At 34.3% G+C, this 72,089-nt stretch overlaps 1 protein-coding gene across 1 annotated transcript; it reads right to left on the reverse strand.

Moving 5' to 3' along the window:
* Nucleotides 1–7,989: 7,989 nt before the first annotated feature.
* LOC133337322 (bifunctional heparan sulfate N-deacetylase/N-sulfotransferase) lies at nucleotides 7,990–56,805 on the reverse strand (the record flags this gene model as incomplete). Its single annotated transcript, XM_061545556.1, has 4 exons — nucleotides 7,990–8,205; nucleotides 16,573–16,925; nucleotides 27,289–29,158; nucleotides 56,602–56,805. Coding segments are annotated over 4 exons (2,530 nt in total), but the record flags the coding sequence as incomplete, so codon positions are not given.
* Nucleotides 56,806–72,089: the final 15,284 nt, after the last annotated feature.

The raw sequence follows: 72,089 nt of genomic DNA on the forward strand, positions 1-72,089 counted from the left end.
GTGTTTAGATTATGTAGATATTTTTAAGTTAATTTTTAGGTGTGTATATGTCATTATTATAATGAAAATATTGATGTAATCTGCTATATTTTTTATTTTTCTCATATTTCGCGAATATGTGCAACATTATCGTGATTATTATAATATATTCATATTCTTATTTTACGGAGGAAGATATATATCAACGTTTTTGGTCAATATAATAAACGGCGTAATTTTAAGATTTTTTTCTTTTGCCCAAAATTTAAACCTCGATAACTTTTGCGCGCATCAACCAAAAATTTGATCGCGAATGGTTTCAGAGTCAGAACATTTTTCTCTATATGTGTACCAAAAATAATTGATGTGCCACAAAAACAAAAAACCTAATTTTCTGAAAATGGAATATTAAAAAATCTGTTTTTTGTTTTTGTGGAACATTAATTACACTGTGCAACACAAAAAATAATTACCGGGAAATTCCAACAGATTATGAAAGAGGGGTTAAAAAAAGAAGACACGTGTAATGGCGTTTTGAAAGTTTACGTCGGAATGTAACCTAAAAAGGGGGAGCAATATTCCCCCTTTTCAAGAATTTTGATAATTTTCGAATTATGATTTCTTGAAATCCTTGCATTTTAGGTATATAGTGTCTTCGGCAATATTACTGATAAAATATCGAGGAATATTTTGGTATACAACTTTAACCCTCAACCGACTCATTGAAGGGGTCTTTTCGGTCCCCTTTTCCAGGAGTGATTGAAAACTCATTCAAAACGGATTTAAAGCTGCTCAGAATATTCTACAGAAATGTTCGCCATAAAGTTTTACTATAAGTCTCAGAATAGACTAAAACTCAAAAATCATCCTAAACGTCAAAAATCTTAAAACACAAAAACTCATTTTAGCGTTAATATCGTACTTATTACTAGTTTTTACCCATTTTTCCCACAAGATGACGTTTTAGAAGAATGGAACACGGGACAAAAATATTCTCCATCAATTTTTAGTATAAGTCACTGAACAAGAGAAATCTGTATATAATGTATATACCGAATATATAGTCATACATTTTGAACCAAAAATTCAAAATGTTCTTGTATTTTTTTGCAAAGACATTTCCCAGTATTTTTTCGACAAAGTGCATTAAAGTAACATGAAACTTAATTTTAGGTATATAATGTCAAAGAATAAAATATTCTACGTCTCGGAATAAACTATATATTTATATTCAATAGTTTTTAAGAAATTTACAGTATAAAATTAACTGAAGTCTGTAATAAACCGAAAATGATTATTTTCGGTACACATATAGAGGAAAATGTTCTGACTCCGAAACCATTCAAATTTTTGGTTGATGGGCGCAAAAGTTATGGAGGTTTTTATTTGCGGCATAAGAAAAAAATCTTAAAATTACGCGGTTTATAATATTGACCAAAAACGTTGATATATAGCTTCCTTCGCGAAAAAGTTGCACATCTTCGCTATATATGAGAAAAATATTAAAAATATCAATATTTTCATTATATTAATGACATGTATCAGCCTAAAAATTAATTTAAAATTATCTACATAATCTAAACACCATGATGAATCAAATGATATCAAAATCACACAAGTCATGATATTGAGGGAAAATATTTGTTTTTGGTTCGAAGAAAAAAATGCCATCATATTTATTTTTTTAATTTTATACAAGAAATTTCAGGAAAAGATGTTGGAGTTTAGTACATTTTCGCCGAAAAATTGCCATATATAAAAAATCTCTTTTTGTATAAGTATACACCTAGCGGATTATAGCAAGACCCTTCCGATAAATCTTGGGGTTCTATAAGTAGGTACAAATCTTAAAATAAAACTATATTATGAAATATACATTTAAAATTGCGTCTAAATGGCGTAATTATCAAAATCATTTGATGCGCATGCGGTTTCAAGTAAGTACTGAAGTTTATCTTCCAATCCATGTATATTTTGCGAAATTTCATTTGACGGCTAATATGTGCTACATGATGCATTGAAGTCCCCAAAAACTTGTTTTTTCATATACTTAAGTAATTCCCGAGTTATAAAGGGGTGAACCTCCGCTTCAGCTATGTTAAAAAATTTACAATATTGCCCATATATATATAGATAAAAATCACAGCTTATTTATTTCCTTCAAACGCAAATAAATTAATTTATAATTTTCTATATAGTCATAAAAAACAATTTAGGAAAGAAATTTTCATTAAAATATGTGATACTTTCATTTTTTGGCGAAATACTTTCACTGGCGAAATTTTCGGTACAAATTGTCATCACATTCTGCTTTTTCTTTTCATTCAGTATACCAAATTTTCCAACATTGCGAGATTTCTAACATTCGAACTTCGTTCAGAATAAGGCGAAAGCGAGAATGCGAAAAAATGCACTGTGAAATGTTTTTCAGGATAAGTCGAGGGGAAAATCGAGTAGATTCACGTGGAATTGAAATCCAGAATAAGAACTCACTCGATATCGACTGTCATAATTTGGATTTGGTAAAAATATTACGATTTCACGGATCATATCGCAAATTCCATTAGCTTTCTCTCAATATTAAAAATGTTGACACTTTGTACTGAAGGTACAACTTTGGATCAAATCGGACACTAAATTCAAATTTTACTCTCTTTTGCGATAATACTGAGAAAAGTAAACAGACAGCATTTAGTAAGAGTCAGCAAATAAACAGCTGATTCAAGAAACCATTTTTATTTGCGCAAAAAAAAACCAAAAACAAAAAAACAAAGGACGAACACAAACATTTGTATTGCATTTAATATTAACAATAAAAAAATTGATTTGCTATGTTCACCGGGAACATTTAAGCTTCCTGCATCAATTTATTGTCCTCTTTCTTGAACTTGCTTAAAAATTTAAAGAATTAGTGTCTAATTTCATTAAAAGTTGTATTACTTGTGAATTTTTTTTCCATTTTCTGTAATTTTTACGCAACATAATATCATATTGAACTTTGCAAATTAAAAAAAATCTTTTGAAAAATGTTTGTGTTTGGTAAAAAAACAGCTGACTAGTAAGTTTTTTGTTGTTGAACTGTTAAACTTGTTCTCTCGCTTGACTCTTTTTTACTGGATTTTTGGGTAAACAGACAACATTTAGTAACAATTGTTACCAAATATCGAGTAAACAGACAGAGTTATTTTTTATTAATTTCTCTTTCAAGATGAGCTACATGATCGGAGTTGCAATGAAAAGGAAAGCCAGAGAGATACTACATTCCCACCACTATGTGACGCGTTTCGCCGTTGGTTAAGCGGCTCATCACTTGATAAGTTGTATTTATGTCGACTATTGTTGCGAAATTGCATCTACGAATTAAATTCAACCGTGTCAAGGTTCGGACATTTGGCATCACACCAGAACATTCCTTTTCAGAGCAGATTTTTATTGTAGTGACGGACTTTTTTCCATACAGACTACAATATTTTTTCTTCAATGGTATGCAACTGCATATTGTGCAACTTTAGGAAGATAAGGAGGTGGCTTTGTTTCGAGAAAAAACCTACATATGCACACATTTGTTGATTTATTCGTTGTAATTCAATTATAAAGGGGATTATGACTAATATATATGATCGATTTTGCATTTTCATATAATTTTGAGAGATTATAAATGTAATCGCCGTTTCAATGAAAAATGTTCATGACAATCATTATTAGGACTGCTGTTTAAATTTTTAATTTGCAAAGTAATAACAGAATGCCACGTCAGTTAATATGTATACGAAAAATAACATTATTCAGTTATGAGATTGCGTAATATAAATCTCGAACTCATATCAGTTTCGTATTCGCATAAATAAACTATAAACTATTATATATTTGTTTTATTTAGAAATATCACATAAATATTAATGAAAATACCTCGAATTTTATGTCCATAATTAGTAACAATGAATAAATAATAATGCCACACAATTCATGATTAGCGTAAATTATACGAACACTTGTGAAAATGTAATTTATTGCTAATGAAATGATGATTTGTATTGAAGTTGAATATCGGGAACGCACTATGGGCCGCAGATACCATTTTTGGCCAAATTTAGAGCAATGGGTTTGTGAAATAAATAAATATCACATATAAATAATAAAATATCACATAAGATGCTGATTACGATTCCTCAAGAAAAACGTCAAAAATTTAATAGGGTAGATGGAAACCAACGGCAATTTTTTTTTTAAGTTTAATTGTAGAGCTATGGCCACTAATTACAAATCAAAAAAATAATAATAATAATATTGAATTGCATGAAATCGTATTTGTATGTTTTATGGTCTTAAAACTATGTCATATCTCAAATAAATTTGAATTATAGGCAATTTGGTTGAAAAAAAGTGCTCAAAATTCCTAAACTATCAAACTATCGTTTATGTGAGGCCTACCCTAAACTAAAACTCCTTGTACATTAGAACTTTTTGCGGGTTAACCTACTTTATGAGGATTTATTTGAAGTATATGCAAAGGAATTGACAATTGAAACCCACTGGGTTAACGAAATCCGGTTAAATGTAAACATATTATAAGTCAATATTGATAGCTTTTGGTAAAATTTCAAACCCAATGAGAATTTTAACTACTAAATTACAACCAATTCGGAGCAGAAATGATAATTTTTGTTAAGTATATTTGCAACACAGTGCTATGTTAGTAATAGTCTATTTTAATGTTTTTAAGGGATTTTTGCCAAAAATCCTGGCCCATAGTGGAATGGCACTACAGTTCGACTATTGTAATGTATTTTTGTGTCGCACCTTATTCTTACTTTCCCCTATCGTCCACCACTACGAATTCTATGTCAACAAATATATACGTTGAAATGTGTTATTATATTGTGCAATGGGACTTACCTCTTGAACTGCATAAAAATGGAAAACACACACCCATGATACAACGCATTTGCATTTTTAATGTAATTTTTTTATTGTATTTATTTCTATTACACATGTTTTATTTGTTTGTTATTGTTGTGTTTTTTTTCTATAGCTTACACAGTTTGCCAAGAAAGAAAAATTAATTGTTTGAAAATTCACCATAAATGGTGTCGTTCAGTATTTTTCATTTGAATAGAGGGGAAATTTTGAAATTTTAATTACAATGCTGACAATTCAAAAAATCGTTTATTTTAAAAGTGATGATAGGTTCTCATTTTCAAGAAAAATTTACTAAATATGTTATTTTATATATTTTATAATTTTTATATTTATTATATATTAAGGGCAAAAGACCACAATCAAAATTAATACCACTTAACAATATTTTTGAAACAAATCAAACCCAGAGCTTTAAATATTTCAATATAAGAAATAATTGACTTAACCACTTTCAAAATAAAATGTTGTATTAAAAATATTTAAAATCTGACGCTACCGTTATATTAAATTAGAGCTATTCCCAAATGTAGGGCATAGCTCATTGAATATTATTATTATTTACGCGAAGATTCGACCAAATAACTTGAAAAAATACGGATGGGAGACTGAAAACACAGAAAAACAAAGTTACCCCTATATATAGCCTATTCCAAAAATTGAATGTATCTATTTTCAGTACCAAGCTTCCTGGGAGTATTGTAATGAATGTAAAAACATTGCCAGCTGTACCATAACTTCAACATACCTACAATCATACTGAAATAAATCAAATTATTCATATTTTCGAATACTCAATAAAACATTTTCATAGCGTTTAAAAATTATGCAAATGCTAAATTTTGCAAATTGAATTAAGAACAATTTCGTAATTTTCTCCTGATCATTTTTAAAAACATAATTTGTCATATTCATATTGACACGTGTATTATGTCGGAATCAAATTAATTAGGTTTTGACGACTTGACAGTATAAAAACGTTGACGGACATAAATTGTTCTATATTCAACAGTTTATAGAAACGATTTTGTTAGATATGAATTGGAGACAGCAGATAATAGAAAAGTTTACAAATTGTTGCTGCGAAATCTATGTAAAATCTACTCTGACGAAATGTCAGTAGGTTTCGTAATGGGCCAAACGAATGGAAATGACCAATTGTCGTTTTATGATATAGACAAGTACAAAATCGTAATGCCATGATCACTGTGGAAGGATTATAAACTCTTTTATACGAAAAAAGTAAAGCAAAGACCAAAGAATGTCTATGGCTATTGACTATTGAGACTAGACAAAATTGAAAGAGAACCAAAACAAACATTTAACAATGACTTTAACATTCGTTTCATATTTGATATATTGTAACAAAGTCACGAGTTTATTCCATTTCAAATTTCTTCCCTGACAAACTATGTACTCGATATGAGCTATATTTAATAGATCTGATGATATATTTTCTATTACTTATTTCACATGTCTATGTTAAGTTTCATTCCATCTTACAATTACTTTAGTTTAGTGAAAATACTACAGCAGAGAGTTAGAGTTATCAATCTCGTACTATTTACAAAGCATCTCTCTTTAAACTTAATATTTACTTAGAATAACATTTATTATGGCTTCAATTTGTTTAACATTTTTTGTTTGTCTTGTTGTCGTTTACACATTATTTTGTTTCTTGTTATTTTCTTGTTTTGTTTTCATTCACAGTATGTTAGGATTTCGTTTATAGCTAGTTTTTGTTTTTCTTTTCTTTTTTTTATTAATATAAGTGACTATTATTATTAGCATGTCGTTATAAGCATAAGCAGGTGGAGAGTAGGATGCAGCCGAATGCTTTTGGGTCAGGGATGACTATGTTTAGTTTTTTGTTTTGCTTCTTCTTCTTCTATTTTATTTTGAATCAAACTTAATGATAGATAGGCCAGACGAGGAGAGACATAATGCTTTACTACTATGATAGTAGTTAACGAGGAGGTTGGTTGTCACAGATTCGCCACTGGGACGACTAGGACGACAATATTTATATTTATTTGAGTTTTTTTTTTTTATTTCGTTTTCTCATTATTTATTATTTGTTTAATGCTTTACATACTAAATACACATACATAGATCTACATATGATTGGATTTACATTTACATTACATAGTATCCTTGATCCTTGCTGCACAGGTTTACCGCCGCACACAACAGTCCGGGTCGGTAAAGTATGAGCACAAGTAAGCAAGATGTCATTGTACAACTAATTTTAAAATGGCTTCATGTATTCGACTCTACTCATGGTACACTAAAGTAACTATCAATGTAGTTGTTGTGGTCTCCATCTGTGTGTGTGTGTGTGTGTAGAGTGGGGTGATTAAGGTGGTGAATAGAATAGATGGCAATTTGATGATGGCGATGTCCAACAAATTGTGACCTATTTTGTAATGCTATCCATAATGCAGTGAGGGTGTGTGTCTGAGTGCTTTCTATATGGTTACATTGACGGAAAATGGCCAGAGGCGAGGAAGAAAGTTGGATTTTTTCTTCGAATGCATTATTTCTACCCCATTCTATTGTCTATTTGTTTTGCAAAATAGTTACTGTCAATATATTGCCCTTACACACACTAATGCATCCTGATAAACCATTCTATGCGTTTGATGCCGCTCATTTTTTCTTAGATTTCCAACTGAAAATTGTTATTTTTCCATGAGAATGAGATATTGTGCTATCATTCATCATCTTTATTATGCAATAGTTACGCTACATAGGTATTGGGCGGAAACATAATTCTGGAACACAGTATAATCATCAACGCTATTGCTGGCCTAAGAAGTTAATAGATGATGGAGTTGTTGTTGCTGTCGATGATGGTAGTGTTGTGGTGGTAGCTGGAAATGTTGATGTTGAATTGGATAAACGTGATTATTGTAGTGGACACCGTGGCCATGACGATGCCGGCGACGTTGATGTTGTAGCACCACGTTCGCTTCTTGTTGACCTCGTGAACGTAAAACTGCTGCAGGCTTTTTAGACAGCTGCGTTGCTAGAAAGTTTGACTGCTGGCGACGATGGTGGTGGTGGTTGAATTGGTCATGTTGGCTGTTGGTCTTATTCGAATTCAAATGTTTGTGAAATGTTGGCTCGAAGATGAACAATTGCAAATGCAATTGCTTTCGCAATCTTGCACGCAATTTACGCTGTTTGTGATGATGCTGCTGCTATCACGTACCCGTCGAAAGGTCATCTTTAAGCCACTGCGGAATAGGACGTGCTCCAAGTTTCTTTAAGAGTTTCACAAGTGCTGTATTGTGACTTAAATAGTATCTGCAAAGAAAGGGCCAGCAAAAAAAGAAAACATGAAAATGGCATATTTCAAACTTTGGAATGTAATAAATAAATATGCAAGTAAATAATGTACACAATTTATATAAAATTCTTGTATGAATTGCTGAGGACATCTTGCTTATGAAAGAATACGTTTTACAGAAATGCAAGTTCTCTATAATTTGTTTTGATAAAATCTAGGGCGAACATATATTTAATCGAAATATGTTGTAATACTATCCATACCTGCAATATTTCAAATTACGTATAATTCCCATAGCATATAAAAAATAAAAATCTGCAAATCTAGAAATTTGAATCCAAATGAAAATACAACATTACAAATTATATTTTTATTATATTCAAGGGGAAAGAATATGTCGGGAGGTAACCTAAAAAGACGTGGCAATATTTTTCATGTGAGTGTTCATAAAAATATGAACATAATTTACAATGTGTATAGATCATAAAATATTTAAGTGCCTAACATAAATATATTTCCATAGATAAGTACGCGTAAGGGATAATGCTTGTGTGAGCTGTGAGCTGCGTGAGTTTTGTGGAAAAAAAACGTATATGACCAAAAAAAATTCTGCAAAAACATTGGAAGATGAAGACACCAACAAATTGGTCGAGTGCCTGGAAGAGGCCGGATTGTCAGAAGTTTTCCCTTTTTAAAAGGTAAGTTCGATTTGTATCATCGTACATATTCAAGTTTTAATATTCCTGGGTAGCTGTCAACGTTTTCTTTAATACCTTGCAGTACTTAGATAGGGATGATATAAAGGAGGCTATTCCAGCAATAGGAGCCCGTGCAAAGTTCCGCAGCAACGTCTTCGCAGGGAGAAATGACATGGTAGGTTTTCTTTTTCAATATACTTAGAACAATTTTCAGTTCGTATTATCTAACAAAGTTTCCACAATTCTAATCGGGATGAAGTGAACAACTTAATTCTTGAAGAAACTAGAAAAAAGAAAAGAGCCCCTCCGGCAAGCTTTACTCAAAATATGTGAAATAGATGATTCAGCATCGCTAAGCCGAGATTCGTCGAATTGGTGTGATGTTAAGGAGAAATGACAAAAAACATTCTGTTTACGGTGCAAATAGCTGAAGATACTAAACCGTATTGACTTTTTAAAAGCTTGGCCTAGATATACTGATGCCAGAAGCCCAGACTTAGTAAGTTAGTATTTATTATTTAATGCCCAGCGGGTAACGTGTATCTTATTTATTAGATTAAGCTGGATTTTGACATACTATATCTAAAAATAAAACAATTTTATGGAAAAAACACAAAATGTACGAAACTGACTATTGCATGGAACTTTTCGGGATTGCTAAATCCACGCAAAATAAAGGTAATTATTGTTAACAGCAAATGTAACACATTTGTTTCAGAATTCGATATTTAAAAATACACTGATCATTTCAGATGCTCAAGATTTTATCATTGCATCTTTGCTAAATGGAGTATTGCCTTGTACAGCACGATTCAAAAATAGTTCCGGCAAATATTGCAGAAAATCTACTATTGCAGATGCTCAGGAAAGACAAAAATATGTATCTTAAGTGTATCTATTTATGTAGCAATGTATGAAGAATTATATCGATATATGTGAGTATTTTTTGAAATAAATATATTAATGCTGGATTAAATTTTCATTTATTGTGTTCATTTATTACATTTATCTTAAGGGGACCCCCCATTCTCGGGGTCAAACATTTTCTTGATTTAATTCGAATCTATACTAATTCAAGAATGTCCCTACAAAATTTCAAAAGAAAATCTCAAGACTTCTTGAAGATATAGCCGATTTATTGTGTCACCATAATGTCACGGCTAGAGGGCTTCTCAAACTTTAAACGCGTTTTTCTCTTTTGTGAATGGCGGACACGATAACTCAAAAACTAATGACCCTTAAATATTTTCCCGTTTTTTAAGTTACAATAAAGGGCGCTATTCTATTAAATTTAGCCATTTAAATCGGTGTTATTGAAAAGATAATATCTAAAAAATCAAAATCAACCTTTACTGTCTTATTCACATGTGTCGGGTTTCACTGAAAGAATACTTCGTCTAAAATTTAATGCATTTTCGATTTACATTTGTTGGACTCTTTAAATATTCTAACTTGCAATATGTCATTAAATATTGTTTAAATTTGATTTCTGATCATTGATATGTAGCCTTATGCTGAATGTTTGGCATTTTCCCTTTGAATACCAATGCAGTCGTTTTATTATTAAGTAAAAGTAGATGTAAACTATTATTCTTTGTAAAAATTTAAAACAAAACTAGTTTTTCCAAGAAAATATTTTTCAATGTGTTGTATACTTCTACCCAGCAATTTACATTCTACAAAGGGAAAAAAACAATACGAAGATGATTTTCTCATAATAGGATTGCTTTGATAGTTAAACAACTCGAAGAAGATTATCATTCTTCGTTCCATTTTTCTGTTTGTTTTTTTTTTTTTTTTCACTATGTTCTTTAGCTTTACAGAACACATCAAGAATGTAAACAATACGATGAAATGCAAAAAAGTGCTTGAGTGAAAGTTCCAAGGAAGATGAAATGCAATTAATGGCATAAAAATCAGATTCAATGAGTCTTTGGGTAAAAGTGTTTTTAAATGAGTTTTACTTTCCCTCTCTATCTCCCTCTCTTTCGTTCTGTCTTTATTTTTAGTAATTTTCTTTATAGCTAGAGATGGTATTTACCGGGTAAATACCCAAGGGGTGGGTAAATACCCATTTGCGGGTAAAAACTCATTACCTTTGTATGGGGGCTACCAGTAAACGTGGACCTACATACATAAAATTTTGCATGGACATTTTGTACTCAAAAAGAACACTCTGTACAAAATTACAGCCAATTTGGCCTTAAAATGTGTCTAATAGGCTAAAAATACCTTAAATTGGGAGACACGGTTATATGGAGGCTATATCAAAACTTGGACCCAGGGACCCCATGTTGGATTTCTATATTTGCTCTGTCATTAGAAACATGTGTGCAAAATTTTGGCCGCTTATGTGAAGTGGTTCCGCAGTTAGTGAGTTTATACCCAATTTTTGGGTAAATACTCAAAATAGGGGCACCTTTGCATGGGGGCTACCAGTAAACGTGGACCTACATACATAAAATTTGGCATGGACATTTGGTACCCAAAAAGAATACTCTGTGCCAAATTACAGCCAATTTGGTTGTAAAATGTGTCTAATAGGCAATAAATACCCTAAATCGGGAGATACGGTTATATGGGGGCTATATCAAAACTTGGACCCAGGGACCCCATGTTGGATTTCTATATTTGCTTTGACATTAGAAACATGTGTGCAAAATTTTGGCCGCCTATGTCAAGTGGTTCGGCAGTTAATGAGTTTATACCCATTTTTTGGGTAAAAACTTGGGTAAATGCACGTCTTTAAAGTATCGTAAAACTATTCATTCTAAATCGATTTGATAACAGAAACCCGGAAATAGGGTGCAAGATGTTGTATTACCGATTCAATATAGTAAATACCCAAATAAATACCCACAAATGGGTATTTACCCAATTTACCGGGTATTTACCCTTTGGGTATTTACCCACTGCCCATCTCTATTTATAGCACATCTCACACAAGAAACTACATTGAAAAAAGAAAATAAAAATAAAAGTGGATATAATCGGATACATCATTACGTATGAGTTATGTGAGCATGTGTGCGTATGTGTTTGCTGATTTTACCCATACCACTCTGCTGAATGAAATGTTCACATTATCCATACGCACCAATGCCCATGGTTATTGAAAGTCAGAAATAAGTTGTACGGCACTGTCTGTAATAATGATACATTTCCACATGTCAACCATCGCCTGCATGTGTATGTGTGTGTTTGTACATCACATATATTTAAGGCGTAGGTTATAATGCCAACCTGAGGCTGAATAATTTCTGTCAGACAATCCTGCGGTGATGATAATTCGGCATACATGTATATATAGGTATATGGGCAATATTGCAAATTTTTTAACATAGCTGAAGCGGTGGTTCACCCCTTTATAACTCGGGAATTACTTACGTATATGAGAAAAAGTGAATAGTTTTGGGTTAATTGATCTGTCGATGCAAACTGTTCATGATATTGACTTCCAAAATTTATTTAACGTAAACAAATGTGTAAAATCAAGTTGAGACGAACCAGTTTTTTATGTTCTCCATCGATTTGTGATTAAGCCACTCATTTCACGGTCTTCGTGTCGAAGTAAAACTAGAAGCCAACAAAATGGGGAATACACTCCTTATGCATCATTTTTCAAAATTTTAACTGGATCTACCTTGAAATGATGTTTACATTTTGAAGCGCATTTTTGTGTTTTTTTTTTTAATTTTACCTTTAGCTTTAATACGTACAAAAATCGATTATAAGATTATTGTAGTCGCGAATCTGAGTAATTTGATATATATTTTGTGTATGTATTATGCACAGTTTCAGAGTAATACTCAACCGAAGGTGGGCATTTTGTGCGATCAAATTTCTAAAAAACCTATTTTTCGGACCAAATTTTTAGATGTGTCAACTGAATGATATGGGTACCTGCGATCAGTAAGGTTTTTTAGGTTTCGGATGATATAAAATCTTCTTCGTGAAAATCCATCGATTAGAATGACGGGAACTGGCCTTCCAAAAACACGAAATTTGGCAAAAAAATGTTTTTGAAAATATGGCGGATTTAATTGCATTTTCTGTGGATCATTTCCGCTTCAATAAATGACCAGGTACGGATTTGATCTTTTTCGAAAACAGAACTTTAAAAACTTCAGCCGAAAGAAAGATGTTCCCAATTTATCTCAAAAACAGTGTGAGCTGGGTCATCCATGGTTCTTAATGGACCGCAATGAAATCGGTATAGATCGATGTATATTTTTAGGGTGCATACCGAAATCGGATGCGCGTTAATGGCATATGGAGTTTTCGGAAGTTATTCGCGTTTTACGAGTATTTGGGTACTTCAATGCCACGTGTAGTAGGGTAAACTGGGGCAACTTCGGCACTTTTTGTTTGGAGCTCTATATCTTAGTACTTATTCAAGATATATAAAAACTTTATGGCTGATTATTGTCCTCTGACACTTAATTATAAAAACTAGTACCAAAAGGATATACAAAATTAGTATTAGTTAAACATTTTTACAGTTTTGTAAAAAAAGTCAAATTCGACGAATGTGCCCCAACCCGGGGTAGCTTCGGCATTTGATGTTGCACATCATCGCATCAGTCTGGTTGGAATTCAGATCCTCTAAATGCTCTATTTGGTTTTAATACGCGACACAATGTTTGAATTTTAGAGCTATATTTTCTAGCGGCGGACGTTGAAATCTCAAGGTCGCACAGACCATCAGAAATAGCTTTTTTCTATCGCATTTTCGTCAATACAAGCATGTTTAGTTCTATATATATATATATATATATATATGTAATTTCAAACCATATTAAAGAGTTATTTTTAAAGACAAACTCAAAAACATTTTAAGGAAATAATATTCCTCATATCCGTATATGGCCGAATGTGCCCCACTTTAAAATGCCTAATCTACCCCGAATGTACTTTTTATAGTTTTTTTCATCTTTTCTATCAGTCTTGTAAAAACATTATATCACACAGACTTGTGTGATCTTGATTCATCATGGTGTTTAGATTATGATGATATTTTTAAATTATTTTTTAGGTTGATACATGTTATTAATAAAATGAAAATATTGAGGTAATCTCCTATATTTCTATTATTTTTCTCATATTTCGCGAAGATGTGCAACTTTTTCGCGATTATTATAATATATGCATATTCTTATTTTGCGAAGAAAGATATATATCAATGTTTTTGGTCCATATAATAAACCGCGTAATTTTAAAACTTTTATTATGCCCAAAATTAAAACATCGATACCTTTTGCGCGCGTCAACCAAAAATTTAATCGCGAACGGTTTCGGAGTCAGAAAATTTTTCACTATATGTGTACCAAAAATCATTGATGTACCACCTAAACAAAAAAGCAGATTTTTTGAAAATGGAATATTAAAAAATTGGCAATATTGCCCATATATGTATATATACAAGTTCATCGTTCACATCACTTAAGACAAAGGCAAAGAGTAGAGTAAATAAAAAGAATAATTAACGAGGTAGTATACAGACATACATATATGTACGCATATACAAGGCAAGGAATCTTAACAATAAAATTTTCGTGGAAATCCCAGCTTCTCAAAAAATAAAATGAAAATGTAATTAAAAATTTCCTCAATTTTCTTTTTATTACCACCTATGGGGGTAGTGGGGTTACCAAATAGATAGACGTTGTGGTGGATGTTGTCAACAATTTTGTTTATAATTGTCATTTACTCTGAAATTCGTTAGCGTCTGAAAAACTTTAACTGCGAATGTATTTAAAAAATTGCTGTTATCCTGCAATTTGTTTCCGTTAAATTTCATCAATCGTTAAATTTGATCCTTTCGTTGTGACTTCATTATTTATTCTTTACCATTTATTTTTGGTTAATTAAAATTTTATAAATTTATCATGTCCGAGATATGCTTGAGGACAATTATTTCGAATGTCTCTACAGGAAAACTTATAACATTCGTAATTTGTCATGTAATAAGGAAAAAAATTCTCCAAAAACTGTGAATAATGATGAACTAGGAAATCTTTCAAGAATACTTTCAAGTCGTTATCATTAGACGTCGTTCAGTCGTAAAAGCCCTAGTCATTTCCCTGCAGTCACTGGGGGAAAAAATAAATCAGGACTACCGATTTGTTATTCATGTATACAAAACTAACACTAGAATAAAGTTAAAAAAATGTCCTTTGTCATTACCGTTCTCCTAAACTGTCAAGCCATATTATATTGCCAACTCAAAAATAAGCGATTCCAAGTAAATCCGCAAGAGGATTCCAGGGTATAGTTGGAGAAGTTAAAAAAAAATCAGCATATCAACAAAGCTTGGTCCCCTGCAAAAGTTCGCCGAATAACAAATTACTAACGAACGAAACAAAAGCATGGCAAACAAATGAGATCAGAATGACGACAACGTTCAAGAACAGAAGCTGCTGCCAACCAACGTTGGCACTTCTGAGGAAGATAATATTGTCGTAGTATCCACAAAAAAATGACGAGGAATGCAAATCATTTGAATATGCCAACATATCTGCTTTACCTCGGCGAATACGAAAATGAACGTCCATCCGACCAACATACAAAAGGGAATATACGAGTATTTGTATGCATATAGGGAATGAAGCAGGATAAGCAAAAAACAGCTCTCCTTTTTTTAATCCACAACAAAACGACAAATAAAAGGTGAAAGAAAAGCTAAATAAACAAAACGAAAAGAAAATATAAAAAATGAAAAATCCAACCATGTGAAATAAACTGAAGTAGCAGACACATCCATCATTTCCATAGTAGAAATTTCATAGTTGTGGTTCATCCCTCAGCTATTTAATCTAACCCAAAAAAAAACTGATACAGTTTTACAGCCACGTCAGACATTTAGTACGACTAGCATAAAAACCCACATTAAGCAGCCACAAACGAAATGCGGAAAAATACAACCAAACGAAGGAAAGAGTGGATGGAAAAAAACTCTGCAACCATCCATCCATCCTGCCGACCGTTCAGTCAGCCTGGCAGCCAGCTATCCATCATTTTCAATCCCAAGTTAATGATATTCACTTTTGCTAGTCTATAAATATGACGAGTGGCACAGTGTATGGATTATGAAGTTAAATGGCAAATATGTAAATCTTTTTCTGGAGGAATAGATGATCTGAGATGATCTCACAACGAATGACATTCCCATTGTCCAACTACGGGTATGTTAAGATAAACATGAGAATCGTCAAGTGATTGAAGGGAGCCCATTGCGTCCACAAAATGTAACTGTTTGGTCCGAAGGTGTGATTACTTCTTCGAAACGACTGACAACAATTCTATCAATTCGAAACGTTATTGTCTTATGATATCCAACCTGTTTGCCTGTTACTGAAGAATTTGGGGTTTATTACAAGAGACATTACCTGGCCGCTTATCATGCACACAAGACCGTGTTTATGCAGATAAACCTGCAACTTTAAACCCAACATTTGTCGCGTTATGCTTGAGATATCGCCCAATATGTGTCGAAAAGAGGTCGAAATTGCCTCAAAAAATCAATGCTTGCATCAAAATATTTTTTATTTTTATTTTTGAAACCACTGTCGTAAAACCCATCTATGTTTACCATACACTGTGGCAGTTTTTCTTCCCCTTTGTTTGTCAAAGAAGACACATTCACTTTCTTCACATTGCTATTTAACACTTTCATCAATCACTTACCGTTGCAATAATTTAGCGCTACGTTCATCCATGAGTGGATATTGACGTCCCTTTGATTTTCCCAAACATTTATTACGCTTCTCGCTGACCACCTGGCAGAAGAAACCCTTCTTTACGTCGTAACGCAAATGATTGGAGTAGTCGAGAGCCGGTTGGATTTTCAAAAAACGCTGCAAATCGTTCATCACATCGACAGGATTGAGACGCAGTTGTTCGCCATCGATGATGTGTAGCTGCTGGGCCGGATAATAGGAGAGCCAACGTTCAAGGTGTTGTGCGTATTTACCAGGATTAAGGCAACGATTACGTAAATCCCTGAGTGCTTTTGGTGCTGAATCAGAAGCCGTTATGACCTGCAATAAAGAACAAGAAGAAGCCAAAATGAAAACGGATGAAATAAGCAGCTAAGATGAGAATGAGGATATTTAAAGCTAAAGAATGTAAATATTTGTTTAGGTCTAAATGTCATTACGGATATTTGAATGTTTTACGCAAAACAAATAGACAGATGCTTTAAGGGGTGAATAAGAAAAAAAGATAGGTAGGTAAAGATATATAAAATAATAAAATTATTCTTTTGATGATATGTAGTTAAGTGAAGAGACCGGACTTCAACACAAATTACCGAATACCTACTCAGTCCAGGCAATTAATTTTAAATTTTGAATAGAACCGTTTATAATTACCGATCCGGAGATTGTTGTCATTAATTGCAAAGTTTAAACTTATAACATACTTCATAATTAATTATTTTTTTATAAACATTAAAAAACATGATCTGCCCACTTACACATCCTTTAACAATTTAGGTTGGAGCAACAATTATAAATGTAGAGCAGGGCTCTCCACACTAATACATGTAAATGCTTGTTATTGCACTTGTTTCAAATACACAATTTTCAAATTTATTTTTCTCTGAAATTGACCAAAAACTTTATTTTTGTCGTTTTTTCTGGTCGCTCCAGAGGCCGCAATTATGGACCAAACACCGCGATTTTTTTTAACACCGCTTTGAAAGAAATTTTCACCCACGGTAGAAGCAACGTTTCTTTGTGCTGTGGTCGGGGTCCTTGCTTGTTTTAGTGTTGACATTTTCCTCTGAGTGGTGCTGTCTTCTGTCATTACAGCTTTCTACAATTCCTATTTTCCCTTCATGTGTTGATACTTGGATCGTTTTAAGCAAAATAAAATTGATTTTATGTTTCGTTTTATAACTGTTGATGAGACATGGATCCACCACTATACTCCAGAGTCATAATAACAACCTGAACAATGGCCGCAAGCTGGAGGAAGTGCCCCAAAGAAGACAACAACAATTCAATGGACTAGTAAGGTTGTGGCAACGGGTTTTTTTTGGACTTCAAAGATTTATTTGATTGATTTATCGATTTTTATTAAAGTTTCAGGAGATTATATTGATTTTTTTAAACTAACTATTCTTTTTTATTGATAGGTTAAGAAGTTTCCGAATCGCCCTCGTATCGTGCATACATACAATAAAATAATTTCTAGGCCATAAAATATTTTTGAAACTATTTACATGTATACTTTATCCTACAGGTGATCAAATACAACAAAATAATTGTGCAAAGATACTAAAAATTGCACAAGACACCAATAAAATAGAACCAACCACAATATTATGTGTTAAGTGTCATCTTTGAGGTAACTTGTCAATGTCTCTTAGATGTAATTGTAAATGATCGAATCGAAAGAACTTGCAAATGCTAAAGACAATTTTGGACAAATTCCATTTTAACTTGTTGAAGTTTTTCAAGCATATCCCAATATGAATTAGATGGCCCATTTCATTCATGTTGGCGACATAAGTATCATGACATTCACATTTTGGAAACTTGATCTGTTACTAAATTAAAATACCACAAATATGTAAATACCAAACATTACATACAGAATAAGTAAACTTTTACATTTACCCACAACTTAATTTCAATTACATATTTATGGTTAATGTTTAGTGCTGTTGCATTACGTCATTTAAGGTATTTGACTGGTTGCGAAAATGTAAGATGCTTTGGCTAGACAGTATGTATGACCAAATCAACTGTACGTTGTGTGGTACACACCTCCTCCTCTATGTGATTTTATACTTAATTACTATTTCTGAAATTGAACATTTTGGAACTTTTTCCTCCCAACGATATAAACTACCTAAGAATTGTGCTGGTGCATCAGTTCGTGGTTAACAAGACATTTGTAAACAAGGCCATCGTTTTCCCATTGCTATGTGTTGTCACATCTTGTGTCAATGATTACAAATAGGAGTCTTGAAACGTAACGCAGTCTATATGTTTTTCGAGAAACAAATAACGGTGAGGCACAACATCAAACATAAATTAACATATATTTATTATATTGGTCATGTGATTATGTATGTAAGTTCTAGCGGTTTATACATTTTTAAATATGGGTCTGTATAATAAGGTATCTCGTGCTTTCTCACGAAAACTTCACAGTTTGCATGGAAATGTTGTCGCATATCACGCATTGTAATAAGTCCATATGTGTATGGCATAACACCCAGCTTCAAAATACAGGAGATTATGTTACATAGCCTGTATTGGAATATGTCCATTGGTGTTTGTCAAAATCTCTGACCGAAGTCCATCTAAATTTAAAGTCTTTATTAAAAATCTGACTATAGGAGAAACTCGCCCCCAAAAGACGTTTACACCCATAATATTTACAATTATAAAAAGAGATATTGTAGAAAATCCCTTATATCTCCTTTTATATTGTAAAGATTTTTGTTTGGGTAGTCGTACTTTGCCCATGACATATTGTTATGGAAATATTGCGATACGTATGAAGTTTAATGACACACCACACACAAATTTTCCATTAAGAAGGAGTACTCTGGAAGCCAAAAACATCCCAAAGAGCCAGGATTTTCGCTTTTAGTGATTTAAAATCTTCAATAAATCACGAATATAAAAGTAATTAATAACAGAACTTTAAAGAATAATTGGTGTTGTAAGTGATATCAGTGTCAACGTCATTTAAGGGAAGCCCACCACAAGATTTTCAATGGGCTGGTAAATCAATACCAATGCTTGTTAAGGTTTGTAACTTTGCACATATATATGTGAAGATTTAAAAATTGTTTGTAATTGTTTTGTTGTTGTTTGTTGTATTTAAAAAGAATTCCTTATTTTTGATGGCGGGCATGATAACTCCTCACTGGAACATCGGAATCCGAAAATTCCAACGGTATGAACTGGGATTATTGACTTTGCTTTAAAATTAATAAAATGGCGGACCTTTGAAAAAATATTTTTGGAAAATCGCCGATTTTTGACCAAGAACCAAGTTAAAAAATAAGGAAGATCTTCACCGATTGGATTTATCCTAGTTCATACGATAGCTATACATTCACAGAGAAACGTGTAAAAATTTGGAATCGATTGGGTTATTAGTTTTTGAGTTATCGTGCCCGCCATTCGCAAAAGAGAAAAACGCGTTTAAAGTTTGAGAAGCCCTTTAGCCGTCACTTGATGCTGACACAATAAAGCGGAAATATCTTCAAGAGTTCTTGAGATTTACACTTGAAATTTTGTAGGGACGGTCTTGAATTAGTGTAGATTCGAATTAAATAAAAAAAAATGACCCCGAGAATGGGGGGGGGTCCCCTTAATTTTAAAATTTAATATGTTTGATTAAAATAATTAATTAAAAAAATAAAATAATTAATTAAAATAACTTATATAACATTGACATGCATCGAAATATTAACATGTAACGAAGGTCAATTACACAGTTAGACCTGCTGATTATAAGGAAAGAGAAACTTGTTATACATTTGAAGATAATCAATAAAAATTCCCATTCTAAAAATTATAATTATGATTTCTTAAAATAAAAGGTCAGTTAGACAGACTAGAGTCAAAGGATATTTTAAGGGTTATAGCACCAATCGAGGCCTTGATATGTTGTCTGAGCAGAATTTTGCGACCATCTGCGACCGTTCGTAAACGTAAGAGTTATTGCCGATAATATGAAAATAGTCGTTGAAAATTGCGTTTAAAAATTTAATAATAAAAAAATTAAAATTGACTTTTAGTAACATAGCTGATGATAAACTTGAAAGATATTTGTCTCATATTCAAAAGCAAATGGGCTGTAATTTGGCATTATGAGTTCGCATTGCGTAGTCCATATTCTTACCAAAAATGATTAATTTTAATTTTGGTCCAATATTTGGGATAGCCCCCATACAGTGGCATCTCCTAATGTTGGATTTTTGGCGATTTTGCTCGCGTTTTTCAACCGAATTGTCTGTAATTTAGTATTTAAACTACCATTGGGTTTGCAATTTTGGTACAAAGCAAAATCTATCAATATTTGGTAGTTTGGGGATTTTGAGTACTTTTTTCAATCAAATTGAATTTTATATATCCTTAACAGCTGATATTTATTTATTACACACACACACACACACACACACACACACACACACACACACACACACACACACACACACACACACACACACACACACACACACACACACACACACACACACACACACACACACACACACACACACACACACACACACACACACACACACACACACACACACACACACACACACACACACACACACACACACACACACACACACACACACACACACACACACACACACACACACACACACACACACACACACACACACACACACACACACACACACACACACACACACACACACACACACACACACACACACACACACACACACACACACACACACACACACACACACACACACACACACACACACACACACACACACACACACACACACACACACACACACACACACACACACACACACACACACACACACACACACACACACACACACACACACACACACACACACACACACACACACACACACACACACATACACACACACACACACACACACACACACACACACACACACACACACACACACACACACACACACACACACACACACACACACACACACATAAAGCCACTGATATAATTATAACCAAAAAATGGGATCTCTGGCCCAATAGTCTAGAGTTTTGAAACTTTGCACTGACATTGGTATTATCCCAGGATGGCTGGTATTGCAAATGGGGCATTTCGATACACCTTTTGGTTTAGCTCCTATATAACGGTACCCAAAAATATTCGGTATTATATGTTTTTCAACCGAATTGACTGTAGTTTACTAAAATCTCCCTATCAAGGCCCAAGTTTTCGAGTAGCCCCCATATGATATACAACATAATTCGCTGTAATTTGATTTTTCAAATTCTTATGGGGATGCCAAATATTTAATGTCAGTTTAAGGTTTCGTATAGCTCGCATAGAACGGTGCCATCCCACTTTTTTGGCATTTTGAAAAAAGTTCTGAAAGGCTGACTTATAAAAAAATTTGGGCGGTATATACATATTTGTGCGGTATATACATGTTTTGATATAACCCAACATAAAAGTTGAAAAACTATTTTCTTGGGAGCATGAAAACCCTACTACCACATAACACCATAACATGTCCCCATCCGAATCGACTTAAGAAATATCGAATGCACTACATGTGGCTGAGGAGTCGCAGCAGCGTAAAATTTACACTAATTCAAACGTTATGTATATATAGAGTTTTCCGAGGAATATATGAATATGTTACCAAAAGAAGGCAAGAGACAAAATAAAAAATTACATATTTTGTATTTATAAAATGTCATTTAAAGTAGGCTCTTTAAGAAGTTTAAAAAAAGCAATACTTTACAAAATTTTTCAAAATATGTTGTTGCTCGAAATCAGTACAATACTGAGAATTCAAAATCGTATTCACTTTATCTTTCAAAAATTAAATATAATTTAAAAAATAATCCCAAAAGTTTCTATAAGTTCGCAAACTCTAAAAGAAAGGTTAATAAATTCCCAAGTAGTATGAGATATGGAAGTAGAGAATCATCTGATAACACTGAAATTTCCAATATGTTCGCAGATTTCTTCGAATCATCCTATTCCTCTATTGCATTAAGTAGTCAATATGACTTTTCAATCGAAAAACTTAATAACTTCCCTTGCATTATACTAACAAATAATGAAGTTTTGCCAGGCCTTAAATCTTTACGTACATCTAACCTATCAGGGCCTGATGGTGTTCCCACTCTTATTCTTAAATCCTGTGCAAATGAAATTTATTTACCTCTGACTGTGATCTTTAATGAATCTCTACGTCAGGGTTATTTCCCAATATTCTGGCGATCTAGTTATATTATCCCTCTTCACAAATCTGGAAATAGAAGTTTGGTAGACAATTACAGATGTATTGCAAAACTAGGGTTATTTCCCAATATTCTGGCGATCTAGTTATATTATCCCTCTTCACAAATCTGGAAATAGAAGTTTGGTAGACAATTACAGATGTATTGCAAAACTAGGGTTATTTCCCAATATTCTGGCGATCTAGTTATATTATCCCTCTTCACAAATCTGGAAATAGAAGTTTGGTAGACAATTACAGATGTATTGCAAAACTAAGCGCTATACCTAAACTTTTTGAGCTATTGATATGTCGCAGATTAAAACATTTCACAAAATCTATTATATCGCCTTTTCAACATGGTTTTATTCAAGGCAGATCTACAACTACAAACCTTTTGGAATTTATTAATGAATTTCACAAGGGTTTTAGTAAAAAATTGCAGACAGATGTTATATACACTGATTTCAGCAAAGCATTTGATACGGTAGTTCATAAACTGTTGCTTTATAAACTTAGTCTTATGGGATTTCCTAAAAAATTCTTAAATTATATATCTACCTACCTACTACGTTCGCAGAAAGTGTTACTTAATGACTCATTATCCAGCAATATCACTGTCTTATCGGGTTCCACAAGGTAGTCACTTAGGACCTCTTCTTTTTATTCTCTACATCAATGACCTTCCTTCCGTTATCCGTTTTTCAAAAATACTAATGTATGCTGATGATGTTAAGCTTTTCCGGCATATCGAATCTTCAAGTCATCATAATCTTTTACAGTTCGATTTGCATTCTTTGGCAAACTGGTGTAGCGCCAATGGCATGTTTTTAAATCTTAAAAAATGTAAGAAGCTATCAATATTCAGAATGCAACAAATCTGCATTGATTACCACATTGGTTCTTATAAGTTGGAAAATATTTCGTCTTTCGTAGATCTAGGAGTAATATTAGACCCTAAACTGAGGTTTAATCTCCATATAGAGTCTTGCATTAATAAAGCAAAATCTTTATTAGGATTAATTAAGCGCTGGTCCAAAGAATTTGATGATCCTTACGTTACAAAACGCCTATTTATTACTTTAGTTCGACCAACACTAGAGTATGGTTGTATTTTATGGAGCCCCTCCTACAAGTGTTATTCTGATAAAATAGAATCTGTCCAAACTCAATTTCTTTAGTTTACTTTGCGGGGTCTACAATGGGACCCATCTGTAAGGCTCCCCCCATAGGAAAGTCGCTTAATGTTAATAGATTTGCCTACCCTTGAAAGTAGACGTTTTATGCTAAGGGCGATTTTTATAATAAAATTGATACGTGGCTTAATCGATTCCTCTAATTTATTAAGTGAAATAAATTTCAATATTCCATCCCGTACTACCCGTAACTTCATCCCAATAAATTTACCGCTTGTAAGATCTAATTACGAACTTTGTGTGAAATATTTAACAATATATATAGTAGCTTATCACTGACTGAACCATTAGATATAATAAAAAAATTACTATTGCGTATGTAGCAGAGTGCCAGATGTGTAGTTTGTGTAGTTTTTAAATATTAGAGTGATTCTATATTTACTTTAATTATATATGTGTTTATTTATAGTAGTATATGCTGGCTGATAAAATATGTAGCCGGTCATCCCACCATTTACTAACCCCTCCATAGTCCGGACTATGGGGTTTCGCGTTCCCTTCGATATAGGGAGGTCGCCCCCACGGTCGGTTGGGGCGGGCGTGAGTGGCGTGGGACCGAAGGAAAAAAAGTGGAACGTTGCAAATTATTGAGATATTAACACGTTCGAAGACGTGAATGCTATAGCATTCAATTTTATGTTGAAGCATAATGATATAAATATATTTGGGAGGTAATCTAAGTTGAAATCAACGATAACCTATGAAATCAACGCTGCTAACGACACACAGTGTCACGACCGCGGCCAAAAATGGTCAAAACCAAGTACCACGGAGGACAAATTTTTTGATGAGGATTGATAGAAAATACTCCAATTAGAATAAATATGAAATTTTACATCGATATGTCGAGTAGTTTTGTCTCTACAAAGGTTCAAATCTGATAATTATTTATAAACTGATTTTTTACCATATTTTCGAAAAATGGGTGTGTTTTTCAGATGCTCAAATATTTGAATATTCAAATTAACGGTTATTATAAAAGTGTTTATTTTGGTTGCTGTGGATGTAAAAACTAGGATTCGCTTTAGTTTGTATGTTTATAGATATCATATGGTGTATACAGTCGTCCACACTTGTAGTACTTAGTTCATCAAATTTGTAAAACAAATTTTGAAATTAGTGGAGCAGAAAAAAAGTTTAAAAAAGGTTAGCTCTAATTTTTTTTATTTGAGTGGTGAAAAGTGTGTTATTTAAGGAATAAAAAAAATTAGCTGCGGAGTCCTGCGGTCCTAAGAGTTATTTTACTTTTTTGGTGACCACCTTATGAAAAAATATGGCATATTCACGAAATGGTTAGAAGTGAATGGTCAAATATGTTATGTATACAATTAAATAAGTTATTGGGGTCAAATAGGAAGGAGAATATGTATTCAGAACATAAAAAAATACAATATTTTACATAAAATTTGCAATTAAGTGGTAAAAACGTTATTCGAAGCGAAGATATGGGAGAATTGGTTTTTAAATATAGCTTTTAAATAAATTTTCAGTAAGTTTGAAGATTATACTTATTTATCAGATCATTTGAGACATAATCTTATAATCTAAATTTAGATGTCGCTCATGAATTACATTTGTGGAAAGTTCATACAGAAAAATTTTAGTTCATGGCATGGGATATGCAAAGTGCAGTACAATACCGTTTCAGCGACTTTCGCAAGATGCTAACAAGTCAATATTCAAATGCCAACAAATAATTAGTGGCAGCCCGAACTTTTGTTAAAGCCGAGTTAAATAAGGATATTTAGAATTTTATATTACAATCCGACCTTGTAATATCCTTAAACAGCCATAAAGTAAAGGCCCGAGATTATAACGTGGATAATACTAAATCGTACATTTGGGAAGACAATATTTTATATATATCTCTGAAAATTTTGTGAATGATAAAAAAGTAATTTATTAGTAACTAAAATACATCAAGTATTTTATTATAATAAAAATAAAACTACTATACTTAATTTAGCTGCATATAACGATTTTATAGTACAGGAAGTTACATTTTTAGGGACTTTTGGTATGGTAGGTACCTGAAATATGGGCCAACAACTAAATTACAGCACCTATTACTTTCTTCGCCCAAATTTGATGTAATTTGGAAGAAGACATGAAAATTTTCCTGCAATTTGGATGAATATAAAAAAAATTATAGGTCAAAAAAGCGGATTTTTCAAGACCCTTCGTATGGGAGGTATATCAAATCTTGGCCCAATCTACCCAGTTTTTGGTCCGTTGCTTTATAGGCATAAGTAAATGTAAATTGCCAATTTTCATTGAATTTGGTTGAATATTAAAGATTATATAGCCCAAAATAGTAAAATTTTCAAGACCCTTTGTATGGGAGGTATATCAAATCTTGGTCCGATCTACCCAGTTTTTGGTCAGTTGCTTTAGAGGCCTAATTAAATGTAAATTGCCAATTTTCATCGAATTTGTTTGAATATTAAAGATTTTATAGGCCAAAAAGGGTGACATTCTCAAGACCCATTGTATGGGAGGTATACGAAATCTTAGTCCGATCTATCCAATTTTTTGTCAGTGGCTCTTTAGGCCAATAATAAGCACATGTACCAAATTTCATTAACTTACGATAACTCCTTCTATTTTTGGCCACTGTTTATATGAACTCGCGACATAGTGCGACACAGTACATGTCAAATACAACTATAAAAGTTACAGCTAACAAATGTCTATCTTTCAAATGGAAATATCGGATGACCTAGGTTACTATTGGCAATACCAGAAATATTTCAATTTTATATCCTCAAACATCATTGATGTGTTGCTTTTGGTTTAGATACGATGTCATTCACCGAAGCACAAGTTCACCACCTTGCACCACATAACAAAAATACACTGCCACCCCCACTCCCGCTTTGGAGTTCATTCATTCATAGTCTCTCACATTTCTGTGTCATTCCTCTATTCATCAAAAAAATTGTTTCGTTTGCCTAAGCCCCCAACAACACAACAACAACAAGGCAGTCTGACATGTTTTCCTTTTCACTGAATTTGAAATATTTTTTCATTTTAGTTTCGTTTATAACGACAAACCTTCTTTTTACTTCGATAGATAATATGCCATGCTCAGAAAACAGTTGCAATAATAGAAATGATCAAATAGAAAGTAGTGTAGTTGGAACCGAGTCCTTTCAATGTGGGATTTCAAAATTTATGTGATATTAAATTTTGAAATCCCACATTGAAAGGACACGGTTCCGTGAATTTCCAATCAATTCTTACCTGATAAAAACTATAATTATTCGCTATCGCATCACCATGGGCCCTCTGATGCTGATACCACGAATAGGCCCTCTTAGCCGGCGATATTAAAATTGTTACAATTTTGGCATGTGGTAGCAAAGCATGCGCCCGCTTCGGTACCATTTCACCATCGAAGTACGTCGCACTCTTCTCGAACATGTAATGTGTTGTGGGCGCTACGGTGCTGGTGTTCGAATCGAAGGACGGAAAGAAATCCATGTACCAATCTAGGCCTCGGTAGTAGTTGTTGCCATTGAAAAATTGAATTTCTTCGTAAGTATCAGGGCTGGGAATATTACTAGCTATGCTCGAGTGCATGGACAGGAATGTGTAGAGGGCTGTGGTTCCAGTTTTCTGAGGCCCAATGACCAAAAATTTCGGCAATGAATCACAGTTTTTCGTTTTTGACCATATCTTGCGATGGCGGGGATCATCGCAGGGATTACCCCAGACTGGATCCACCTCCTCGGGATGCAGGCGGAAGTACATTTCGGCCAGTTGGATGGGCGGAGCGGAGGCCAACTTCAGATTGGTCCAACACTGTAGGAATTTGATAACAGATTGGAAGGTATATAAAGCTAAACGATCGGAACCATAGTTGGACATGTGCGTCATAAAAATGTTGATGGGATTATAAACAATGGTTTGAAATAGTTCACCACCCTGTATGGACTCGTCGAGTTTATCTCTTCCGCCGGGATAGCGATCGATGTACATAGTGTGCGTGAAAAGGCCACAGGTCTGTCTGGGCAACACCATGATATTGCGGTGAATGAAACCTCTTCGTAAACGGGCCGGTCGTAGATGGGGATACTCCTCCGTGGAAGTAACCTTTATACCCCAAACCTTCTTCCAGGCTTCATAGAGTATTTCATGGGCTGGATAGACACCAGAGTGATGCGGTGATATCGAATACCCTGAATCTGTGGGTATGTTATGTTCCTCGGCAAATGCATGGTTCAGCTGCATTTCCGAAATGAGCAATGTCAGGTTGTCGTACAGGTGGGGCTGCTGATGTTTCCACATGTGGGAGAACCACGTAAACTCTTGTACGTTTTGTAGCAGGAAATCATCACCTAAATTCTCTTCGCGGGTGCCATGGTGAAAATATTTCCCTGAGAAGCCTAAATTGAAACGAAAACCGGGAACCATTGCGGCTATGATTTTCTGCGTTGCTATCAGGGCACGGACATCATCTGGACGCAGACGTGTGCCCTTTTCACCGACAAAGATGTCATCGATATCCACCAGGATCATGCGTTCCAAATTAAGACTCAATTGCCCATGGCTTAAGTAGGAAAGGGCGTCCAGAAAGAGTAGACGATGGAGCCAAAATTTCAAATTACTACCGAAGAAAATACGCTTTATGCCATCGTATTGACCATGATCCTGCAGCACCGTTGTCAATGGCAAATGAACCTGGCCACCGGCATCCGATGGATAGTCTTGACTATTGCGCTGAGCCCATTCGATGGGTTCGTATGTGGAATGGTTGTGCTGAAATACAGTCCAATCATCTCCCGGTAAGGCACCCCATGATGTTTCGCCTGCACGCGTCAGGCGCAGTACTGGTGAGGCGGGATTTAAACTAGCATCTCTTAGCCTAAGGTTTGTATGTACAAAGAGGGGGAATCCCTTTAGTTGAGCAGCTACCAGTGTCTCTTCGCTGGGACTAACAAATCCCACAATGCCCACCGAATATTCACGGCAGTATTTATCCAACAGTTCTCGATTCCATTTATCCATGTGCAGATATTTGTCGAGATTTTCGAAGACAATAACACCATAACGTCCCTTGTCCAGATTTGTTAGCGAGGGAAGACTTTTGCCAGCTACTTCTATTTTGTACCTGTAAAGAAATGTAAATGTGTATTATTTTACGTGTTAATAGGATTTTCAATCGGAATTCACTAGTAGCGAATAAAAAAAATGTTAAATGATGTTGGAATATTAGGAATAAAACGGGGGTTTGAGTGGAAAGGTTTGTACTTTTCCTAATAAAATAATAATATTGGATGCCGTACGAACAGGTATTGAGATGTGGTATTACTGGCGGTATTTAATTGGAAGAATCGAACAAAGTCTAAACAATGACACCGAGATTATGGAAAGTTTAAGGCCTCTGAACTGTGATTTTCATTTAAAATTTTACAAAAATCAAAAAATCCCGACAACAATTGTTTATGAACAATGTAAATGATATACATTCATTCATTTATTTCTATGAATGCGAAGTATCAGTCCGCTATTATATTTTGATCTTACTCTCAGCCATTTTCCATTATCCGAACGTCAATGATTTAATAACTTTTCATATGCAGTTGTTACTCTTCTTCATCGGATGCTGTCAGTTGTAATAAAAGCTTCGTTTGGCATGGGGGCAGGCAACAGCTGTAGGAGCGAACAATCGCGCCCTCAACTGCAGCTGCCACAAAAATTTCATTTGGAGCCGTGAAAGATTTTTTAAACCGATTTATAGTCACTGTCGTTGGGTGTTAATAGTGAATTGTTCTCTTTTCTTCTTTCTCCTGTGTTTTCTTTGTTATTTTTGTATTTTTTAAGCTGCAATGCAATTTTGCCACATCAATTCCCATGTACACTGGTGGCCAAAACTAAAGCAACAAAATTGCAATTGCATTGGTTAATAAATGCCGCATAACTTTTTCAAAAAAAGAAAGATATCGTGATAGTTTTTTTTCAGTATTAAATCGTGTACTTTATTCACTTTTAAACAACAAAAGCAGTAATGCAAATTCACAATGAAATAAATAATATTTTATAGATATATGGGAATTTTCTCAAATTTTGCTTGGACAAAACTAAGGCAACTCTACAGTGGCCTATGTTTTTATTTTTACACCTATATCGATTCTTACAACGTTAACTAAGATCCAACGAGGCGTACAAAAATATTAAACTTCCCCACTATGGGGAAATGTTTTGTACGTCCGTATTACCAAAATACGTCGAGTCCATATCTCTTAGCGAGCTAAACAAAATCGAGAAATAAACTTTAAAAATTATAAAATGTGTCCAATAATTTTACAATATTCAACAAATGTCATATTTGAAATTTTTCCACTTTAAAAATTCGTACGTCGACGTATTTCGGTAAAATTCATATAAATACATGTGTTCTACTTTTGTGGTGAGAAACGTCGAACAAGCTAGTTGAATTTTAGGTAGGGCTGTTATAGATCATTTTTAAATAGATTTTATCACAATAACATGTGTCCGGTTTTCAATTTAGACTTACTGTCAAAAAATATATAAATGGGTAGGGGAAATAAATACATTACTCAAAAAAAAAAAAAAACAGCCAGTGATTGTGTAAAAAAAGTATCCCAAAATATATTTTGGAGAAATATTCCACAAATAAATCCGTAATTTCTTGAATTATAATTTGGTGTTATGCCACTAAATCGGTTGTGAACGTTCATCACGGGGAAGGTTGCAAAAAAAGATCAGTTCGTATCGTAAGACTTCAACGGAATGGATAAGAGGGTTATTGTTGGATATTACCTAAACAACAGAGCATGGACGAGCTATGGTAGCAGGTCTACATACCCAGAAACTATCAAGAAACCCATTTTATTTCTTAAAAACGGAAGGGAAAGCCAGAAGGCTTTCGCAAAAGCTCATAATAATTGGAATCCGTCTCAGTGGAAAAATATTATGTTCTGGGATGAATTAAAATTAAATATTAAAAGTTCAGATACAGAAGAAGAAAATATATATATTTTTTCATTCCCGGTTTCCCCGAAATTTTCACAACTTTTATAACTAAAAATATGAAGGGGTGCTAATGTTATAGTTTTTAATTAAACAATTATATTAATAATAAATGGGCGTTATACGTAGTGCAATAACATTTAAAAATAAAAATAGAGTATTTAGTATGGTAAGAGTATTTTAGTATGGTTTTTGCAACACATAGTATTGAACTGCGCCCAAACGAATGTCCAGGCAAAAATGGCAAAATATACCTTATTTTTACATATTTCAAAAACTATATGAAAAATGTTTTGGTTTTGTATTTGATATTCGATACCTTAAATAAATTCACCACTTTGTTAAAATATATAATAATAATGTGTTTCATAGTAAAACCAACCAATATAATTTAATTTCACTTCATTCCAATTCATTGAAATTACGTTTTTGTATATGTCTCACAAAAACTTTAGTTGCGATATAAATATGGCTTTTTGTAATAGCTGTGAAATTAAATGATCGATCGAAGCTTTTCGATCCTACAATGTTTTCAAGACAGCATCAACAATAATTTAAATTTATGGCATGATTCCAGGAAACCAAGCCTTCTATAGGACATTTAGAATAAATGTTTTGTGAAGTTCGCCTATCTGTCACAGTTGCTACAATTTGGGTTTCAAATAAACTTCCAGCAGTTTTTCATCAATCATTTTTTGAATTCTGAACATAACTATTATATAAATAAATCAGTTTTAAAATTAATATCTCCCACTTATACACACGTTAAAATATCGCCCAATTGAAGTTGTTGTATTATCGACAACAAATAATACAAGGGAAGGATCAACGGATTCATTCTGCGTATGCTCTTAGCATTGAAATTTTTAATTCTGTATTTATATTTTTTTAGAAATATTATTTCCAGTTTTCCAGGGAAATCCCGGGAATATTGACGTCAAAAAAAAATCGGAAAAATCCCGGGAATACCCCGGAGGGGAATTTCCGACCCCCTAGTTTTGGCGAAGCCAATAATGTGCCAATTTAATCTTCCATAGAAAATATATTTAAAAAAAATGCGTTTATATTTTGTTTTTTTTTTTCTTTTTAAATGAATAAATATCTGTATACTTCTGAAAAAAGTTTCACTATAACATTATTTTTAAAAAAAGTTACAGATTATTTATTCTGTTTGCAATTTGAGTTGCATTAGTTTTGGACACCAGTGTATACCCACCCATGTGATTTATTTTTAGGGTGGCTTTGGCAAGAAGCATCTACGATTTGTTTCCTTGTTTTATTGCGCTGTTTTTTGTATGTATGTATGTTTGTGTTTATATTTGTATACATCGCTTTTAATTCTTTAATGTGTATGTGACAAACTATTTTTTGTGTGTGTACACAAATATATTCAGTTTGTGAATACGTTATGAAATTGGGATGCTTTAGCTGCATTCTGAGAAATATTTGGAGGGGTTTTCAGAAATATACTAGCATATCCATGCTATTTCGGATATTGCGGAATACTGAATAACTGTAATAGTCAACACAGACACAGTTAATATGACTTAACAATTTACGTCAATGTTGCTGAGCGTGATGTTTATGCAATATGGAGTGTATATTGGTGGAAAAATTTTCTACGATGTCTCTATCTCACATGGCGATCTTGCATTATCATTTTAAGCCCTGCATTAATGTTCTGTGAAGAAAATTAGTTTTTGAGCCACCACTACAAAGTAGTCTTGTTATAACATTTTAGATTTCTATATAACCCGCTACGCCGTGTATGATATTTAGTAATAATTTCCATTGCAAAAATCTGTATACTAAATTTTAGATTTATAGTTCCAATCGTTAACGCGTAACTCGTTCCAACCCGTAACAATATTAAATATTTTTTAAGGCGAATTTTAAATATCCTTGCTTAGCACATGGTTACGAACAGACACCGAGATGCATGAAAATTTTTCAAAAAATTGTGAATCTGCCACAGCCATATATCATGATTTTATAGGAGATGGTTTACATAATCGTCGAACTGTGTATATAAACAAAATTTTTAAGCAATTGAAGATAGGCCTTTACATCTAGGGCTGAAAGTGTGCCTGGCCCTTACTTCTCTGAAAACGAAGATGGAACCTATGTCCTCGTCAATTCGAAGCGTTATGGTCATATGGTTACCGACTTTTTTGTTTGCTATGACAACACGGTCCCAGAATCCACACAGCTCGAGCCAATATGGCTTTACTGCAAGAGACATTTCCTGATCGTGTAATTTCTCTTCATATGATTTAATGCCTTTAGACTTAGTAATGGAGCTACGCGAAAGCCCTTGGTTATGCAGATAAACATTCAACACTTTTCATTCGTCAAGTTATGACTGAGAATCCGATATGTGTCAAAAAGAATCAAGGCTTACAACAGTTTGGCTGGAGATCATTTAAATGATATGGTGTTTCACACATAATATCAACGTTCAAACTTTATAATGAAAAATATATATCATGAAAAATGGATAACCCTGTATTAAGCAGCAGCATTTTTAATATGGTTTCAGGCATTTGCCACAAGGGGCCCATAAAATGACACATGTACATACATACACGTATGTATAAACATTTTGCATGCGTGCACAACACAGCACTCTGTTTTTTATTCCATATTAAAAACTTGACAATAGTAATGACTTGTGAATTGTTCTGTTTATGTGCGCAGGTTTTTGTTTGCAGCTTTATTCGTGTTGTAGGTTTTTTTTGTGCGGTTCATATCCATGAATCCGGCAGCTTTTTCTTTGACACCGGAGATGCTAGTGAGCATACGCACACATGTTGGTACACATATCTGCCAATGGATGCGTATGCAAACGAGAGAACTGTGTTTTGGGTCTGACATGCATGCATAGATGCATGCATGGCTGCATGCATACGGCGGAGTAGGCCGTGAAAGGATATCAAAACAGCAAAGCACAGGAAATAAAGCTAAACCAGTAGCAGCCAACCAACACCAGTACTGACCCACATAATCCGCTAAATGGAAAACAAGTTGCCGGCCACAAAAGAGTTTCATTTTTGCTAATCCATTTCACTTTTCGCTGTTATCCTTTTGGGGGCTTTATGAAATCCTACAAAACAAGCAACATTTGGCATAACAAAACCAAACCAAACAACGCCAAAGCCAAACATGAATATATCTACATGTTGGAGGATATGCAGATGTCAGGTTGAAAGTGACTAACACTGCATAATTCACAGTGACATACTGTGCAATAAATTTCCACATGTAGTAGACAGGTCAAATATATGAGATTTTTAAATAAATAGATATGAACATTGTTTAAACTAAAATCAAATTATATAAAGTATATGCCCGTTTGAAATTGAGAATTTCCAGTGAGCAGAACAGTTAGTCTGACTGGGCCGACCCTACACAACTACCACTGAACTCTAACATTCTAAGTTCTTATTTTGTAAGATTCAACTTATGTTAATTTTACCCAAATGTTTTGGTTCATTTGACCCGCTTAAAAAGTCATAATAAGTTGGCCTAGTCTCTCCAGCATGTAAAATTTGTGATGTTCGGTTTATAATTACGGCCTAGAAAAAAAGACAAAATTCCGTTTTGTTTCTTGTTATCCCTTAACAAAGGACACACATGTCTAGATCGACTCAGCAAGTCGAGGTATGACGATCGGTGCACTAAAAAGTGGGTCGTCGGAATGATGGTCGCCACTTCGGTCTAACGCGTCTAGCACCATCAAAATACTTAAAATGGGGGAACCATGTTCAAAATATGGTCCTACATTGATAATTTTCTACAAATATTGATTCACCTTCCAAGATCCAGGACCGCGGCAAAAAAACTTCAAAGTATCGTAGGCCAAAATGTTTTATGCAAATACGAGGGATACTATAAGCCTAGGTATACCAAATCTTTGCCTAACAGACATTTTGTGTAGTTTGCTGCAAAGAAATATTGAATCTGGCTCGTTTTTGATCAAACAAAAATTGTTCTTGGAAGAAACTTTTCGTTGGTCGTTACTTCGGCAAAACTGGATATATGGCGACTGTGCCGCACTGTGTGACCATCCGCTGTTCCACCTGACTTGCCTTTTCTATTACTGCAAATTAAGGGGAAAAATAACGAACTAGGAATGTCAGATAAAAGATCGTGAAATCGAACTTTTATGTTGGGGTTATGTCAAATATTATTCTCACTCCAAGAACCCAGAATGCCAAATTAAAACTTAAGGGATTTTCCTCGAATATATCGAGGGTATAAATACTTAGTTCTCCCTAACGTTTATAACATACAACACAGAGGGAGACTGTGGAAAATCCCAGGGATCACTATCTTACTTAGGACCTCAATTATGAATAACGAATCAAAAATATTCTAATTTCTACAAATAAATATGTGAACTTATTTAGAGAATATTTTGGCAAGCTTTGTGTACAACAATTTTGCACTCACATTTCCTCGCTTTTTTTGACAAAAAACAAATGTATTCCTTCAAAGAAAAAAAAACACCTCCACAATAGCTATCATTCATTGTTTGGCTGTGTTTTTGCAACCGTTTGCTTGACTACTGTTTCTGTAGCTAACAGCAGCCGACTTTTCCCACTCTTGATTGTGATCAGTTTTGCATTCCACTGTTTCTTTATTTCAAACACTCTTACCGACATTGGTGTAACAAAATTCGCATATGTATTTTCCAAATTATTTCGATGCAAAATAATATTATATTTAGCAACAAGTGTTAATACGAACAACAAGCCCAACCGAATGTTTACGATTTAAGAAATGAGACAAGACTTAACGAAGAAGAAGAAAGAAGGCTGTGGCCAGAAGACTATTCATATAATATACAAATTTTTTGTGTACTTGGACTGGATCGCCTAAATATATTTAAGTCATTGGTTCTAATATTCGCTTGTATGTTGGTTCTAATATTCGTTTGGATGTTGGATGTCATGATTGCGTAAGTGTCACACCTACTTTTTTATTCGTTTTATTCGTTGATCTTCTAAACATTATTGAGATCGTAGTTCAAGCCTCTGTAACTTTATTTTATGTTGGCTTTTTTTTCATAGGGAATATCAAGTAGTCGTTAAACGTTATTTTCAATTCTTCATAAACTGTTCAAAACCATTCCCCATTTTGAATGGTATTGAATAGTTTATAGTTTATTTTCAAAACATCGCACTACTGTGTGTTATCATCCGTTGGTCTCCATTTTGCAACCACATGTTTGTTTGAATTTTGCGACGAACAAGAGAACGATGAAGGCCCTACAATTGTTTTCTGTTTTTGCAATTCGCCAGCTTGCAATATTGATTTTTAGTTCGGTGACTGTGTGGTACCATCACCAATGTTGGGGATAATAACAAACACACAGTAAAGCGCAAAAAACCACCAAACAACTGACGAAAGTCAGAGATTCAATATGTCAACATTTTTTTCTTCTTTTTTTTGTCACATAATTCTGGAATTTGCTGAATTTCCCTCCTTTTTCTTCCCATTATGAAAATACGAGTTCAGATTGAAAATTTATCCTTTTAGTTATAGAGCAAAAAAAAATTATTCATGACGTGGATTTATGTGAAAATTTGAAGCAAAAGGCCTGAATTTTTTGCACTTTGTGCAACAAAAAGGACATGGATTTTTTGGAGCCAGAAACCAACAGCAAACTTTTCCCCATTAAACCAAATTTAAGTGTCCTTAGCCGAGAGGTGATGAATGACCCACCATTATGCCTCTCAACTATTTTCAAGCTATAAATCAGGGCGTCAGAAAGGAATAGATTCGATGGTCACAGTTTATGCGAATAAAGCTAAGTTTGTAGAGTAGCCAGCATCTCGATTGTTGCGCTTCATATATTTTTAGTTTTTTTTTTATTTTTTGTAAAAGGAAGAATTTAAAGAAAACAATATTGACAGCGTCATAGAGGAAAAAACATTTTTAAGTTACTAATTTAAATTGTAAATCCACCGACTCACATTTAGACACCTATGATACAAAAAAATTTCGCAAAACAATCAATCTGCCAATTTTAATAGTCCATTGATTGTTATTAGGACTCATAAGAATAATTCTAATTTTAATTAAAAAATTATATGATTTGCTTTGAGATATGTCTTGGGTAAGGATTGTGAAACACAGTATGATGATTACGATGCAGGTGAACTGGCAGCTGTGACTATCGCCTGAAAAGCACAACACAGTGAACGTTTAAATTCCAAAATACAGATTCATAAATTTACGATAGATTAACGGACCGAGCCAATTTTACTTTTTTCAAATTTGATAACCATATTTTTTTAAAACTTTTATATTAATTTTACATAAAATTTATTGGTCCTTTTAGGCCTAGGCAACATTCAAGTAGCACATGGACTATGAAACGAAGAGATTTCGACAAATTGTGGAGTAGAAATTGTAGATTCATAGGGACCACTTTCGACATCGATTAAGGTTTAATTTTTTTAAATGCTAAACCCTTTGGGGTTCGTTTGAGATCTACAAATTTTCAAAAAGTTTGGTTGGGGAATTTTTAAAGGAGTGGGTTAGGTTAATCGTTTTCGGTTCCTTTTCCTTTCCTTTTTATCTAATAGTACCTACTACCAAATCTACTTTAATATCTCAACACTACACACCAATTCTCATCGCAACACAAATCTAGCTCTATACTAATTTTGGTACCATTTAATACCTTTTGTACTCTTATAGTACTTATTTCCAGATCTAATTCCAAATTTCATCATTCCAGCTTCTTAATTTTACCCAATTTAGTACTAGAGGAGACTGGGGCACCTTCGGCACTTTTTGTTTAGAGTTCCATATCTCAGTACTTATTCAACAGATATAAAAACTTTATGGCTGATTATTGTCCTCTGATACTCAATGTTAAAAATTAGTACCAAAAACATATAATAAATTTGTAGTAGTTAAACATTTTTACAGTTTCTTAAGAAAAGTCAAATTTGCCGAATGTGCCCCTACCCGGGGTAGCTACGGCATATGAAGGGACACAATCGGCACCATAGTCATAGCCTGGTAATTATCACCGCTATCAGTCTGGTTGAAATTCAGATCCTGTAAAGGTTCTATTCTGTTTTAATATGCGACTCAATGTTTGACTTTTAAGGCTATATTTTCTAGCGGTGGACGTTGACGCCTCAAGGCCACACACACCATCAGAAATAGGGTTTTTTCTATCACATTTTCGTCAATACAAGCACGTTTGGTACTTGTTCTATACTTTCGAACCATATTAAAGGAATCTTTTTAAAGAAAAAACTCAAATCCATTCTAAGAAAATAATATAGCACTATCTGTATATGACCAAATTTGCCCCACTTTAAAATGCCGAATCTACCCCAAATGTACTTTTTATATTTTTTGTAATTTTTTTTTCTACCAATATTTTATATTTTTAATTATAATTATTACGATGAATGAACTACTTTTTAATACTACTGCCGTAAAATTTAAAAAGTTTTATACATGAAATTCTTACGAAATGGAATGGAAATGTTACAAAAACATCTATAAAAACACGAAAACCGTGCATCTAAATAACTTTATTAGCTAGAGATTTCAAACTTTGCGACAGTTATATATTTCGATATTCGATACCTATGTATCGAAACTAGTGATGTACGGTGAGAGCTTTATATCGGAAAAGCGATTGCCGAAGTTGCACCAGTCTCCCCTACTTACTACACATAAATATAAATGAAATATATATCCTAATTTCATAATTCCAGCTCAATCAAATTTCAAGTTTTTAACTCCATCCGTTGACATGCTACGAAATTGTACCAAATTGAGTACAGTTTAGTACTTTTCAGATGCTAATAGTTTGAATTTTCAAAAAAGGCTTTGCTACAATTATTCTACTCTGCATCAGTGACCCTCATTTCAAAATTAAGAGTTCTAGCTCTACTGGTTCGCCAAATAAAAATGATACCACATTTAGGACTTTTCATGCCGTTCTAGAAAAAAATTCCAAAAACCCAGCCTTATCTAACACCTTTGGGCCAAGAGTGACCCCAAATTTGAAGATTTCAGCTTCTGTGGTTTCGTGTGGGCGCTGATGAATTCTCAATCAGTCAGTCAGTCACATTACGCTTTTATTAGTATAGATTAGAGAAAGCCTTCACAAAATTCGTTGTGTGAAGTATGGTAACTGAACACTTATGCCTGGTTGATTTAAACTGATACAAATGTTGGTATTTTTTTAGTTTCGCTCTGTTGGACAGTATTTTTGATGTTCCGTCGTCTCCCTTTATCTTTGTGGGGTTTCTCAGCTCGAATATGTATTTGTTGTCTTCTGTAGTGATTTACAGTACACAAATCAGGAATGTGTGTGTTTGATAATTATAATACACGGAGGTAATATATTTTTATAGCATAGAAACATGTAAATATTTAATTTTATAGAAAAAAATTCAAATGACAATTTTTTCCATATATGAAAAAATTACCATATTCTGTTGAAACTATAAAATAGCTCCAATACATAAACGTACTTTTTCGAACATTCGGCTATTTTGTTATTTCTAATATCCTTTTTATGCGTATTCGCACTTAGCATTCGCAGGGAAGTTTTGTGGTACTCGTTGTTATTTATTCAAAATAAATGCAATCATTTTACGAAATAAATGTGAAAAATACGTGAATTAAAATGAAAAATAGCAAAACATTTTTCATCTGTTCATTGCCAGAATTAAAATGCAAGCAGCAGCAATAATATCGGTGGTGGTTCTGGTGGTGTTGGCGATGTTGTTGTTGTTGGTATCGGGTGCAGCAGTAGCAGCATTATTGCCCTCAGCTATGGAGCACACTAACAAGAGGAAGGAATACCATTGCCAAGCAGCAGTCAGCAGTCGAATGAACGAAAGAGCGAACAACTAACTAGTGCTGCATACATTTGTGCGCTTCAAAAGATAATTTGCATACAATGCATATTTTTAGGATGTTCTAAAAACACACTTACACTCAGGGGAAGAAAGGATGGACGGACGGACGGACGGACGGACGGGCGGACAGACAAACAAACAATCAAACGCAACACACATATATATCACACAATTTATTGTTACTCACGACCCAATGGAGAACCAAAAACAACCGCCCTCCACATCAACATCAGCATCTGTTGTACAATAACAACAATGAAATAATACATTCGAATATTTGTGTGAAAAAGAGGAAATACTCGTATATGTATGTATGCATGTATGTGAACACATCTGCATAACTTTAGTGTTCTAAATGCTGGAAATTGCCAACGAATATACAACCCATTCGACCCATTCACTAAGAAACGTTTTCTTCATTCTTAGTAACATTTCCATAAAATCAATTCGGGGTTTTTTTCCTTTACAGAAAAATACGCATATTTTTCATGCTAACGAGAAGAGAAACTAACACGAAAATTGTAATCATTCGAAGAATTTGTATGCAAAAGATAAGAACGCCAGCCGTTACTTGAAGTAAATAAATATCGGTTCAGAGCAATTCCAGGACCCGCAAACTTATGCAATAAGAGGAATCATATTGGACTCTGTAACAAAAATTTTTTATGATGCGAATAAATCTTGAAATATAATCTGAGAGTGCTACAAATGTGGGCACCATCCATCTGACATTTAAATTGGAAAGTTTGTGTTACGCTTTGATGTATGAGCATGTGTTGTTTACAATGACATGAATTTCACAGTTTTCACAATTTTCGACGTGGACAAGAATGCATACCCAGTATTTATTATATTGATTCACCGATACAACATCTTATAACCTATTTCCGGGTTTCTGTTATCAAATCGATACAAACTGGATAGTTTTATAATACTTTAAAAACTTGGGTATATACCTGAGCATTTATCCAAATACTGAGTAAAACCTATTTAACTTCCGAACCATGAGGTCTCTGGGCCCATGTTGTGATATAGCCTCCCGCTTTAAGGTATTTTTATATATTAGGTTGAAGAAAAAGAAATCCATTAGGCCGGTCGTCGAAAATGTCGATAAAATCGAAGAAATGATCGAAGTTGATCGGCATGTTAGGAGTCATAACATCGCCCAGGAGCTTAAAATTGACGCTGAATTCAAAAAGAAGCTCGATGTTTGGGTGCTACACCAATTAACAGAAAAAAAAATAGGATGGATCGAATTCCCATCTGCGAAGCCTTGGCCAAACGGAATGAGTTAGACCCATTTCTTAAACGGATGGTGACTGGATATAAGAAATGGATCACATACGATAACCCTGTGCGAAAACGATCATGGTCAAAGAGCGGTGAAGAACCTCACAAATTCTGATCTCTATCGTCAACAACTGGGCCGTTTGGAGATAGCAATTGACCAGAATTGGCCAAAAGGCAAGATGTTGTGGGAAGTTTTAATGCATCCGCCATATAGGCCGGACTTGGCAGCGGCATATAAATCACAAGAACTAAATCCGCGAAATTTAGAAGTTCCCAATAAATAAATTCATTCAATAAAATTTTTTGAAGTTTGATTTGATTTGAGTACCATTTAGTACATTTGTTCTCTTATATTACGTATTTCCAAAACAAGTTCCATACCTCAACACTACAAACCAATTCTGAGCGCAACAGAAAATATGGTATTATTTATTACCTTGTACTCTTGTTGTACTTATTTTCAAAACTATTTCTAAATTTCATGATTTAAGCTCCATAGGTTCTCCGAAGTCTTAATTTTACCAAATTTAGTGCCATTTACAACACAAAAATATTATTTCCCAATTTCAGGGTTCTAAGCCAATCCATTCATCCAACTCCAAATTGTACCAATTAGTACGCATATGTACGAATTTCCAAACTCTCTTCATATCCCGATCCTACGCTCCATCAGTAATCTTAATTCCACATATAAGGATTCTTGCTGTATGGGTTGATCTAACTAGTATCAAATTTAGTACCATTTAGTACACACTAATATAAATTTCAATAACTACCTCTCTAAATTGTACCAAATTTAGTACATATAAGAAGGAATTTCCAAAACTTCCTGCATAATCCAATCCTAATTTCAGGATTCTAGCCCTATCGGTAATCATAAATCCAAATTGTATCCAATTTGATACCAATTAGTACCCATAAGTACACATTTTCAAAACTATATCCATACCCCAATCCTACACAACAATAGTAATATTAATTTCCAATTTGAAGTTTCCACCTCTATCGGATCACCTAAATCCCAATTTAGTACACATAAGTACAAACTTGCATAACTACCGATATCACACAATTCAATAGAAAACTTTTTTCCAACCCTATCCATTCACCCAAATCCAAATTTGGTAACATTAAGTACACATTATTACGAAAATCTAAAATTTTCTACATACCCCAATCCTCCAACCCAAGAGTGATCTTATTTCCCATTTTTGTGTTCCAGTTGTATCGGTTCATCCAAATCCAAATTGTACCAAATATAGTACCATCCGTTTCTCCAAATTCAAACTGTACCAAATACAGTACCATCTGTTTCTCCCAATTCAAATTGTACCAAATTTTGTACAGTTTAGTACTTTTTGTATACATGAGAACACGCTTTCAATACTACCTCCTTATATCGACCTTACATCTCAACCTTGATTCGCAATCCAAATTTCAAGTTTTTAACTCTATCCGTTCACATGCTACACTTTAGTACTTTTCGGATTCTTTTACATTGAATTTCCAAATACTATTTGGTACATCTATACTACACTCCATCACTGACCCTCAGTGCAAATTTAAGAGTTCTAGCTTTGCCAATTCGTACCGTTTTAATACGAATTTTCAAAAACTCCAGCTTTATCTGACAACTTCGGCTAAGCGTGACATTCACCCGAAATTTCGAGATTCTAGTTTCAGCCGTTTCATCTGGACGTTGATGAATCGTTAAATCAATCAGTAAGTCAGTCAATCACTTTATTCTTTAATTAATATAGAACTGTATTTGTAACTTCGACATTCACTAATGGAAATAAATCGTTTGTCAATGGTTTTGTATAAACTTTCGACGTTTCTGTCTCTACGCATCTCAGAAGCCCCTATAAAAAGTAAATTGCTACTAAAATTCTGTTGACTATTTTATTTTTTATATATTTATTTAAGAGAACAACCACAACTACAGGCACTACCTTATCTATTCCGCATATTTTGTGACATTTTTCTTTGTTTCTCTCTCTCAAAAATTCCCACAAATATAAACAGGATGCTAGAGAGTTTACATTTCCGTTACGACTGCATCCTTACAAATGTTTTTACAAATTACAACAGTCGAATTATTAATGCTAATAAAATGAGAGGAGGGAGGGAGGAAGAACCCCAAAAACTGAAGCCGTACTTGAACAAAATTAAAATCGCATTGTAACCAAATTGAAACAACACAATTTTTACTCCTGCCAAAAAGCTAAAAGAATAAAAATGTTAAACAAACCATCATCAAAAGCCGAACAAAACAAATTTATGTAAATTTGTCATTCGCCAGAGTTACTAGTAGTAGCAATAAAAACAACAACAACAAGAACAGTGGCAGCAGACAACATTTGTTGTTGACAAATGGTAACGAATTCATAATTTAAATGTCTTTGTAGCCATAAAACATTGTCGTGGCAATGCCAGAGGCTGGCTGGCAGGCAGGCGGACTGGCACTGGAACATCTGGGACAAAGTCAAGTCACGACGACGAGCTGACAACAATTTTAGTGTTATTTTATTTCCTAGTCGAAATATTAAAAGCGGAACTAAAGAGCAACACACCCATCAACAGACATAATGACACAAAGAAAGAAAAATGAAAAAACAGATACACAGATTGACAGGAACACAAACATGTATGAGCATGCACATCAGTATCAAACATACCTTTGCTTTGCTGACTTTTTGCGTAAAGTCACTACCTATGTTGATGTGCTTTTTTGTTGTAGTTTTTTTGCTTGTGCGGCAAAAATAAACCATAATTTTTTTATTTTTCCTGATAAAACTTTAAAACTACAACTACGAACACCTGTTTTTGTGCAAACATCAAAATGTTGTTGAATTTTTAATAGTCATTTTCATTTTGTCACAATGTTTCAACTCTCTGCCAACATGCCAAAGGGTTATTGAAATGTCAATTTTCCAAAAAAAACATATATCGAAAATGAGTACTTCTGTAAATCTGTTTCTTGGAATCAATTTAAGTTTTTTTTTTATTTTCAATGTAAATGGTAGTTAACAATTGCAAATGACAAAGTTTAAGCCATGGATTGTTGATTACTGTACTGCATGTGCATGTTGTATGTTCTTGATAAATGTATTCAGAAACTCAGAAAAGATTTTTCCAATAAAACGATTTTCCAAGAACACGAGGGCAGAATATTGTCCACACTAACACATTAAAATATTTGTTATTGTATTTGTTTCAAATACACAATTTTCAAATTTATGTTTTTGACTTATTAAAATGTGAGAAAAATTGTAAAAACTTGTATTTAAAATTTTAAGGCAGAAAAACATTTTGTATTCAATGCAAATATGCTTGTTAATGATATATTTTTTCTATATAAAGATAGATTTGCTTCTGTTTTGCCAATCCCTATTGTATTTGTAACACATTTCGACTTTTTCTGAACTAATTTTTGCGAGAAATGTCCTAATTTTTTCGAATGAATGAAGGAATGAATGACAATTTTGAAAATATTTATACCCTACACAACTAGGTTGTCAGGGTATAATAGCTTTGTGCAGCCCCAAAAGTTTGTAACGCCGCGAAATATTGATCCTAGACCCACCTTCAAGTATACCGATCGTCATATCTCGACTAGCTGAGTCGATCTAGACATGTGTGTCCGTCCGTCCGTCTGTCCATTATAATTTGTAAACACGATACAGGCCACAGTTATGGGCCAATCTTCACGAAATTGTGCATGTAGGATGGGTTCTGGTCAATGAAGACCCCTATTGTTTTTGGAAAAGATCGGTTAATATTTAGAGTATGAAATGGACCAAAAACTTTATTTTTGTCGGTTTTTCTGGTCGCTTCAGAGGCCGCAATTATGGGCCAAACACCGCGAATTTTTGTATGGAGAAGGGGATCGGGCCAGAGAATAACCATGCATGTTTTCATAAAGATCGGTCAATATTTAGCGGGTCAAATGGGCCCTGACTTTTGTGTGAAATATGACAAAATTTGTATTCTATGGCATATATATTTACCCCTGAAGAACGTAGACTCGAGTAGTTAATAGTATATCCAAGAGGAGTGGTTGACCTTTAAATGGATACCTATTATATTGTCGTATGTCCTCGGATGTGGGAGTTACATTTAAATATTTACAGGTACTTACGTACTGAGATATTATTTAGTAACCCACTAGTATTAGTAATCACACTAGAAGGCGGAAATGTAGCGCTGATCGCTTTTAAATTTCTCATGAGGTTTCGGTTATGGTCAAGGACAACGCCTATAATTTGCGGTAATGATAATGTCGATCTATATGCCACAATTATAAGCAGAATGTTACACTGGAGAATGAATCTGGCCATCTAATTTGATGGGCTTTTGTAATGATCTGTCACTATTCAGCGGGTCAAGTCAACCAAGACCTTTCTGTGTAAAATGAAAAAATAATTTGATATTATGATATAAAACATAATTCGAAAAAGATGTCATGGCAAGAAATAGGAGCTATTGACCTCTAATCGGTTAAGAGGGTGCAAATAAATATAGATCTGCAGAAAGTTAGAGTTCCGTGGTAGTTGTGTAGGGTATCATATGGTCGGCCCCGTCCGACTATACTGCTCCGCTCACTGGTTTTTATTTTCAAATGTTTCATTTTTATCATTGTCTGTATGAGAGTTTTGACACACATCGACAGCCCATGGGACCTATTTTGGGCACTGCAGCTTTAAAAGAATTTACACACCTACATTAAATCCGAAGGTGGGGTCTATTGGCCAATTTATTTCAGTACTCTCCATTGTCGACATTTTCTGGAGTTTGGGCACGGGTTTTACCCGAATTGGGTGTTATTTGGCTTCGCACTGGGTTGAACAAATCCATACCAAAAATTATCGATATCGGTCCACTTTTGAGGATAGCCCACATATAAAGGAACTCGGCATTAGCTCCCATTTTTGTGCGATTCCAAAATAGTTCAACCAAGTCACAATGTCTGACCGATTGTGACAAAATTTTCCACAGAATACAGAATTATGTGCAGATCGACGGGTGTGAAATGTTGTTGAAATCGGTTAAGATTTAGAAATTTAGAGTTTCCAGATCGAAACATAATTTAACATGTGTTCATAACAGAGATGGAAGTTTCCAAAACACTTAACTTTTTTCTGTTTATACCGCTCTTTTTGTGCTAGGCTAAGAAGTTTCCGAACTGCGCTCGTAATTTAATAAAAAGGAACTTTAAAATTTGAATGCTACAGCATTTACGTCATCAATTTGCAATAGAATGAATACGAATGCTATAGCCTTCACGCCCACGAACTTGTTAATTTTCTTTTGTTATTGGAACAGCAAAACAAACATATGAAATTAATATCAGAAATAACAATATCCGCTAGAGGCCATACTTAATACCGAATCATGGTGTCTCATGAACCAAAAAAACATTTAATTTCCTTACCACACATCGAAACATGGGTTTGGTAACATATGCTAAAAATTTTTAAATTCTTTAAAACATGCTTATTTCTGACAACGGTCTCTAACTATCGTTTGATGCTACGGCATTTACAAAATATTTTGGTATTGAAGAAAATGTTTTACTTAGAAAATGTATTCACAATTTGTTTTACATTGATTTTTATATCGAAAACATTTTTTATTTCCCTAATAAAGAATATTATAGTTATTATGTTAAATGTCAGAATAACAGGTGTTATTTTATATTATGTATGTTGTTTTTATTTCATTTTTAATTTTTGTATTTTGATGTCCGATGTATGTATATATGTATATGTTTATTTACATAATATTCTGTCACGAGTCAGTTGATTGTTCTGTGTTGCTGAGAGAGAAAATCCAAATACATGTAAAGGTTATTAAAATATCGTTTTTTTTTCTAAAAAATCCAGAGTACATCCCTTACAGCTTTTAAATGACAGAACCTAAATTGTAAAACCTTAAATTGTATCCGTACACAAAATTATGATTTTTTTATTTTTTATATAAATATTAAAAAACAAATATATTCAACACAAATATCCTTTCTGCTACCAGACAAATTTTAACTATATTCGAAAGGAGAACAAATTTGTTCTAGTTTTGGCAAATTTCTTAATTTGTTCCCTCCGTTGTTTAATCAACCCCAAGGTCATAAAAGTTGACAACAAAGAATGTACCCGAAAAGTTTCTGTGAAAATTAGCATTATACTCAGTAGCAGTAGCAGCTAGAGATGCATACATAATTTACATACATGTGTATGAACATAATGAAGAAGTCGAGAACACACATTCAGTCACCACATATGGACCTAGATGTAATGTAGGACATTGTGCGACAATTATTAACATGTCACTTTGTGCATACAAAAGAATATTATTCCTTAGTTTGTAATAATAGAGTGGGTGGTAATGGGGGTTCAATATTTTTCAAAATATCTGAAAAACTTATGTAATAATTTGTAATTTGGGAGAAGACTTGGGAAAAATTGGACCCTATATAGTAAAATCAATTCATTGCTCTATTAGAAAACAAAGATGTTTCATTGATAAGAGAACCAATGGTTCTTCTAAGAAAAAATCAATTGTTCTTCTTTGAGAAAAAAAAATATTGCACATCTATGGTAAGTCCAACTTCTCATCTATTAAAAAACCTTCGCTTTTCTATAAGAAGACGAAATTCTCTTCAATCAATTGATCATCGACAGGAAGACAAATTTCTCTTTAATAAGAAAGATCCACACTGATCCCATCCTCCTCCTGCTCCATGTATTAGCCCGCCACTGTAACCCCCTGTGATTTTATTCGACTTATGTAATTGTGTGCGACACCAATTAAGGGAACGTTACACAAAGATGTAAAACATAATTAAAGCATAACGGGGACAACGAATACCCACCTAGAAGGTTGATGAAATCCTTAAGGATTGTACAATACAATCACGTGTTATTAACTGCTTGTGCGTGTATATGTGTCAGAATAACCTAATGAGCTCATATATGTATGTAGGTATACGCAATATGTTAATCGAAATTTCACACATTGATAAACATGGCACGTGACTTGTGAAATTTCACCAAACCACTTAAATAATATTGTGAAGTTGTGATAAGGCGCGGATGTTATAAAGCCGCCCATGTCGTTTGCTTTAATTTAAATTTATGACATGGAAAATTTAAAGATGTGCAGGATAGCTTAATAATGCCACAAACGTTTGAGTTAGCCTCCCTCCATTTGTGTGATATCTTTCGGGGTTTGTGTTTCAAACAATTGGCTTTCGGCGTTGATTTTTAGATCTTTCGTCTTCACAGTGGCTGTGATTTATCCACTCCTTTATCCACTCTTCCCACTTGTCGTATTTTTGGTTTGTTTGGAAGGTATACTCAAATAAAAAGCTGCATAATTTTCCGCCAGCTTATAATTTTCCAACCAATGTAGCAATAACTTTGGGACGGAACGTAACAAAAAATAACCCACACTTTTTTCTTTGTGTTTCTACCACACAATAATAACCTCCCATACGTCAACGTATCTGAATTTAGTGAAAACACACCCGATAACATTTGTATAGTGTAGTCGGCGGGTATAAAAGATAACAAGGCGACCATGAAAAATTTCGTAACAATTATAAGAGTGTAATATATAATGTTTGATTGGTGATGGTTGGGGTCACAGTGCCAAGGGGAGAACCCATATATACATGGAAGTGTGGATTCCTTCCTGTAATTATATAATTGATTTAATTCACCCACAACGAAACTGTCCTTCCCGACAAGACCAACGTAAACCAATGGTGTACTATATTGGAAATTTCACCATTTTGTCCCTAATTAAATGTTTACCACTATATACATGCCCTTGGTAACAAGACCTAATTGTACATATCACCATTTGCTTGCTTCCATTGGGTCGCATGAACAATTTTTTTTTCGTTCAGGTTTTCGGTGTTAGCTCGGTGGTAGCACAATTGGATAAATGGTGTTTTCACACAGCAATGGAGCTGAGCTGATTTTTTCAAAACTCTTCCATCACCCAATTCCGTTTCTAAAGGACGGATTTCGACTTTTGCTGAGCATAAAATTTGTGGCGTTCATTAAACAAAACTTTTTTAATTTTCATCCAAAGTTATCGAAGCGATTATAACAAATTAAAATGCCACAAGCAGAAAGATGGACAAAGGATTATTGCCAAGCCAAAAAATAGAGAAAAAAACAAACGAGAATATGGTGTGAATGTAAAACGATAATGAGAGTGGTTTCAAGTGGATACGTAATTTTCGCCAAACGCCAACTTAGAGAACTTTTTGTGAACAAAAAACAATTATTTGAATTATTTGGTGTAAAAATAAGAACAAACTTGTATAAATCCCCACTAGTCCAGTCACAGGCAACAGAAGATTTAAAAAAAAAATCGCCTTAGCCACTCTCCTTAACTCCTATACTCCGCAATCCTGGTAGAATACCAAAATAGCCGTCATATCCAAGCCCGGCAAGGACAACTACGAGGGCAGTTCGGAAACTTTTTAGTCTATCAATGAAAGAGAATAGTTAATTTTTCAAAAATATTTTTATTTTTCAATATAATATTTTACTGTTGCATATGAAGGAGCACATTCACCATATCAGTATGAATTTCTTGCCCCGATAAACCTTTTTTATGTAAATATTTAATGACAGCACGCATTTCTAACTTTTCTTTTCTAAAAAATTGCGGATGCGTCTTTTTGAACGCCTGTTTCTATATGAAAAAGTTGACCTAAACAAAATTTAACATATGTTCATAACAGCGATGGAAGATTCCAAACACTTAAATTTTCTCTTTATACAACGCTTTCTGTACTAGGCTAAGAAGTTTCCGAACTGCACTCATACAGCAATCTGCCAATAAGCCTGACCTCATTATGATGCATCATGGTTCGAAGCTCTTATATTGTCAACATTAAGTGTTGCCTGTCGCATTCAATTGTAATGTTGACATTTTTAAAATATATTAAAAATTATTAATTAGTACGATTTTACGTACGACCATGTGTTGTGTTGTTGCAGTGCACAATTTGTCAATAACTCAAAATAAAAAAACACGTCGTTTGGTGAAAAAAAAAACAAAAAACAAAAACAAAAAAATTTGAAAAAAACATACAATCCGGTGCTCGTCTTAAATGGATCGAATATATCGAAAGTTCTGCCATTTCTTCGTAAAAAAATGGTTAAGTGACCACTGTTCTGTCTGAGCAACATTGGACGGTATAAGCGGGAAAATGGAATCGCTTAAATGTCTCACAACGCATAAAAATTATCAAATCCTACTAATACAAGTAAAAATTGTCAGTCGGTATCGCCGACAGATATATACCCCCAGCCAATTGTTTGCAGGGGCCTTCAAAATTCCCACAGGTTTTATTAATCGCTTTAAACAAGGTATCTGTCTTTTATCAAAGATGTTTCGGATTTAATGCTGATCAAATCGGTTAATGTACTTCAAATTAAATTTAAAAATTTATAAAATATTTAAATTGAGAAGGTACCAGCAGGAGGTTGTGCAAATAATGTGGATTTATACATATTAAAATGTTTACCCTTTGTGGGGAAGGTACCAGAAGGATTTGACCAATTAGTCCCATATTCGTACTTAATCTAGGCTTGGTAAATTTAATAAGTTTGTTCAAATCGGACATTCCGTTCGCCTGATATTGGATTTAAAAATATTTCAAGTTTTTATCAATCGTAGGAGGTACCAGAAGGAGTGAACCAATAGGTGCCATCTTCGGACTTGATCTATGCTTGGTAAATATAATAGGTTCAAATCGGAGAGTCGTTCACATGGTGTTATAAAAGTATTTTTAGCACAAGTTTGAAAGCGTCACAAATCTTTTCATATGAGCCAAGAGATTTCAATGAGCTGTAAAGAGCAGAAATCGTATCAACAATATTTCTTAACATCTTAGGAACAGTTTAATTTGTTTATTTGTAGATCGAAATTCGTTGTGACATTTTCCAGAAAAGTCAATGTGTCGGTGTTGTACGTTTCAGAGCACTTGGGTAATTTTCGTCGGTTATTTGGAATGCGTTAATTGTGCCAAGATCTTCCCTCTGAGGCACGGCAGGAAGGTGTAAAATTTTGGGTATATTTTCATCAAATTTGGGCAATTTAAGGGTTGATAGTCTGCTCGATGGCGCTTGTGGCAAAACAAAAGACTTATCACCAATGCTGATGGTTGGCTGAGATACAGGCCAATATTTGTCAAATATTTGTCGATAATTGCCTCTAAAGAATCATTTTGGCCTTAATACATATATATCATGAATGTTTTATTTTATATGTTAAGAAACCACGAAATGGAGAACCCTATATATACTCATTTTCATTATTAGTCCAGAAATATATATATATATATATATATATATAATATCCCTCGTAAATACAAATAAAAATCCTTATTTACTTTTTTAATTTATATTTCCGTTTTTCTTTTCATATCTCTCGTTTTTTATTTGTCACAGGACTAACCGTTAAAGTTCATTCCCTCATTCCGGCCAGTGTAAATTGCTAATCAATCATTGGCATCAGTTTAACAACATTGCTGCTGTAATTATCGTTGTTGTCGTTGTCATTTGAAATTGATGATAAGTTGCAGCAATCGTAAAAAATCGAGTTAAATTTATGATATTGCACAAGGAAAAGAAACGTTTTATAGCTTCATATGTTTGCGTCCTTAAGGACGGTTTAAACTCAACGTCAACAACATTTCCTTTTGGCCTCAATACAAACAACAGCAACAAAAAATAAATAATGTTGAAAACATGATCTGATCGAAATCCATCCAATCAACCATCTTCTCTCTGCCAGTCAGCCAGCCATCAATTCATCCAATCAACTTATGAGAATATAATGATAAATGACTGTGCGAAACTTAATTAAAAATCGATAAGGGAAGTATGCGAAAGGAAAATCACACTTGAAGCTCAGTGCAGAGATGAAAAACGGCAGAATAATGCATAACAAAAAGAAGACCGAAACAGAAACACCTACGCCTTCTGCTATGTTCTTTGCTAATTACACTTGGCAAAATTTAATTAACCAATATGTTATGCTAATGCCTGTCAGCATAATTTGCTCGGTAGAAGAAGAAAAGTTACAGGGAGTTGCGGCGTTATTTCTCCCCTTCACCTATCTGGGCTCTCTTTTTGTTCTACATTGTGCTAAAAAGCTTTTCATTTCTTATAATTGCCTTCGAAAATGGTGTTGTAATTTCCATACCAAAGCCAGCAATTATTATTCCTGGTATTACTTGGCAAACACCAAATCCCACAATAACTACAAGTGGTGCATACACAGTAGAAGAGGGCGCTGAAGCAAAGTGTGAAAGGAGAAAAAACAAAAACATCTAGGAAAATAATGGATGCAAACCGTAAAAGGAGTAAAAAAGGACGGATATCGATGCCAGACATCATAGTCACAGACATTAGGGCACTGAAATGGCAATTCAAATGGCAAATGAGAATGGGTATTGTCTCCCGTAAGGAAATAGTCCCACCCACCAACCAAAAAGACCAAGACAATCTCTAGCAAACCAAATGGCAGAAAAAAAAATATTATTTTCTTTCCAGACATCTATGATGGGTCTTCGCAGGCAGAAGGACGACGGGGCAATACAACTACACAGTTATGAGGCGTAACAATTCAGACGTGCTCATTGGGTTATAAATGCTTTTAACTAATTTACCTAATTAAAATGTAAAATGTCAACCTAATTATTTGAATATTGAAATGGCAAATAGAACTCTTATACACACACACTAACGAAATGTGGTAGCAATGGAAACCGCACCACATGACATGACATAACTTTATGCCCCAAATACGAAACCCAAATTATTATTAGAGAACACATAAAAACTCACATCGAGGCCATTAATAATTTTGGGACAAAATATTAAATATAGATAATATAATAACAAATTAAAAACCAGTAAGGAAAGCAGTAAAGTCGGAAGGGCCCGACTATATGATACCCTTCACAACTTTGAGTATATTCAAAAGATGAATCCTAACAGACGTCGCATTTTTAAAGGACCAGTAAAATGAAATTGGAACCATAAACACGTCATTCTGCAACCGATACTAAATTGTTCATTTGGTCAGATATAGAAGCTATATCTAAATCTGAACCGATTTCAGGAAACTTAACACACATCTAGACCTAATTCATTACGCTGTGCCAAATTTAGTGCAAATCGAAAGATATTAAGGGACTTTGGTGCACCATTTACATTAAATCGGTCGAAAATATATCCGAACCGATTTTCAGGAAACTTAACACACATCATTCTAGACCTAATTCATTACGCTGAGCCAAATTTAGTGCAAATAGAGAGATATATAGAGACTTTTGAGCACAATTTACCTTAAATCGGACGAAAATATATATGAGATCTATATCTAAATCTGAATCGATTTTCAGGAAACTTAACACACATCATTCTAGACCTAGTTTGTTACGCTGTGCCAAATTTCGTTCTTAAATCGACTCAAAAAGTGATTCTATGCATATTCTCAAAAGGAGTCATGTGTCTATCTCGTTTCCTTTTGCCTGTTACAAACATATGCACAAAGACATAATACCCTGTACCACAGTGTGGTAAAGGGTATAAAAAGAATTTGTTTCAAGAACCTGAAAATACCGAAAATTAGGGGTACCCTTATATGGGGGCTACCAGAAAAAATTTACCAATATTTATAATTTATAGTGGAGAGATTTGCTACCTAATAAGAACTCGACGTTCGATCAGATCAGAACCCCCAAAATACCAAAATTTTGGGGGTACCGTTATATGGGGACTACCAGAAAAACTGGACCTATATTTATAATTTTTAGTGGAGTAATTTGGTACCCAATAAGAACCCAATGTACAAAATTTCAGAGAATTCAGTTATAAAACGACCCCAAGAACCTCAAAATACCGAAAATTGGGGGTACCCTTATATGGGGGCTATCCGAAAAAATGAACCTATTCTTATAATTTTTGGTAGGGAGAATTTCCTACATAGTAAGAACTCAAAGTACCAAATTTCAGCGAATTCAGTTAAAAAACGCGCTCAAGAACCTCAAAATACCGAAAAATTGGGGGTACCCTTATATGGGAGCTATGCCTAAACGTGGACCGATTTTCTCCAATTTCAATAGGGTTCGTCCTTGGGCCAATTAAGTGACCTGTGCCAAATTTCATCCAAATCGGATCATAAATGCGACCTGTACTTTGTTAACAAAAATACATGGACGGACATGCATAAATCGACTCAGAAAGTGATTCTATGCATATTCTCAAAAGGAACCATGGGTCTATCTCGATTATTTTTGCCTGTTACAAACATATGCACAAAGACATAATACCCTGTACCACAGTGTGGTGAAGGGTATAAATAGGTTGCTGCCTCCATCATAAGGATAAATTGAGAGCTTGGAAAGTACTAAGAATTTTTATGCATGCACCAAAAAATATTTATAAACACATATATATATATATATATATTCGGATATAAAGACTTTTGTGATAGTCGACTATTTTTTCAGTTTAAGGAAAAAAACCGGCAGCAACTCGGGACAGGGCTATTGGCAAAATTTGATAATAACTAGGGGTGTTTTCATTGTAAAACCAGTAAGGAAAGTTCAAAAGTCGGACGGGGCCGACTATATGATACCCTTCACCACTATGGGTACATGCAAGACATTTTAATATCTACAATATCCTGTAGATATAGACATTTCGCATACATCAGTCGGGACCTAATTCAGAACTCTGTGCAAAATTTTGCTTCAATCGGACCAATATTGGGAGTTTGGTGCAAAATTTACCTTAAATCGGACGAAACTATATATGGGAGCTATATCTAAATCTGAACCGATTTCAACAAAACTTCGCATTCATCAATGACCTAATTTAGTACGCGGTGCAAAATTTTGTCTCAATCGGATAAATATTGGCAGTATGTTGCTCCATTTACATAAAATCGGACGAAACTATATATAGCATATTTAGATATAAATCTGAACCGATTCCAACAAAATTTCTCATACATCAGTCGGGACCTAAATCAGTACTCTGTGCAAAATATTGCTTTAGTCGGACCACTATTGGGAGTTTGGTGCACTATTTACATGAAATCGGACGAAACTATACCAAATTTCATACAAATCGGATCATAAATGCGATCTGTACTTTGTTAACAAAAATACATGGACGGACGGACGGACATGCATATATCGACTCAGAAAGTGATTCTATGCATATTCACAAAAGGAACCATGGGTCTATCTCGATTATTTTTGCCTGTTACATACATATGCACAACGACACAATACCCTGTACCACAGTGCGGTGAAGGGTATAAAAAGGTGGTTATAAGGGGACCACCCCTAAAAGGAGGCGAATATTAGTAATTTTTAGGAGGGAGGTTTGTTACCATATACGACTACAAAAAACCAAATTACAAAGAATTTGGTTGAAAAACGCGTTCAAGAACCCCAAAATACCGAAAATTGGGGGGTACCCTTATATGGGGGCTACCCGAAAAAGTGGACCTATATTTATTATTTTTAGTGGTGATATTTGCTACCTAATAATAACTCGATGTACTAAATTAAAGTCAATTCGGTCGAAAAATACGATCAGAACCCCCAAAATACCAAAAATTTGGGAGTACCGTTATATGGGGACTACCAGAAAAACTGGAACTATGTTTATAATTTTTAGTGGAATAATTTGGTACACAATAAGAACCGAATGTACAAAATTTCAGAGAATTCAGTTATAAAACGAGCCCAAGAACCCCAAAATACCGAAAACTGGGGGTACCTTTATATAAGGGCTACCCGAAAAAATGGACCTATACTTATATTTTTTTGTGGGGACATTTAGTACCCAATAAGAACCCAATGTACCAAATTTCAGCGTATTCGGTTGAAAAACGCGCTCAAGAACCCCAAAATACCGAAAATTGGGGGGTACCCTTATATGGGAGCTATGCCTAAACGTGGACCTATTTTCTCCAATTTCAATAGGGTTCGTCCTTGGGCCAATTAAGTGACCTGTGCCAAATTTCATCCAGATCGGATCATAAATGCGACCTGTACTTTGTTAACAAAAATACATGGACGGACGGACAGACGGACGGACAGACGGACATGCATAAATCGACTCAGAAAGTGATTCTATGCATATTCTCATATTTGCCTGTTACAAACATATGCACAAAGACATAATACCCTGTACCACAGTGTGGTGAAGGGTATAAAAAAAACAGTGGTGACTGTGGTCACTGATTGAGTGTATTCATATGTACATGTATTTGTTGGTTTGCATGTATATGCAGAGTAATAATATTCATTTATACTTACTTTATTCGATTATAAACCAACAATTCCGCTATATCACGACCCAATCCTGAATAGGTAGTTTCCACAAAGACCAATACCTTCGGGTCGATACGTAAACGTGCCTCAGTCCGATGATCGGGTGCCGGTGACACACCCCTTGCATGTTTCCCACTGCCCATGCGACATTTGATGATTGGTGTTGGCCGGGTGTCACGCTGTATTAAACTGCAAAAATTGAGATGGAGAAGAAGAAGCAGAAAAATTAAACAATAAATATGTAAACAAATAAAACAATTTGAAATAGTTGATGCAGTATAAAATGCAAATAGAAGGAATTCGAAATGTCTTTGTGTGTGTGTGCATAACACAAACATTCTCTGCTGTCAAAATCCGCATAAATAAAACCACAAAAAAACGCAAAAAAAGGGACATGGTTTCGGCGGTTTATTTGTGTTCGTCCGACAATTATGACAAGGTATAGGCATAGCGGGGCAATGGCTGCAGATGTAACCATGGCCACCACTAACAACGCGAAATAAAAACAGAACAAAAAATAAATAAAGAAAAACCAACAACAAAGGGAACTAGGATCACATTACATGGTAGTACATGGTAGTACACAATTGTTTGATTGTTCAATTAATAGCCGGGTTAAATCTCTGTCCACAGCAATTGTATGGTTAAGAGAATAACAACCAATGTCATGTCACTGTAACCGAACATATTCATTCGCTTTTATGTGCAAAATGTGAACAAAAACAATGGGCCATATCGAAGAAGCATTCTGATTTGATTATTTAATTCTGATTCTGTTGACAAGTTGTTGGCATTTCATGATGAATTTTATTATAGAGAAAATTAAATTAAATATTTAATTTTATATTTTTGTAAAACAAAAAGAAATATTTTTTAATCATATAAAACGAAAAAAAGCTTGGCAATGATTGAATCACCGCTGAATGAAAGGAGTCTCATGTCTTCAAAGATACGCGCAATTTGACGCTTCAGAGGACATACTAATCGCTATATAGCCTAAAGCTCTTTGGAGTAAAATATTGATGCCGGCAGCATCTGGTGAACCGTGTTCTTCGCTCTATGAATCGATTACGAGCATCGAGAATTGGATTTGATAAGTAATTATGATCTAGTAAAAATAACCTTTGGAACACGTAAATCTAAGATATGGACAACAGGCTGTTGGATCTATGACATGAAGTTTCTTTTCCACCCCACTCGTGCCGTCCGCCACTTCACTGAGAGCAATGTGATCTTATTGGTAGAGTTCAAGTAGATCTACCCGTTGACACTCTCGTGTTGTTTTGGTGGATTTTGGTGAAATTCGAAAAAAGAAAAACGATAAGACGAACCATTATGCACCATGATAGTCATGGTCACATACCCATAATTTTTCCGAATTTTCTAATACCTGAGTAAATTGGAACAAATTTTCGAATTAATAATAAAATGGTGTCGCCGGAAAATTCTAAATGTCGTCTTTATAAAAAAAACTCTAGCGAGAAAAACTATTTTAATCAATATGTCCCTATACGCATATTTGTGAGGGTTGGTTACATGCATATGTGTTAATTTTTTTATTTTATGGAAAACACCACATTTTCATATTTATGGTTTTCCATGATACTGATACATTATTTCTGCATGAACGATGGTGTATAGTGATATTATTTAGAATTTCCATTGCTTGATTCAGTGCGGCACATTTATGTGGTATTATTGCGGTTAAATACGCAAATCTTTACAAGGATTGCCACTGGTCAATTTCGATATAACACCAAATATTTTGTGTTTAAATGTGGTACATGAAAAAAACGTCATTCCAATTTAAAACGATTAATTGCAATTAAAAATAAATTGAAAAATTATTATTTTAATTTAAAAATTAAAATACGAACATAATGCTGTTTAATAGAGTGTTAAATTGTATTCAATAAAATTTAAGATTGATTGAATTAATTATTACTGAAGATACATTTTTTAAACAATAAAATTTAAAATTATTATTTGAGAACAATCTGAATTTCATATCATAAGCAATGAGCGTACTAGAGTCTAAACGAAATTTGTCCAATCTATAAATGTATGTATATACCCACATCCATTGATATCAAATATGGTAAAAGTTGAAAGTGTCATGTTCGCTTTTCCAATACATTAAAGGTTCAATTTTTATCAGATTTGTACGCAACGAATATAAAACATCCTCGGTAATCACATACAAACACAAATGCATGTATGCAAATGCAAGAAGATAATTCCCATGTCAGGTTTGTTTTTTTTTTCTTTTTCATCCCATTTCATATCCCAAATGAAAATGAATGTACGAGGAATACGAAAAAGATAGAACAAAACAGAATTTCCCAAAAGTGTAAGGAGAAAAAAGGAATCATGCAAGAAAAAAATGAGGAGAACACAAATGAATTGTAAACATTGTGGCTGAAGGAACTAAATGCAAACAAGGATATATCCCGCAATACCAAACGAAACCATCTCAGCTCAAGTTCGAATTTTACAACGACGAAGCCCATCAGCAGAGTGATATACGCGCAGCACTAACACACACACACTATCGCGCCAAGCCAACCAAGCAAATGTTTACTTGTGTTCTTGGTAGCTGCAGTGCCGGCTGTTAAATGTATCCTTGGATTTGTTTGCATTAAAAATGCTACATAAATACAAATTCCTGTTAAGAATGGAGGCAAATTATTGGTCGAAGCGTTGCAGCAGACGTTTGTTTCACTTCTTCTCTGGATTTACAAAACAGCTTAAAGGAATTTTTTTATTTGTTCTTCCTTGAGATCTGTGTGAAAGGATTTGTAAATCCATAGTTACATTGGATGGGTAGGAAGATCATAAAATATCGTTTACAGAATTTCAGAAATTGGCAACAAATGCACTTTGAATATAGGTATAGGTCAAGTTTTTGTGATGTCATGTCTTCAGTCGAATGAAGAATGTTTCTGCAAATCATGCCCTTCTTCTATTCCCAGTATTTTTCGTCCTTATGTTCTGGTTCCGTAAACTGGGGGAAAAGAAATCCATTATTTTTATTCGAACTATACGGCTTTAATTAATATTCTTCGGAATGTCCAATTTGGGCCAAATTTGCACTTTGCACGTTTTTCCCCATTTTAATGGTAACTTCATAATGCCTCTCTCATAGAAGTATTGCTCTCTATTTGCAAAAAAAAACTTCACAATCCTCCATAGATACCAATTTTTCATCATTATAGAATCTTGCCATGCAAGAAAAATATGATAATCGTTTGATGTCAAGTCTGGACTGTATGGCGGATGCTTTTAAACTTGATTTTGACTTGAATATGGAAATGTTTATTGACTCATTAATATGGAAATGTTTATTACTACTACCAGATACATTTTTTGAGAAAAAAAGTCAAAAATTTAAAGTCATGACTTAGTCATTCAATTATAAAACTATAGTTGAGTTCTGAAACGAATTTCAACCACAGGTAGGAATATTTCTCTTTTAAAGTTGATATTTATATATTAGGTACATTTAAATAATTAATTTATACTACGCAAAAATCTAGGAGAATCTCTTAAACTGATAATTCTAATCCAAAAACAAACTGTTTGAATGTATACCAGCAATCTACTGCTGTATAAATCAGTTCTATTGAGGATTAATTGAACAATATAACAAAATTCGTATTGCATTTTAACAACTGTTGCCAAAGCTATTATATACTTTAAATAGTCTTAACATGCCAACACCCTCCCTCCCTCCTGGATCAGGGTACAGCAGACGTTAAGTGTTTAAGTCTTCAGTGCACTTCGTTTCTGTCGGCTGTTAGTGCAAATAAATGCAAGACGTTTATTATCGACAGACACTAGAACAACTATACGAACTACTGCCATTATCCAGCGACTGAAGGAATCCGCTTGCAATAGCAATGAATGCAATCGAAAGCCTTTTTGTTGTTGCTTGCTGTTCCTTTAAAATGCCACAAAACGGAATGAATTTTTCTTTCGTAAATGCACTTAAATAAGGATAAGTACCGGAAATGCTACAAGTACTGACATGAGGACTTATTCTGTGTAGGACAGATACAAACACACACATACACGAACGCACCAATACTGTGTCACGTTGATTTCTTTGTCCTTCTTCTTAGTGTAGAATAATGCAGAACAGAAGTTTTCGACACCACCATTTATTTCTTAAGAAACAGAAAAACAAGAAGAAGAACAACAACAAAAAACAACAGACTTTTGGATTTGTCATCCATATCAAAGTAATGCACAAACTGTTTAAAACAGCTCAGCAAAAGAAGAATGAAAAAATAGGATTCCAACAGAATGCCTGGCACAATTTCGGGCAACAAATTTTAAATGGGAACAAATATTTCACAGTGAGACAATTATAAATGGTGTCGAAAGACAGACAGACAGACCTCTTGAAGTCATTGTTCCACTCCAAAAACCGAATCCATCTCGTTTATTCTCTGGCTGAAGATTTTTCTTTTGTGTTTGTGTATGTGTTTAAATTTAATACTATAGAGCTCAAGGATTCTGATCGATGCCAACTTAAAACAAAATGTGAAGAGAAATTCAAGTACACAAAGACTAAAGGCAAAAATATATAAAAAGAATGTTATCAGGTGAAGCTAAAGCATTTAAACAACAAGATTAAGAACATACGCCACTTTTCTATAAGAACATTCATAGACGATACATTACTCTAAAAAGCAATTATTTTATCAATAAATTAGTTTTCCCTAAACTAAATGTTTTTCCATAGAAAAATTTATCAAATAAACTATTTTTAATAAAAAAAAAAAACCGACGAACAGTGGGCGAAATTCAAATATAGTCGTGGAAAAATTAATAACTTTAAAACGAGTAGACTTATAATCGTCATCATTAATGCAAACGGACGTAACTACAGAAAAATTCGAAATTGACTTTTTGTTTGATTATTGTTCATCTAATCAAACTACACGTTCACACAAAAATTTAGACATATAATGTCAAAAACAGCGATCTAAATAAAGAAATTCAAACGGACGTAACTACAATAGTACTTTTTTATTTATGCTAACAGACGTATCTACACTCCTGTAAAAAACTAAAGCTCGCAATATTGAAGAAAGAAATTCTGAACTTATATTAATGTTGCTTCTGGGATGTTTGACATTGAAAATGGGATATATCGCCCAATTTGTACGATAGCCCCCAATATAGCGGTACCCCAAATTTTAGGCTTTTCGTCATTTTTTAACTAATCTTCTACAATTAGGTATTTTTGTTTCCCACTGGGTGGAAAAGTACCCTGTGCAACGTTCTATCACTATCGTAGAAATATTTAATGTCTTTAGTGAAACATTTATATAAAATCGGTCAAACTGTATATGGCAGCTATATCGAAATCTGAATCGATTTTCACGAAACTTAACACACATCACTCTAGACTCAATTCAGTATGGACAATTTCATGCAAATCAAAAGAAATATAGGGGCTTTTATGCACCATTTACACAACACATCTGACGAAAATATATGTGGAAGCTATGTCTAAATCTGAACCGATTTTCACGAAACTTTACACACATTACTCTAGACTCAATTTACTACGCTATGCAAAATTTCGTGCAAATCGAAAGAAATATAGGGGCTTTAATGCACCATTTACACGAATTCTGACGAAAATATGTATGGAAGCTATGTATAAATCAGAACTGATTTCAACAAAACTTAACACATGTCACTCCGGACTCAATTTTGTACGCTGTACAAATTTTAGTCTCAATCGGATAATTATTATTCATTTTGTTGTACTACAATTGTGTTGTAGTTACGTCCTTTTGCTGTTTTTTGTTTGGTGCATTCAGTTGTGAGTTACAGCGTGTTAAAAATGGAAGTGAACAAAGAGAAAATTCGGTACATTTTACAATTTTTCTTTGACAAAGGCGAAAATGCAATCCATGCGGCTATAATTGTGAATGGTATTTATGGTTCCGATACTCGCACTGTAACAGCCCATTATGTGTAATTTTGGTTTCGTAGATTCCGTTCAGGAATGATCGAAGTTGACTGGAATGTTAGCAGTCGAAACATCGCCCAGGAGCTAAAAATTGACCATAAAACTGTTTTAAACCATTTACAGTTGACCAGATATAGCCAGAATTGACAAACAGGACTCCCCACAAACTTCGGGAGTTTGGTAGGGAAATTTTAATGCATCCACCATACAGTCCGGACAAGAAATCTGTTTCTTGCATTGCAAAATTTCTTTAATGATAAAAAATTGGTATCTAGGGAGGATTGTGAAAATCGACTACTAGAGTTTTTTAATAGAGAGCAGGACTTCTACGAGAAAGGCATTATGAAGTTAAAGTCAACAAATCATACAACAAAACTTTCGTGTTCGTCATTCTGTCATGGGAGCGGCATTATATCCCGGAATGCCTGCTCCGAACCCTACTGGTCCGTGCCGGGATTGAAAGTAACCCCGGACCTTGGTTCTGCAGTGTTTGCAGAAACCGCATCCACCACAGATCTGCATCGGTGAGATGCAATGGATGTGGAGAATGGGTGCATTGCGAGGCTGCTCTGGACTGAACAGGATCCAGGAGTACTGCGAAAGGAGTTACGTCGCTTCATGCTGCGCTAGCACGTCTCCCAGTGTGTCTCAAGAGTCGTCGTCCGATTCATCATCCGAATCGTCATCGTCGGAGTACGAGACATCCCCGCAGTCTCCCCAACAGCAAAATGCGCAGCATTTAACACCACATATTGCTGTTCCGCGCCTTGAAAATGCATCGTTTTTGCAGTTTAACTGCGACGGTCTTCGCAACAAAATTAGCGAAGTTGTAGAATTTATGAGTCGAAAGAGAATAATGGTCGGTGCGATCCAAGAAACCAAGCTAACTGAGAACTGTAGCTTACAGCGTTGCGATGGTTACAACGTTGTGCGGAAGGACCGTACCAGAAGCGGAGGTGGGGGACTCGCATTCTTATTACACCATTCTGTCCAGTACAGACCTATCTCGCTTGAGCTAGACCCTAGTGACACATACATGGAATGTATGGGGGTAGCAGTCAAGTGTGGAACTGCCGAGGTAGAGGTGCTCAATGTTTATATACCGCCGATGAATAGCTGTACACCGCGTTATTTACCGGATATCAGTCCGCTTTTAGAAGGTAATAACCGCCTGGTACTAGGGGATTTCAATGCCCACCATGAATTATGGCATTCCGTTCTAGGTAATGACCAGAGGGGTACAGCGCTGGCTGAGCAAATTGATAGCTCAACATTTTGCACGGTTAATGAGGATGCCCCCACGAGGATAAGAGGAGATTGCCACAGCTCGCCAGACATCACCATTGTGGCACCGGGTCTGATAAATGACGTAACCTGGCAACCCGTCGTTCCACTAGGCTCACAAAACGGTCCATATTTGGCCAAATCGGACATTCCGAGACATGATAAATAAAGTCCTATAGTTCATATAAACATAATGGATTTCTCTTTCCCCAAGCTAATATTAAAGTAAAACTAAAATTTTCTGCTCCCGGGTATACACTTATCTCGAGTGTTAATAAACACAATTAATCTTATAATTTCAAAAACCTTCATATAGGAACTATGTCAAGACACGGTTCATTTTCTGTGCAGATATATTCCAGCTTTCAAACTCACACATTGAAAAATTAGAGACATTTTGGTTTGGAAAAATGCTGCTAATGGCCTAAAAATACCGAAAAGCGCGACCTTAACATGGGAGCTATATTAAAGCGTGGATCATTCGCAATACCAAACAACCAAGGAATAAATGACAATGCAAAATGTCGAAGCTCTTTCTTTAATATTTTGATCTCTATCGTTATTTTAACACTCCCCTTCATGGTGGAAGGTATAAATTATAATGTATAAATTATAAAAATAAAAATTTGCTAAATATATTCATAAATGAATTAAAATTGTCATTCTATAGCTACTCTCCTCAAAATAATGGATAAACTTACAATAAAGTATATGCACGCTAGATCTCGATTTTAACCCATACTCAACGGATTTAAACATAATTCAGCCTATAATGGGTTTGTAACATTGGAATAGAATCTGTAGTTATATCTTCTATTATTTTATTAATTATGTGACATAAATAATAAAAAAATCTTCCTAACTCTAGAGTCCACTAAAATTTAAAATTTTAAGTTGGCGATGATGATGTTTTTAGTTTCTTTTTTATGAATTTTCAATGGAAAAGTCAACGTTTGTCTCAGTAATGAACAGTCACTGCGTGTGAAATGAAAAATGTCCTAACAATAGACAAAATAGAACAAAAACAACAAAATCCTAATCAGGATAATGCACTCGGCTGGTGTATTGTTTGTTTCACTACAGAGTGTCTAGGACAAAAGCAAACAAATGAAACGGACAATGTTCGCAAAAAAGAAGATCAAAAGAAAACGAAAGAAAAGTATTTGCTTGTTATCCATGTAATCTTCGTTCTTTAGTCATAATGAACTCTTATACCGTCTTTATGTCTCGGTTCTGCGAGCATATTGTGTAAAAGAAATTATCTTATAAAATAAAATATTTAGTTTTCGCTCTGTATCGGACGTTTGTTGTGTTGTCGACAGATGTAAACCCTTAGGCTACGGCATATAATGTTTTGAATTATTATACAATTGGACAAATTTTTAAAGTCGGCAGAATCATAGTCACAACTCATAAAAAGCTATCCCTCCATTCTAGGTTTGAAAAATGACATTTTGATTTCTATTAATTTGAAAAGAAGGATTTTGGTCTATTGCATTTATCCCAGTTCGTAAGATAGCTATATACGTTAAAATTTGGAACAGATTGAGTTATTAGTTTTTGAGTTATCGCGCCTGACATTTGCAACAACACTGTCTCGAGAATAAAAAAAATAAAGTTTGAGTAGCACTTTTGTCTTAGTCGAAGTGGATATAATGCTGATATATATGCCAATTAAATAAATAAAAGTATGTTCTAATTTTTATTCGGCAATAACTTTCGATATGTTCATGTCTATTGAAGAGAATTTGATCTGTCTATCTTCTGAATTGCACATGAACATTGCTGTAAACATTTCATTAATATCATAAATATTTTCCTACTTCGTACTACTCATTTTTCCCCGCTGACTTTCTCACTTTATTTGACAAAAACAAATGTATTCATCCCAAGAAAAAATAAAAAACATCAACACAACCACCATTCATTCATGGAGGGTATATTATTTTCGTCATTCCATTTGTAACTCATATCGAAATATTCATTTCCGACACTATAAAGTATATATATTCTTGATTAGGTTAAAATTCTAAGACTAAGGTAGGTCAAGTTCGAAGATGGGATATATCGGCCCACGTTTAGGCATAGCTCTCATATAAGGGTGGTATTTTGGGGTTCTTGAGGGCGTTTTCTGATATTTCGGTAATAATATTCGCCCCCATAATATTCGTAGTCCCCATATAACCCCATTTTTATATTAAAATAGATAACCGATTTATTGTGTGTTTTAGGTTTGTCCCCATATACTGGTATTCCGCCATTGTAGGGGGGATGTTCTGTATTCGACCGTATGGAATTCTAAGACTATTCTACCTTCGGCCATCTGTTGTAATCGGCGCGCATTTAGGCCTAGCCCCCATATAATGATACCTACTGATTTTGATTTAATGCAACATGTTAGTTTCGAAATTAATCTATATCGGTCCTCAATTATGCATAGCACCTCATATAATGATAACTTAAAATGTTTCGGTAATTCCTACAGAATGTAATCAATATTGGTCCCGCTTTAGGTATAGTCTCCAGGGACGTACGCATACAAATTTTTTCTCTCACATCCACCAAACCCCCGAATGAAAATCCTGTGTACGTTGGAGATGGCTTCATATAACAAGGTCCTTTAAATTGCAGTATTATGGGGATTTTATACTCATTTTTCATCGTACTATGCGTCGTCAATATCGGTCCACGGAATTTGGTGTACATTATGGTTTACAACAAACGCTTGATACAATGTTGATATAGTAATACTTTTTGGTAAATTTCATATTATTTATTCGAACTTTACGCATTTTTCGCTTTTTTTAGCGTTATTCGCCTCTCCCCTTACTTGGTCGCTGGTTTTTTATCAACCGTATACTTCACTACTGCATCTTTAGCTAAAGACCACCGACTTTCCACTCATTCGATTATGACTAGTTTTGCATTACATTGTTCTTTATTTCAGATACTCTTACCGATCTCTGCATTGGTGTTACAAAATTCGCACATGTATTTTCCAAATTATTTCGATATAAATGCTAAATACCAACCAAGTGTTGATACGAACAACAAATCTAATGTTTAATGTTTAACATTGTATATGGTTGGTCTAATGACGCAGAGCATGAACGTGTAAGAGTAAATAAGAACAAACGAGACAAGACACATAACAAAGAAGAAATAACATAAAAAAGGAAAATTAAAACGCCACCATCACCAAACACACACATTACATAGTTGTTTTATTTCACTCTCTCTCTGACAAGAAACCAGCATTTAAACATTTATGAATTGCGTTCATAAAATGCAGAAATCCCGACATAAGCAACACTTTCTGAACACGATTCATATAATATACGAACTACTTTGTTTCTGTAATATTTACAACAAAGATGCAACATCTCAATATATTCGATGTATTTACATATTATAAATACATTTTACGACCTACTATACCTAACCTCGTGTCTTCATTTCTGACGATTCTTGTAAATATTCAAAACTACAAGTGTTATTGACAATATTCCCCTCCACTAAATAAATTATCAATTGAAACACAAACAAAGGGGATTAAAGGACTCAATGCACCAATGTTTGAATTGTAGACAACAACAACAGCACGAATACTAGCTAATGGTAGAGAAAGAAAAGGGGAAAGAAAATACCAAAGCAAGTTCACAGTTAGACGACAACGGCCATAGAGATAGTATAAAATATTTGAATGGTTTGCCATCTGGAAAAAAGTGATAACATATGGCTTTGAAGATATCAAAATAACAACGACCATAGATAACTATTTACGCAACAATAACCAAGATCTTGGCAACTACGAAAAGGCATTCTGTTGTTGGGAGTTAGCAGAATATCTAAATTGCAGTGGTAAAGGAAGAAAAGAAAGAAACGAACAAAAAAATAGAAACAGAGGACTCGGGCATTTGAATAGCAAGGACACAACAGCAGTTGTAGGAAAAAATGCATTCCTGTTTCAGCAGTCACAAAACTAGAAACAAAACAGAAAATAGCCCAAACAGGTCCCTCACCAAAACTATGAAGAAGAAATAACAAAGACATGAACAGACAGGCAGTCAGGCAATGGACATAAACTCCAATTGTTACGAAAATATTCCAAGAATGCATGATGATGTCTGCAACTGTAACATATAGAGTTCTTTCTTGTTTTGGGTTGATTGGTTGGTTATTCTCCTCTCATGGTCCTCGGAAAATTCCAACATCCATGGAGGAATAACTGCAATGTAGTGTAACTCCTACATAGAATCCAAAAATTCAACCATATTTTTTTACTTGGTGCTGTTATTCTTCTCATTCCTAGGCGCCGTCAGTGATTTATTTGTATTCCATGGCGAAACGGAGCACTTCCGTTTTTGCAGTTGAATTTTGTTTTACTCGATTTTGAAATATATTCCAACATTTGGTCCATACGAAATGGCAGAAGGATAGACAGGCACACACCACTCGGTAAACATCATTCATTCTGCCCCACTTCTCGGCCTAGGGATGTAAAGTGATGTTTGAGAGTGTAAGTCAAACATGACCACACCACTCAGCACAAGATTTCGGCTATGACTCTTTCCGAGATGTTGTCAAAGTTCTTGTTGCGAACTCATAAACAAGAAAGGTCGGTTGTTGGACTATTTGTAGATGCCACAAGTCCCCGCACAGCCCTTGTCTTTGGACAATTGTTGGCTCCCTGCTAATAGTTAACATTATGTAAAATGAATTGTCCAACTGTTCTTAGATGTGTAGACCATAGGCACACACATACACACACACACACAAAATGCATGTCCCTCCGCCTGTCTGTCGGTTCTGTCCTTCTTGGTGTGAATTTATAGGAATTGTGAATTTAATTTGTTCTCAGCTCTTGGACTCGTAAATAAAACTCCATTTGATGTTGTCCAGTGTGAAGCAACGGATACTAACACACACACAAACAGTTCATGAGTATTCCTTTGGTATTTATGAAGGCATTTGGCTAGCAGCATCGGAAGATCTGCATTCATTATTTTCCCCTTTTTTTCTTCTTGTACTTTTTATTCTCCTGTGAGAAATGCAACAATAACAAAGATGATGTGTGTTGCGTTTGGTAGACTTGTTTACGGTTATCATACGCTTATTGTGTTGAGTATGTGGCTGTCGTTGTTGTTGGCAACTTGTCCTAAGAGAAATGCTCCTCAATTTCCTCTTGAAATAATTATCAATTTTGCGAATGAAAAATAAATATGCATCCAAATGGAATGTTTGTTTTTGTAAATGGTTTGCTAATGGAAAGTACTCTTGCAGGAATTGAAATGAAATTAGAAAGAGATGTGGTATTTCATAAACGACATAATTCGTTCGGTATACTTAATTATGCCTTTTTTTAAATAAGGCAACTTGGTTTTCTATAAGAATACCACTATCTTGCCTATAGAATGTCATCAGATATCCAATAAAAAAAGTTATATAACAAGTCCATTGCTCTTGTAAATTGTAAATAAAGTACAGGTCGCATTTATGATTCGATTTGGATGAAATTTGGCACAAGTCACTTATTTGGCCGAAGGACGAATCCTATTGAAATTTGGAAAATGGGTTCAAATTTAGATATAGCTCCCATACATATATTCGTCCGATTTAAGGTAAATGGGGCACCAAAGTCCCTCTATATCTTTCGATTTCGAAATTTGGCACAGAGTACTGAATTAGGTCCAGAATGATTTGTGCTAAGTTTCGAGAAAATCGGTTCAGATTTAGATATAGCTCCGATATATAGTTTCGTCCGATTTAAGGTAAACGGTGCACCAAAGTCCCTACATATCATTCGATTTGCACGAAATTTGGCATAGGTTACTGAATTGGGTCCAAAATGAAGTGTGCTACGTTTCGTGAAAATCGGTCCAGGTTTAGATATAGCTCACATATAAAGTTTCGTCCGATTTAAGGTAAATGAGGCACCAAATTATCTATATATCTTTCGATTTGCGCGAAATTTGGCATAAAGTATTGAATTAGGTCAATAATGACGTGTGCAAAGTTTCGAGAAAATCGGGTCAGATTTATATATAGCTCCCATATATATTTTCGTCCGATTTAAGGTAAATGGGTCTCCAAAGTCCTTATATATCTTTCCATATAGCTCCTATATATACTTTCGTCCGATTTTAAGTAAATGGTGCACTAAAGACCCATAGCTAGGCTGATTGCACAACGTACTGAAATTAATATAAATTAATCTCGGCCAAGTTTCCTTGAAATCGGTTCAGATTTAGATATAGCATAGCGTCCATATAAAATTTCTACCTATTCATGTTGATTGTAAACCAAATAATCAATGGGTGCTTGATTGATATGTTCCTTCGAAAAGACGACATCTGTAAGGATACATATGTAAATATCCCCAAAGTGGTGAAGGGTATCATATAGTCGGCCCAGTCCGACTTTACTACTTTCCTTACTGGTTTTTAGGTTATAATTACTATGTTTTTCTTTCTACACCGATTTCGATTCTTATAGATAAAAGAAGACCTACAGCTCTTCTATAAGAAGACCTACAGCTCTTCTATAAGAAGACCTACAGCTCTTCTATAAGAAGACCTACAGCTCTTCTATAAGAAGACCTACAGCTCTTCTATAAGAAGACCTACAGCTCTTCTATAAGAAGACCTACAGCTCTTCTATAAGAAGACCTACAGCTCTTCTATAAGAAGGCCTACAGCTCTTCTATAAGAAGACCACACTTTTATAAGAAGACCTATCACACTTTTATAAGAAGACCTACAGCTCTTCTATAAGAAGACCTATCACTTTTCTATAGCTCTCCATTTATTTTTATTCATATAGCTCTTCTATACGAAATTTTCACACATTTGATTTGATTTATATTTCGTTGTCAGTAATTCTAAACTTTAAATTAATGGGTAATCTACAATGGACGCTTAACTCGAAATACTTTTGTTGCTGGCAAAGTTAAACTTTGTTTAGTTTTTTTAACTGTCCGCCCATTCAAGCAAGCAACTCGATGGTAGCTCCTTTTTGTTCGCTCTGCCTAAGCCTTTGCTGGAAAAGCAAAGATTTCGTTTTTGTTAGTTAAGTGAAAAAATATAAATTCCTGTTTTTTTTTTAATTTTTTTTTCATCCTGGATTATTTTCTAAGTTGTGAAATGAAATTACAATGTTTCGTTGTAATTATGGGGGTTTGCTTGGTTGTGGCGCACTTCCAGGTAAGTATAAAAATTCTTCAAAGTTGAGGGTGAGAGGAGGGAAGTGTGCTCTACTTTGGTTCAGAAAATTCTCATTTGGTTAACAGTAATGTGGATGATGGAATCAAGGAAGAACAAAAAACCAAGAAAATAAAATAAAATGTGTTGGTGAAAATGGGGAGAAGAGGAAAAATGCAAAAGTGGAAAAAGAGTTTAACAAACACTTAACTTTTTCCCCTCTAACCCCAACGCTATGCCATTAGTACGCAAAGTGTTTTGGCCCATTTTAATGAAGCGGAGAGAAGTGCGGAGTGCATGTGAAAACAAATAAATTGAAGGAAGGGATGTGTGTGTGTGTGTGAATGTAAAGAAGAACGGGCGGATGTGTGGAGAGTGTATGTATGTGCGTGGTTACAGGACAACAGCTGCAATGTATATGTTTCGGTTTCTAGAGCATGAAAAACATTTTCTCCTGTAGCAATGATTTGCATTTTATTCCATTTCATGTTAATTCCCTTCTCACAAACAAAACCCACAAAGGTGGAAGAGAAAATGTTTTGTGGTTGACGGTGGGTGGAGGTCATATTAAATTGATATCATTTTTAGGTGGAAAACAATTGTACAAATCTATTAACAAAGCGTTTTTCTCCAAACAAATTGAGACCACACAAATCGTTTGAACACACAAAAAACAGAAATAATTGCAGAGGAATGCAATTATAAATAAAACATGAAATGCCACTTGAAAATAGTATAAAGGACCAAAAAAAAATATTCGAATGAAAAATTATTGCAAATATATATAAACGTTGAAAAAAAATAAAGACTTAACTCTTCGAATTTTTTGAATACTATGATTGATTTCGCACCAAATGTCTGTGTGATTGCAACGACGAGTCAAGAGCCAAGACAGTAGTATTGATCGCTGTCGAACTCAAAATAGCACTAACAATGCAGTGTCATGCTACCACTTGTCACGTCGATCTGCTCTGAACTGTGAACGACAAGTTTACTGTTGA

Source organism: Musca vetustissima, unplaced genomic scaffold, assembly GCF_032173495.1.
Source record: "Musca vetustissima isolate MV318-11 ecotype Yass unplaced genomic scaffold, APGP_CSIRO_Mvet_v1 utg20023, whole genome shotgun sequence".
NCBI lineage: Eukaryota > Metazoa > Arthropoda > Insecta > Diptera > Muscidae > Musca > Musca vetustissima.